A 64,758-nucleotide genomic window follows, 5' to 3' on the forward strand; every position below is an offset into this window, starting at 1 on the left:
CTTCTCCTGTATCCAGCCACTTCACCCTGCAGCCAAAGGTTGGAGTTATTCTTTGACTTCCTTCTCTACAAAAGAAACACAGTTATCTCAATGTCCATGTCACTCAGCCTTCTGAGTTTCTCTCCTCGTTCCTTAGCAATTACTTCATCAAAATTAAGTTTTTGCCAGTACTGTAAAAACCTCTGCTTATCCTTTGGAATTCTGTGCTCCCAGCATCAGGGGCTGCCTCGAAAGCACAAGTGAAATCTACAAAAACGAAGCAAATGCTTTATTACTGCTACTAGTCTTATAGACTCACAGCAGCTACAAAAGACCTTAAGATCCTCTATTCCACCGTCATATACCAAAGCAGGATCACCTGTACCTGGATTATTCCTGGTAGACATCTCTCTAATCTGTTCTTAAAGATCTTCAAAGACAGAGATGTCATGACCTTCCCCAGGCAGCTTTTCCATCCTTTTACTATTTGTACTGTTAGAAAACATCCATGGTGTCTAATCTGAATTTTCTGACGTAATTTAAGCCCTTACATCTCATTGCACACATATATCATAGAGAACAAATTATTTCCTTGATCTTCGCTGAAGCCCTTTACTTATTTAAGTTTGACATTCCTTTCCCTGCCCTTCCCCCCTGATAATCCTCTCTTCTTTCATCTAAATAACCCTTGTTTGTTCAGTCTTTCCTTGTAGGTCATGTTTTCCAGACCTCTGGTCCTTTTTTGTTGATCTCCTCCTGAATTTCTCCTTTTCTTCTTCCACAAACTGGAAACCTCTGCTTCTGCAGAAACCTCACTAATGCTGTGTAAAGACTGAGGATTACTCCATACGTCTTGCAAGCTGTATTTCTCTTCATCTGGGTGTCTTTGTCTAAATGAGGTGTATTAAGTATGTAGGTATCATCTGTGTGTGCAAGCAAGTAGCAGAATAACAAGTCACTTCCTTTGGTTTTCTTTCATTAGCTCTTTCTTAGCCTCAGGTTTGTCTAGCATTCCATCATTTGAATTACGAAAGAAAAAAACAGGGTGAAGCCCTGGACAAATTCCAGTAAAGATGAGACAAACTGTAGCTCTCAATATTAATGCGGTTGTCAGAGGCTAGTCTAAAGCCAATACTGAGGAGACACAGAGAGGTCTCAGTTACAAAGACACATCCATAACTGGAATTTTTGGTTAAAAAACATATGGAATTTGAGTTTTAAAGGTGCTGTTCTCTTCTGGCTATGTGAGAACTACATGCAGGCAGTTCTGCTGGGAAAGTACTAAATCATAGAATTATAAAATGGTTTGGGTTGGAAGGGACCTTAAAAGATCCTCTAGTCCCACTCCCCTGCCATGGGCAGGGACATCTTCAACTAGCTCATGTTGCTCAAAGGCCCGTCCAACCTGACCTTGAACACTTCCAATGATGGGGCATCCACAGCTTCTCTGGGCAACTTGTTCCAGTGTCTCAACATCTTAATCATAAAAAATTTCTTCCTTACGTCCAGTCTAAATCTACCTTCTTTCACTTTAAAACTGGCCCCTTGTCCTGTCACTGTAGCCCCCTTTAAGTATCGAAAGGCTGCAATAAGGTCTCCCCAGAGCCTTCTCTTTTCCAGACTGAACAATGCCAACACTCTCAGCCTGTCCTCATAGGAGAGGTGTTCCAGCCCTCTGATCATTGTTGTGGCCTCCTCTGGACCTGCTCCAACAGGTCCATGTCTTTCCTGTGCTGAGGGCTCCAGAGCTGGACACAGGACTGCAGGTGGGGTCTCACCAGAGAGGAGTAAAGGGGCAGAATGACTTCCCTCGACCTGCTGGCCACAATCACTACAGCTCCAAACAAAATACAGTGGACTCCACACCTGGCTTAGGCCCTTTATTGCAGTTCATAAGAAAGGGAGTTACCTGAACACATCATCCCCATGTGACTAGAAAAATAAGCCCCTAGGATATGGTAGACCAAAAGAAATATTGCTAATGGGATTAAATAGCCAACAGTAATGACAGAAATTTTGGCAGCAGTTGAATACAATTTGCAAAATGAATGCTACAAAAAGACATGTTCTCTATTATTTTTGCCAACTTTTTAATTAAAAAAGTGAGTCATGCTTCATGTTAATGTGTTTTCTAATTTTACTGACTCACTGGATTTAGTGAGCAGGAAAAGAAACCCGTTATCTGAAAAGTTCATGGACTTTCACACTCTGGTTTAAGGCCCATGGGCTAGACCTGTTAAAGGATACTGGAACCTAAACACTTGATAGCAGGTTCTGGAAATGGGAACCCATATTTTATATTTATAACCTCTACGCAGAGAGCTAAATGTTTATAAAGGGTATTTAAAATTAAATGCAATTGCCTATAGCTCACCAGTAGGAATCCATCAGGGTGGATGTCTATGGAAGTCTCCCCTTTTCTGGAGTTGTGTCCTTGATTTGGGGCCACAGGGATGTAGTACCAGGGATCCACAGCTCCGTACCATCTCCTAAGCACAAACATAATTATTTTTCAAATACTAAGCAGGAGCCACTCTTTTCTTCCAAAACAAGGCCAAAGTAGGAAGGGTCCAGAAACTGGGAAACCTGAATTCAGTTCCTTCCCAGTGGAGGGCTACAGGAAGGAGGCTGCACTGCCTACTCTTCCCTGCTGAAGTTGTGCCATTATTCCGCAAAGAGAACACTGATGAAATCACAGAATAAAAAACCAAGACAGCAGGAACCTAGCTCATGCATATTTACACACGTGAGTAGGTGGAAACATAAGCAGGAAGATACACAATGCATACGACACATAATGTAATACTTCTAGCCAGGTATACTACCTAGTGATTAAAGTACTGAGATCTGAAAACCTCCTTGGAGTCCAACTTCCAAGACAGCAAGCAGAGTTCACTTAGTGATACTCCTACATGTCGTGGAGAACCAGTGCTAGCAGGACACTTAGAACACAGGACTTGCACTCCCTTATTCCAAATGCCTTAATCGCTGACTAAGGAACGTGTCCATGATTATGTGGCTAAGAAAGCCATTTCCAGTTCTGGTGAGGAAGCTACTCTCCATGGACAAAAATTTTAAAAATACATATTTTTAGTTAGTTTCACCCAGAAGCATTAATTAAATGTAGCTCAAGCCCATGTTTCTCAACACAAATCACCCCAAAAGTTAATTCAAGAAATTTCCATGTCATATTGACTCTTCATCAAAGGTGGAGGACATGTCTTTTTGTATGCTGGAATCAATAGATAGTTATCATGATGTATATAGCTACATGGTATCTTTCTACTGTTCTGTGGACCTTGCAGCTGAGTGCCATCCACAAATGTTACTCCATCCCTCAAGTTATTCATGAAAACATTCAAAATACCAGGCCTAAAGCAGAATTTGTGGAACTTTGATTTAGACTTAAAGCTGAGCATTGGGGAAAGTCCTATATTCTGCTCTGCAGAAAGAAGGAACCATTTTTTCTCACAGAGCACTGAGTGAAAGGTGGCTTTGGAAGAAACCATTGCATGCCCTTTGCAGAGAGACCTCTCTCACTGATCAACTAATGCCATTTTTTTCATGGGACATTGAAGTTTGATGGTCATTTGATGATATTGTATCTGTGTCTCAGTGTGAAAATATCAGTACGGGATATAATTTTTTTAGAATGATGAGACGATAGTTTCTCTTAAACTATTACAATCATAACTGGAATGCAAAATATGTTCTGATATACATCTGTCTCCCCTCGCATATTTTCAAGAGAAAACTTATGTCGGTTTAAAAAAAAATAGCATATCTATTCCAACGTTATTTTCCATTTTAATTTTGATTTTCTGTTATAAGACTATTAGCTTTTTTTAAATTTTCTGATTGAAAAATAAGTTATAACTTAACATGCAATCACCAGAAATATCAGTTGCAGCTTAAGTAACTGACTAAAATACTGAAGTTGTGAGAGAACCAGTACAGGTTAGACGAATAAAAATTGGTTACAGGAAAGGATATTTATTGTGAAGGAACTGGATTGAGACTCAAGAATTAAGAATTTTGAACTTGTTTCTCTTACTATCTTGATGTAGCTTTCAGCAGGTCACTTTATCTTTTCTAGTTACATTTCATTGGTGAAATGGGAATAATAGTATTTCCTTACTTTATAGGAGTATTAATGAGGATATGGATGTTGGTGAAAAAGGCTGTTATGGGACTGAGTGATGTGAAAAATTCTTCAAGTAATTAAAAGAGAATTTGCATCTATTTTCTTCCTTTCAGCTAATGTTTAATAGCTCGGTTGTCAGCATCAGAGTATTTGTCAAGAAGTGAGATAACGACCTGGCATGCAGAGACTTAGAGAACCAGTTTAAATCACACATTCTGCCTCTGCATTTGCATACTCAACACCTTATAGTAGCTTGGCTGAGAAAAAGTGACTGATACGAACAAAGGAAAAGTTTCTTCTCAGTCAAGTCCTTTTCTGCTTCCAAGGAAAGCATTGCCTTTTCCGAACGCTGAAGTTGCAGGACGCGCAAACCTGACACGGGCTTTATTTTCCCGCGTTAACGCAACAGCTGGCCGGCGGCTAAGGAACGTTCCTCCACCTACAGCGCCCGCGCTGCTCCGTGCGAGCTCACGCGCCACGAGCCCTGCTCGTCGAAGGCTGTCATAGAAGAAGTCACAGCGTGGAAAGACAGTCATATAAAGCCACCAACAAGAAGTTGAAAAATGTAACCCCGTAACCCCATTGCTAAGGGATACCCCTCAGCTGCAACTCGGTGACACTCTTTGGCAAGACAAAATACAGAAAAGTGAAGGTTAAGATGAAAGATGCTGTGAAGATGCCTTTACCCTTAGCTAGGTCTGAACTACTCTGTAACGAATGCAGTTCTTAACATCCATCAGAGCGTCCAAAAGACACTGAAACTAATGATTTACTTATTTCACAGTCTTCAGTAGACAAGATACCACGCAGCTGTATATATTGTGAGAACGTGCCTTTTATTCCAGAAGTGCCCTCTTCCCCTTCCTTCTGCCCTAACCTGACTGCCAGCATTTGTAGAAGGTTCTGTATTGAATATTACTTGCTTTTGCCTCTTTTTTATCTTTTGAAAAAAGGTAGAAGGTAGTGACCAGAACTGGGATTTCACAGTTTCTGAATTTTTATACAGGCATATTCAGATGGGACCCTTCTCTTGGACTTTGGATTTCATAAACTAAATGGGTGATGTTTAATGGCTTAATGGGTAATGGTGAAAAGTTTGGTTGATAACCAGATTCACAACTATATAAAATCTCCATGTGGTGTGAATTTATCTCTCATTTTCCTCCATCACTGTCACATAAAAAATGCAAAACAAAACAGCAAAATATGAAAATTGTCACTAATAATGCAGGACTTAATGCTATCCTGTGTTCAGATGTCTTAGAACTAGGTAAAAAAAATGCAGGTCTCAACCCCCTCACAGATATGCTAACAGAAGCAAAAAATTTCTTAATTTGAAATTTCATTTAAAAGCCAAGAGAAAACCCCAGAGTTTATACATGGAAATGGAATCAAGACTATGACAGTAGACATTGCAAAATTTAAGATTGGTAATTTATATATTCCATAGTCAATATTATTTCTGTTATCCTATCTTTTTCTACACTTTAACGTACAAGCCTACAGATTTTCACTGTGACTTTTACAAATCAAACTCATCAGAGACCTGGTTCCTGAACCATCTCTTGTTTTGAGAAATACTCCTTGGTTTTTTGCTTTCCTCACCTTTATTCATAGTGGTAAAATATTCATACTTTAGCAAACAGGTGGGTCTTGCAGTCTGCTCCAAAGGAAATCTCACCACGGTTGTGTCTAATCTCTTTTGGCTTCTCTGTTTGAATCAAATCACAAGGAGATTTAGAAAAATGCTCTGAAAATACTCCATGCTGACAGTTACAGTGAGCAATAGTTCAGCAGTGCAAACGGCACGAAGAAAAGAGCATGTCCCCATGTTTTTGTGACATATCTGAAGCTGCGAGAGCAAGGAAGGGAGTAAAGCTTCTTTTAGAGGAGATTTAGGATTTTTTCCTTGATGGAAAAGCTTGGGTGCACCAAGATGAAACCATAGATTGAGCATCAGAGCAATCCAGTATGATAAAAATCCTGCAATAATCAAGCTACTTTAGTACTGGGACTCTCACAGGAGAGAGTGCTAGCCATAGCAGATGTTGCCTAAAGTAACAAAAACTACCATCAGAGTGACATAATCTGTTCCCACATGATGTGGATAACATTATTGACCTCTCTTGTATGTCTGCTTTAGTACGGTTTAATTACATACCACATACAGTTCTTCCCAAGCTGTGCTGAGGATCAAATCAAGGCAGAATACTGAGGAGGCTCTTACCTGTAGCAGTCTCACTTCCTGAGGGAATAAGAAGGTCTCTAGTTAATGAGGCAGGGTACTTCTGGAACCAAATAGCTGATCTCAAGCTTAAGGCAACTTTTTTTTAAGGAATCTTTTGCTCATCCTTTTTGCTTCCAGCCTCCTGGCGATTGTTTTCTGTCTTTGTTTCTTTCACAGAGTTCCTGTGTGATGCCAAGCTCCCTCTTCTGCTAAGTATTTTACAGATGATCACTATGTTCTTGTTTTCTGTTTTTCTTAAAGAGCTGGACGCTTGACAAAAGTGTTAAATGCCCCTTTGTCCCACCCCAAGCCAACCAATTTGGAAGACCTGCCTCAAAGGCATGAGCACTTTATACCTGAACACAAAAAATACCTGTCAGTATGTTTTACCTTGAGAAGACAACTGTATTTCTCTTTTACTTTATTCTTAGTAAAAAAATTCTCTGTTTTCACTTAAAATTTCCAAACAAACAAAAATTAGGAGGAGGCTGACACCTGAGACTTATGCTATGACTGTATTAGTAAATAAAACACTCCAGAGGCAGTTCTCTAGCATGGAGTAGCCAAGTATCACAATATGGCTTGCAGGCATACCACTAAATTTTCTTACATCCCAAAACAGAATGACCACAGCCTGACTGTCTCCCTGGCTTGTGCTGGCTGAACTATGCCCAGGCATCAGCTGGGAGACTGCTGGTTTGCATGGGACAAAAATTTGCCAGGATGCAGGCTAATAATTAGCGGTATAGGCAGTCAAGTGCCTTGGCTGTATTTAGCCTCATGGTGTAAACATAGTCTCCAAGTTTCAGCTCTGATGGGTGGAAGTACTAGTGTTATGAACAACAGAGAATAGCATTTGATCATGGAAGTATGCTACATCTGTAGTAACAGGCAGCGATGCAAGTACTGACCATCCTGCCCTAAATTACTCCTTCTTTGGGGGCCTTTTTCGAATGGCAGTTTCATGTTCTCTTCATGAAATTGCCATATGAGTTTCATAACTTTTAATTGAGGCACTCTGTGATCAGGTAATTAATTATTTTTATCTCATTCAGGTATTAGAAAAAGGAAACATATATGAATTTGTGTAAGTCAAGTAGTTTGAAGTCTGCCTTCCTATGACAATATCATCTTAAGTGCTGTGGATCATCTACATTATTCAGTGTTGGGCCCCTCACTACAAGAAGGACGCTGAGGTGCTTGAGCATGTCCAGAGAAGGGCAACGAAGCTGGTGTGGCTGAGGGAACTGGGGTTGTTCAGTCTGGAGAAGAGGAGGCTGAGAGGAGACCTTATCGTTCTCTACAACTACCTGAAAGGGGGTTGTGGTGAGGTGGGTGTTGGTCTCTTCTCCCAAGTAACCAGTGATAGAATGAGAGGAAATGGCCTCAAGTTGCACCAGGGGAGGTTTAGGTTGGATATTAGGAAAAATTTCTTCACCGAGAGGGTGGTCAGGCATTGGAACAGGTTGCCCAGGGAGGTGGTGGAGTCGCCATCTCTGGAAGTGTTCAAAAAACGTGTGGATGCGGTGCTTCAGGACATGGTTTAGGGGACATGGTGGCGCTGGATTAATGGTTGGACTTGATGATCGTGAAAGTCCTTTCCAACCTAGTGATTCTGTGATTCTGTGATTCTGCATTTATAGTTCAATATCAGTATAATTAGAAGGATTTATTCCATGAAATGACAGAAAAGCTGTATTTGTATTTAAGTACTTCATTAAATCTCCTTCTGAAACATTTGGTGTTTAGACACAGTAATGACAGGATAGCAGATTTTAACATTGTTTAAGCCTTGTAAGTCCCCTGTTGCTGTTCTTAATACACAAACTGTACCGACCTACCATAATAAAAATACCACACACCTAAACAGCTCTTTTCTCTGTGAAGGATGCCTAAACATTTTACAAACTATCCATCATTCTCCACTACAGATATAAAGGCTTTCTGGAATCGCCTCTGGCATTGATTAATAGTAACAGCTCAAGTCAGTCTGAGTCAGGAAATAATATCATACTACTCAAAATAAGCAACAGATACATATCCAGGATAAAGTTACCTGAATTAGACTCCAAGGCAGTCTCTTTCAGCACTTTCAGAAAAGGGCATAGATTATTTCACAAGTAAAATTATTTAGGACCAGGCTTTTTATCAGCCATTCCTCTTCACTGGCACAACAGCCATCCTCTCATTCTGAGGGTCTCATTCACTGTTAATTGTACTCACACCCAAAGCCTGAACAAATGGCTACTGGAGCTGCACTGGTGTCTGGTTCATCTGAATGGGAGCGGGATCAGACTGGCACGATCACCAGCACTATCTACAAGCCTGGTTTCTTCTCAATGTGCTGGGTGGATGTAAACAACTTGGCTGCCGGGAGTTATTAATAACACAATCTGAAGTGTCTTGTAGCAGCTAAGAAAACAAAGTTCCTGAAAAAGATAGCTAATATTACTTTACAGTATTGTTTTTAAATTGAATTTAAACCTTTTAATGACAATTCCTACAGGGTATAAAACGCTTGACACCTACATTCCCTTATGATAACATGTTTATGTGCAGATTTCAAAATGCATGTGGGAAGTGACATTATTAAGAAAGCAAAGAGAAGAGAAAAGGCAGCTTTAAAGCAGAATATCTATGCCAGATCAAGCCATGCAATGGTGGCCCACAGAAGTTTAAGTAACTTAACCAAGGTCAATCAGTGAGATAACAGCTAAATGAAAATATGACGTTGTATATATGATAAAGGCAAACAATGATAGCTTCAAAGAGGCTAGCTATGCAGATGGCTAAATACAAATAATTTATTAAGAAAAAACAGTATTACATAATTCACCTCACTACAAGAAGGATATTGAATTCCTGGAGCGTGTCCAGAGAAGGGCAACGAAGCTGGTGAGGGGTCTGGAGCACAAGTCTTATGAGGAGCGGCTGAGGGAAGTGGCGTTGTTTAGTCTGGAGAAGAGGAGGCTGAGAGGAGACCTTATGACTCTCTACAACTACCTGAAAGGGGGTTGTGGTGAGGTGGGTGTTGGCCTCTTCTCCCAAGTAACTAGTGATAGGACAAGAGGAAATGGCCTCAAGTTGCGTCAGGGGAGGTTTAGATTGGATATTAGGAAAAATTTCTTTACCAAGAGAGTGGTCAAGCATTGGAACAGGCTGCCCAGGGAGGTGGTGGAGTCACCATCACTGGAAGTGGTCAAAAAACATGTAGACATGGCGCTTCAGGATATGGTTTAGGGAGCATGGTGGTGTTGGGTTGATGGTTGGACTTGATGGTCTTAAAGGTCTTTTCCAGCCTTAGTGATTCTGTGATATCTCTCTGTTGCAAAAGTAGACCTGGGATGCAGCATTTAATTTTAATGAAAAATCTGTGACTACATTTATGATTTAAAAAAAATCACAATTAATTAAAAGTTATTTTCTGAGGACATCAAGTTAATGAGCTATGGTATTTGCTATGTAAACAAGCCTGTGCAGATTTCCTTGCTAAATATCTGCATGAGCTCATATCTGCAATTCAAGTGAAAACCTACTAACAACACAGAAAACTCATTTTTCTTTCCAGATGAGAGAACATGGTGGGATATTTGTCTGAAACATCAGACACCACAACAATTAACAGCATCATTTCAGAGCTCAATGAATCTGGATGACATCTTACTAGTTCTCTTTCATGTTTAATGCTTACTTGTGAGTGAGGCTGTGTGCAACATATTACATTGTTTTTCTCATCAAGTTGCTTTGGTTCATTTCACACGCAAGTATGCAAATGTCCTCCATAACGTATAAAACCATTAAGGGGAGTTACTCCTGACTTACTGCAGTGGTGACCTAGAGAAGTGGGTCTTTTGACTCCAAATTCACATGTTTTAGGAACTATCAACCAAGGTGATACAGCTGATCTTAACCGATGAGAAAGTAACTGAAGCAAAAGGAGTTTCAAGGTCAGTCCAGATGAGAATTACTTTATAGTCGATCCTCAGAAGCAATTAGAGTGCTAGTACAGAGTGTAACTGAAATTGTTCGGTTTCAAATATACGTTATCCAACATATAGCCTTGGGAAGCCAGTTATATCCTGCAAGGTTTGGGAAATGGAATACTCTCTGCGAGTTGCAGAGCAACAATAAAATGCCTCATACTGCTATTCAACTAAAGGCTTCAAATAAGGCAGGTACGTTAGTTAGTATTTGGTAAAATCCCACTGACTTCTAAGGGATTTGCATGTGTTTTATGTCAAGCATGGTTTTTGTTGAATCATTGTCCTTTGAGATGTACTAGCCTGAGTTAATGTACCGCCTACACCAAAGAAGAGGGTGGCTCATGTAGACATGTATTCAACAGGTCTGCTCTTGTTCAACCTGAAAATCTCCTTCTGTAGAAACACAAGAGTTTCTGGAATGTAGCTTTGCAGTGCCCAGGAGAGTCTTCCTGCTATTCCCAGACGTCCTAGATTCTCTTTCTTCCCCTAGTAAAAGGATCATTTGAGCTGAGTCTTCTGCTCTTGGTGGCTGTGTCAGGAAAGGCAAGCGCACAGAATCTGTCTCATGTGCAGACACATTATTCACCAGACAGGGACAATAAAATTGTTCATATCTGAAACAGGACAGAAAATAAGCAGATAGTATCATTCAGAATCAAACAGAGATATGTCCTGAAATACAAAGGCTCACATTAGGATTTGTTTTCTCTCTCTGTGCCCTGTTGCCACCAAGAAGCTTACAATGTATTATAAATACCTCCTAAGGCTGGAAAAGTAAGGCAGTGCAAGGAAGCAGACATGACTGCAAAGTCATTTTTACAGGCTTTGAAAACTACATTTTGTAAAACAATAATAATAATGGGGTTTTTTTAGATAAAAGCAAATCCAAGGACAGTCCTAGGAAGGCAGGGATAACACCACATGTTTTGCTGGATTTAGATTGTGAATGCTTTGAATATGAATAAATGCTTACAAGAGTTAAGAATTATTATTGCCACACATTCATAAAGAAGTCCCTTCTCAACAATACTAATAGCATCTGCAGTGCTGAGACTCATAAAGCATTACTGTTGGCTTTTAGGATGATTCATAGGCTTATTTTAACAGAGAGAGGTATCTTAGCATGCCATTGGGAGTCAGCAGTTCCTCCCTTCTGATCTGGGCGCCGATACAAAATTTCCTTCATAGCCTTGAGCAGTTCACTTAATCTTTCTGCCTCATACTCCGCATCTGTGAAGTATGAAGTTACCATATTCACCTAACAGTAAAGAAAGGTCATTGTTTCTCTCCTCCAAAAATATTTCCCTTAGGACATACCTCACCTCAAACTCACATGAGAACTGAAAGTTATCCCCTGTGGATTTTGAACCTTTGAGACCGGGTTAAAAGTTTGCCTGTGCTTGATGCTATAGAATTTCTGTCCACAAAAATACCAGCTGGCAAGATCAGAACCTGAATCCTGAATACACACACTGTCTGACCGTAGCACAGACCTGAATATAGATAATGTGGATGCTTGGTGAGCTTCTGCTTGAACGTGGAAGGAAGAGTCCACCTAAAAGACAATATAGATGCAGCTCGTGCAGTTGGGAAGATGGTCTCCGTGCCAATGTTCCACACCTCTACTCTACTGTATGATTTTATACCAAAAAGCAGGTAATTCTCACCCTGACCCTCCAAGAGATCTCTTTATATTCTTTTATTGTGAAGCCACAAGCACTTCTGTGGTTTTAGTCCTGCAGAAAACTCTGCAGCATGCTAATTCAGTCAATGCCCACTTTGTTTTACAAGAAACTCATCCATAGCTCAGAAGACTATTCTACAAAATAAATAGTTTTTATTTTCTTTCAAAATAGTAGCAATATTGAAAGGATAGATCCATAGCCCAGAAGAATATCCTATAAAAGAAATGAGATTTTTTTATTTCAAAATGGTAGCAATATTAAAAGGATGTGTTTGTGAACAGTCTAGAAATTTTACTCTGTGTTTTGTTAATACTTAAATAGTCCATTCTTCTATTCTTTAAAGGTCCAATGTTCCCATTCAATGTAGAAATCATATTATGGTATCACAGAACTAATGGCTCATCAGCACTCATGGCATGTTGACAGTTATGGGATGCTCCATAGATGACACCACTGGGAACCTGGCAAGTTCAAATGAGAGTATCATCTTTGGTTGAGATGGAGATATTTATCCTAAAAATAACCACAGTGAGAAAGATATATTCAGAAAAATAATTCTAAACCAATGAGTAGTGAGGATTAGGGAAGTTTCCCTGAGCAGCAGGGAAGTCCTATACAGATATATCCATGCTATTGCCCCAACATGGTAACTCAAGTGCATCAGGGAAGGAAAAGGAACTGCCAGCATCAAAAATTCACATCCTTCTGTACCTCTGCACTGGCTAATGCCAGCGACCAAACCAAAAGGTTTAGACCATTGTGAAAGGAGAAGTACAGCTGTGAGCTGTACTCCTCCCAAACTAATGACACAATTTCATTTCTCTGCAGCCTTTCAGCCTTTTTTTTTTTAATTAAATGAGTCATACAGCATAGTGTGTACTACTCTCTGTTGCAGAGATGGAAATGAAAATTTGATTCATAAATTCTACAAAACAAAACTGCTCTCAAACTCTATGCAAACACCGATTTGTTTAGGAAGCTGAGGGGCAAAGGAGTGGAGCCTTTGACCTTAAACCCTCTGTAATCATCCAATCAGTAAAAGCTACATTTAGCCTTTGTTTAGATTGATGAACCTCTAATAAACATTCTTTTGTGGGAGGGTAGATTCTAACTCACAGTTATAAGCTTTTCTATTAGATTTAGATCAGTTTCCCTAGGTTCTATATCTTGATAGCAGGAACATATGGCTTTATTTTTTTATAATTTAATGAAAAATCTATTCCAAAAAATACCTCTGTGATTCTCCTTCATTCAATTCCTTGAGTAATGTTTATTTTTACTGGTTGAGAATCCACTATTTCTAATGTATACTGTTGCCATCTAGTGTCAAAAAAACAGCGGTGTATTTAAAGTTCTATTTTCCATTTTTATGAGGTCAAGCACATATTTGTATGTCTCCACTAATCTTTAAATTAGTTTGATTCTCTTCTGTATTCATTCTTTTCACCTTATCAACCATTTGTGGTAAAGGCCACCCAGCTTTCTACCATGTCTACTGCATAACTTCTCCAAGGTCAGCTAGTGGGAATCAGTGCTTTGGTTTCAATTCTGTCGGTCTACCTATTCATGGTACAGCAGCTAGAAAATACAGTGGAAACTGAAATTTTTCCCCAGGAGCTGTGAGGAATATGGGATGTCCTGCAGGAAAATGAAGGGTGATCACAGAGGGAGTGAATCTCACCTAACTAGACATATTTATAATGTAGACATTTACCTTTTAGGCTCCCTCTCCAGTCATTGGAAAGACACAGGCACTTTCAGCGAACAGTTCATCTCATCCTAAAGCAGAAGTTTAAAACAGGTCAAGTTACTGATGTGCCTTAAAATTGCCTATTCTCCTTTCTCCCCTCGCCCCCAGCCCGAGTATATAGACAGCATCAGGTAGCGAACTCAGGTGGAGATATCTAAACTAGAGATGACTTTAGTCAGATGAGATGAATCCTACCTCAACTCATTCTCATGAGGTCTGGAGAGAATTTACTAACTGTCCAAATTTGGACTTGAGCCTGTCATTTAAATAGGCCTGTTCTGAATATTCCTCTGGGTGGTAATCAGATCTTTGAGTTATGTGTTCACTGAAGGCATCTACTATTCTCTAAACCTTTCCTAACAATTTCAAGAGAGGTCTACAGAACTCTGGAGGAGGAAGGACAATTTGACTACGTAATTGATCAAAGTGAAGATACAGCAAAGCTGCCAAGACAGTCCCTTTAGACCTGGAACCCCAAAGCACAATACAACCCAATAATTCATCATAATGGCAAGTAACTGCAGAAGAGGGATCCAGTTGTGGCACTTTCCTGTAATATTTAGAAAGACAGCAGAAAGGTTTTTGGGGTTTTGTTTTCTTTTTTTGTTTTAAGCCAACATTTTTCATAGAATCGAATCTACATTAAAAGAGAAATTTTGGCTCACTCTAGTCCACTGGAATCTTGCCATTGATTTCAGTGAGGTCAGGACCGCATTCCCTAGTCTATCTAGTAGCTAAAACTTTGGAGCACAGTGATACATAAAGGAGCATATGAGGTGAAAACTTAAGCCAAAAGAGTGTCTTGGAAAGAGTAAGATTCAAGAAATGTGCAACTTTTTCCTCTCTTTTCTGTCAAGTGTTCCTGTCTGACTATTAAATGTACACTCCCAGCTCTCATAATTCCTGTGACTCTCCCGACATGTGTTTAAATTTCTGTTAACAGTTAGCTCTGCTTCCATATGGCACAGCAGTGGCACTTAGTTGCTGTGATTAACTCTAAGCATTGGCTGAGAAGGTAAATGGAAAGGCACGCTTTCTGCTGAAGCGATTTGTCAGTGAAGTACTGCAAGCCATATGTTTCTCTTTCTTCTTCCAAATATTTGTGCTGATGTTGCTAGAAGGCGATTTCATCCAAGGAAAAGGAGATGCATGATAGATTGTGCTGTGACAGATTAGTGAAAGTATATAGCACTTGCCTTAATGCATTTTCATCCTCTGAACTCGGTGCTTTACAGCCTGCTGCTGCCACTAGAATTCATCATGCTGTTCCTCCCACCACCAGGATTGCCAGTTTGTGGGGCCCATTACATTCTTGCAGCGTTGGAAACTGTGAAGCTTGTGCCAACATCTATCTCTTGATGGGCTTTATGCTCAAAGCATGTACATACTACATAAAATTGTAAAAAAAAAAATCAGATCAGTAGCTAGTACTGCATTAAATTTAATGGATAGCCTCAGGTGAGGCTAAATAATTTCAGATTGGTTTTAATTCAGTAATTTTCCTGACATTAAAATAAAAGGAACTCTCCAGACTGGCACAGACTCATTTGAAAAATGCTGTCCTTATCTCTTTATACCTAAAATTAACCCGTTGATTCTCTTTCTACCACATTTATATCAGCTAGGATACAATAAAAGGTGAGGATAAGGACATACTGACCTAGGTAAGGAGGATAAAAACCATACAGAGCATTCTGTCACCTGTCTCATTCCTCCTTCTTCACCCACAGGAAGATTCTGACAGCTTCTGGATTTGTGTTACAAGAAAACGTGCAGGCGGTTCAACTCCCTTAGCATTGAAGAAAGCTGCAAGACCGGAACATGGTAAGTACAATGCTTTGAACCAGGTCCCATGGAAATCATGCCACATTGCCAGCCATGTTGAGTAATCAGTTAGGGCAAAATTATGGGTGGAAACTGCCTTCAGCATCCTCATGGGAAAGGCACTGAGCTTAAGACAGCGTTGTCAGCGCTAATTTGCTTTCGGAGATCGGACGATCTCAGAAGAGAGAGCTGGATGTTCTAGAAGCGCAGCTGCTGCAAGAGCTGTGGGAAGTGACTGAGGCTGCGTTGGGAAATAGATAGGACCTTTTTTAAAAGTACAAAGCCTAAATCTTGTACCCACATCCACAAGCACTGGGATCCATAACATGGTGATTCCACTGGTTCTGGGAGCAGATATTTTGGCAGACAGCTTTTGCAGCGTGACAGAACCATAACGTTATGCAATAACAGTCGGTATTCAAGAGATGATGCAGCTCCTACTTAACTTCTTACATGACAACAGCATCTTGGGCCCAGTCTTCACCCTGCTAAATTCTGAATGAAGGTACTGAGCCCAGTTCATCTCACAGATGTAATCTCTGCAGCTCCAATTCATTCCAGTTATTGTCATGGGATTAACACTCCCTAACACGGGTAGTATCATATAACAAGCGTGCAAGTGGCTACCAAAGGAATAAGCATCCAAAATGGTAGCTACATGCAGACGAAACTTCATCTGTCACTGTAGAAACTCATCTTAGTACAGCTTTAAGGGTTGAAAAACACTTTTCACCTGACCCTCTTACCTCTACTATGCCAAATACAGGTTGTACAGATCCCAACTCTAGAGCTGAAGGATCGAGTATCTAAGTTATAAATGCCTTCTTCGTTCATAATTTTTATTTAATTAAATGAATAAAATATAACCATGCTATAAAATAGAGACACACAAATTGTATGTGGCATGAATTTATATTTTAGAACTGTCAGCAAATTTAATCAGGAAATGATCTCCTTCATATAAATGAATACAGGAAAGCAATTAACTGTTTTTAATTTAGCAACAACAAATTGTACTATCTTTCAGACAGGTAAATCAGAATGATGTGCTAACTCTAATGATCAATAGGTAACTGCAGCATCCTCCCAAAATTGAAGAATTAATATATGGGTAGAGGTTAACAGCAACAATTAATTATTAATACAGTCATAAATACATTCTTTTAAGTGTCTTGATTTAAATGGGATGAAGATCCCATAAAACAGAATTCTGTGGAGTGCAATCCTGCTGCCATTACTTAGGCAAAACTCCTTTAGGTTTCAGCAGTTTTCACAACTGGTAGCATCAGAACTGGACCTTTACAACAATCACAGAACATAAAGGATCTGACTGGGCCACCTTTAACCTAAGTCAGCTATACCTAACTTGGCTACATCTTTACTGCACTTCATGGAGTGCTCCAAATTCCAGTTCATCCCAAAGACCTACTGCTACCGATTAGGAATGACTGCTAACCTCCCCCTTTATATGAATTCCTCAGCTTTGGGAAGGTGAAACACTTACATTGGAGATAGCACATCTTTCTGATTTGCATACTGCCCTCAGGGGCAGCCTGCATTCTGGCTGTTTTCGGTGAAGAATCTGAGTTCTCCTTCAGGTTGTCTTTTTGCAAGAGCAGCTGGAACACCAGCGCCAGGTCCACACAGCAGGTGATGCGTTCTGCGGGATGTTTTAAGCACCGTATGCACCCAAAGTTTCCTTTGGGAGATATCAGTGGCATGTATCAGAGAGATCCGAGATGCCTGTTATGCTACATCAGATGTAAAAGAATGCCACCTTGCCCTAAAATTCATTTTCCAGATGTTTAATATGACAGTGTGGATGCAGTCATTGGGTACCATTTTGTTTTCTGAAAGGGCCCACAGGATGATCTAGATGTTAAACACCGTATCTTCAAAAGAGCAGAAAATGACCACAGTCTGGGGAGACAATACTGGTCCAGGGAAGCCTTCTTCTCAGGTCAGAACTGGGAAGAACAAAAACCTCCACAGAACCGAGAAACCAACTGAAAAGAGACAGGCCACCAGCCCACAGCTGTCTGCCGTGTGTGTGCAAGTCCCTTGTTTTTTACGGAGGAGCAGTGTGGGACATACACTGTCTGAAACCTAGAAGTCAAGGTAGGAAGAAAGAGGCAAAAGAAAGGGAAGAAAAAAATTAGAATCAAAGAAATGTGGTTGCTGTTCCACTCTCAGTTTTATATTTATCCTTTGGGTACAGATAGGTGATCATTGCTGCAGTAAACATTATGTTCATTTAACTAGGGTGCTTGCAGGAGTAAAATATGTAAGTGATTCTTGCCTCTAGATGGTGGGATAACTGTACACCTAGTCAGTCTAAATAGCATTCCCAGTGCTATCAGCAAGACTATTCACAGTTTATTGGTATTTGCTAGCATAAATTTCCAACTTGAAAGGCACATTGCTCACTTCCTGCTGTTTCTCTAGTCTAATATGGGTGTTAATGAGTCAGTTTTATCTTAACAGGTTTTAAAAATGATTTAATTCTTTGCATATTGCTTGCGTTCAAATAACGAACAAATGAAATCTATGCGTCTTCCAGCCCTATGTGCTTCTGAAAATTACTATCTTTAGTTTAATTACAATCCTCTTTTTTCTATCAAATTGTGCCAGGAAAAATAATTTTGCTAGGCACAAGGCCTTCAACTGTTTCTATAAATTTCCTATCCATTTCCATAGATTTTATATTTAAGATATCTACAAAATCATAATCAAAGTTTCCAATAAACATGTGAAGAAATGTACACTCAGAATTAATACTTATAAACCTTACTGAGAACAGGATAAGCAGACTGCCAAGGAGTCCTGCTTTATGTAGCAAAATAGTCCCAAGAGCTATGCAGAAATCTATTTGTGACTCAATAAAATGCCGCTTTTTCTTCTTTCTTCTTACAAGGCAAAAAAAGAAAAAAAAAAAACACCAAGAAAACAAACTAGAAATTTGCCCAGATCTTTCACGACTGTTTTTAGTACTAGACTGGTACTGAATTTAACTATAAAGTTTAGAACTGTAGTTGCATATATGCAGTTGCTTTTCTTCTGTCTAAACAAGCCTGATCTGTTTCCTACGAAATAAAGGTCAAAATCCTCCTTGACTCCCTTGCGGCTCGGATGGCACGTAAGGAAGGCTGTCATATAAAGTGGTGTTTATATTAATACAGTAAGCAAAGAACAAATAACCAAATGCAGGAAGTAGAACCCATAAAGCTTTACTGGACAAACTCACAATAACAATAAAAAGATAGCATTTCAGATTCTTCAGTAGGAAATGTGAATTTAGGGATTTTAATTACATGGTGAGCAAGACTATGTATAAGGATCATAAAAGTATATTGTGCTCCTATTTCACAAAATATTTTACTTTTTAAAAGTTCTTCTGTTTAGTGCTTCCAAAGGGAACTCATTACAACCACAGATCACATAGGATTACTAATCATGGGGACTACTAATGACAAGGTATAGAATTACTGATCATGTACTAATCTCTGATAGACTTTTGAGTAGTTAAATTAGCTGTAAATATACAATATGGAGAGCATATATTATAGAGCAACCTCTATAATACTCAACCTTCAGGTTTTGGTTTCACTCATTAGAATCCCTTATCTTCGCATCTTTCCAAGAAAGGATAAAATTGTTCTGAACCCCATCACTCTAATAACTTAGCAACTAAAGACTTTGTCAGCTTGCTTGCTGTTTCGTCTCTGGGTCATCGGTACCACTTTCCTTCAGCAGCACTGCAAATTACTCTATTAAAAACAAACATTATGTTATTTATAACCACAATTTATTTCCCAAAAATAGCCTAATAGGCAGGCTTCCATGTGCACAAAGACTAGATAAAAACACTAATTTCCAGCTGCTGTGAGGAGGTGGTGCATTTTAAATATGACAGTGACTCCCTCTGGCCAAAGCCATGAACAGACGGAGCTCAAGAATGAACAACGGCTTTGAAGAGAAAGCCATCGTAACTCAGAACCTCCTGAGAAAGGAGGGAGTGAAAATGCGAGCTTTGAAAGTCATTACAGGACACCTGAAAGGGATGAAAGCACAAACTGTATCTATCCACCTATCTGTCACTATTAATGGCAGCCATAACACATCTTAAAGAAAGTAGCCATTAAAAACCAATCTGATACACAAATGGCTATGATGACTCAATGACCCAAAGCCACTAAAGCATCACTTCTTGTCAGAAAGTCACACAATTTTGTTCTTGTTTTAAACCTTAGAATGAGGTAATAAACATAACCCATGGTACTACCTACGTTTGTAATAAAAAATGAGCACCAGGGCAAAGCCTGCATCCCACAGAAGCAGACACACATGCCAGCAGCATTTACAGTGCTCCAGTGTTCATCATGGGATCATCCCAACCTCCCAATTCTGCTACCTCTATTGCTTTTATTTCAGCATTTCCCCTTCTTCTTTGTGCCCCTTCCTCATTCTAGCCTCTTCCCCTTCTTTACAGTGTCAAAATTGCAAGAACATGAGACATGGAAACCAAAAACTACCAAAACCTCGAGAAATGAAGCCATTCAGTTCAACATGCAAAAATTTACCAGAGAAAAATTTCCAGTAAGAGTGGAAGATTTTTCAGTTCTGAAAAATAACATAGGGATAGTATGAAAGTAGTTGATGCAAGACATCGGTTAGCTTGTTTTAGAAATTACTCTGGAGTCTGTTATGTCAGTGGAAAGACACACTGACTTTAAGGGTTTTCAATCAGATTTTTTATTGTACAAGACCTTTTCTCTTTCCTTACTATGCATCTGCAGTTCACTTTAGAAAGCAAACCTGAAATGGGACATTTAGAAAGCCAGAACCACACTTCTTTGACACCAGTGAGCTAAAGTGCAGTAACTGAGTGTACATGTAAACCAAGAGCACATTTATTTTTACCTTGGATTACTGTAAATTAGGATTCTGCATCTCATCTAGATGAAACACTTAGATTAATGTGTGGTTGTTGGCTTCTATTAAAATTTTGGATAAATCAGACAGCCTGATTCTGTTCTCAAACTACCATAATCAAAACAACATAAGTTGCCTAACACAACTATTATTTAAGAATGCTTCACCTATATAAGTAAAAACTAATTAAAGTTCAGGGTTTTTTTCTCTTCAAAATGCTTTCTTTTTTATTTCCTGAAGGCTCAGGTTTATCCAAATAATATTACTGTTATATCAGATACAGCTTCTGCTCTTGACATAAAGACAGTTACTGATAGCACTAGCAATTTAGGTTGGTTTTATGCAATTCCATTAAACAGTGGTTGTATCACAGGCATAGCTAGGTGGGATAGAAGCATACCATGGACAGACATTTTGAGTAGATATATGAAAGAAGGTCTGTAGGGAATTTCATTCCGTTTTTCAGACCACTTCTCCAAGGTCACTTTTAATTCTTAGCATATGTTTCCACATTCTTAGAGAACTTGCAGTTTCCAGCCATCTACCACTCAACCATGTATACACCCTATTCCATATTCCAGCTCACTGAAAAGATCATATTAGTTCCAGATTTTTCCACCAGAAGTTAAACATACAAATCATAATTGCGGGGGGGGTGGTGGTGGTGGTGGTGTTTTTTTTTTTAATAGACACTGTATTTGCCCTTTTGCAGTTGTGTCATACTTCTCCAATCCTCCGTATGTCTTCTATATAACTGCTAGTATTTTTAAGATTGCATAGTGTCTAAGTAACCCAATTTATCAGGTCCAGCCAAACTGATGAACATCTAATTTCTCTAAATACTCTCTAGCTATCTTTCTCTTTCTCTGGAAACACCTATTTTTCTCTATCTCTGTCTTCCTCTGGAAACCTACCCTTTGCAGCTAGCAGTTCTGTTAGCCATCTCCTTTAGTTGAGCATTTTAGTAAACACCAATGCATACAACTTCGTAGAATGGTAGACTAATAGTCTAATAATTTTCTTAGCCTTCCCAGTACCTCTAGAAGTTTTCACTGAGTTCCCTGGAGTCAGATTCAACTACATCATATAGCCCCCTTAACGTACTGATTAAGCTTCCCTTTAAAATTAATTAGATTTCTTTGTTCCAATTCTTCCTATGGGAAAAGCTGAGAGAAAGAGAGGACAAGGAGAGAGAATCTCTCTCCTATAACAGTTAGATATCTCCTCATTTATAGATTAATTTTATATCTATTTTAATTATTACAACAGGTTGGGTATTATTACCAGCTGTTTTCACCATCTGTTTTGGTTGCGATAGAGTTAATTTCACAAATATGGCGAAAACAGCTGGTAACTTACCTATACGAGAAGTCTGCCTCTAAAAATTGGGTTTTTTCCGATTAAAGGTTTCAAGGAGAAGGTTAGAAAATCTCTCACCACCCTTCATTAGCTTAAAAGCAATGAACCTCACTTTTATAAATAATTTATTATTGATTTCTATAGCTTGAACTGCCACGAAATTCCACCCCATACAGCAACCTCCTAAACGAATTTATTTTAGTTATCTCTCTCCTATATAGGCAAGGCTCATATTTCTTGAAAAAAGAAAATTTCTTTTCCAAAACTTAGTTTTGACCTCACATTTCCCCCACTGCAAATGAGTTAGTTGCAAGTATCCAACCTGTTGTCGATCAAACAGTGTAATTTCTGTTGGTGTCCCAGTGCTTTCAGTTAAAGATTTGTCTCAAGATATGGTACATGCTGTTTTCCAGATTGTTTCTCTGGAGTTTAACTAAAATCATATTTTTCACTGCAACATGAAACTTATTTCTTCCTCAATGTTATTTGCCAGCAAACTGTTACCATTTTTTTCCCCTAGAATAATTACTAGTTTTCAGAATTCTTTGCCCTACACTATATACTGTTTCTTTCAACCAAAATGGATGTTTTTACATTCAACAGTGAATTACTATATAATCACAGAATCACAGAATCACAGAATCACTAGGTTGGAAAGGACCTTTAAGATCATCAAGTCCAACCATTAATCCAGAACCACCATGTCCCCTAAACCATGTCCTGAAGCGCCACATCCACACGTTTTTTGAACACTTCCAGGGATGGCGACTCCACCACCTCCCTGGGCAGCCTGTTCCAATGCCTGACCACCCTCTCAGTGAAGAAATTTTTCCTAATATCCAATCTAAACCTCCCCTGGCGCAACTTGAGGCCATTTCCTCTTGTCCTATCACTAGTTACTTGGGAGAAGAGACCAACACCCTCATCGCCACAACCCCCTTTCAGGTAGTTGTAGAGAGCGATAAGGTCTCCCCTCAGCCTCCTCTTCTCCAGACTAAACAACCCCAGTTCCCTCAGCCGCTCCTCATAAGACATGTGCTCCAGACCCCTCACCAGCTTCGTTGCCCTTCTCTGGACACACTCCAGCACCTCAACATCCTTCTTGTAGTGAGGGGCCCAAAACTAAACATCTTTCATATTAAAATTCTACATCCAACATTGATTTGCGAATCTTTGCTGAAAATAATTACATCTTTGAATGCAACTGCTAATAACCTACTGTATACCTGTGAATTCATTTTTTCACAAAGCTTGTGTAAGATGTTTCTTTTCATAAAGGCTTTCCATTCCCCACCGTCTCTGGAGAGCAATTTGCCTGATTATATTACATCCCTGTGGACTGGGGAGCCGAGAGGGACCCCCAGGGCTGGCAAGGCAGGAGCCTCACCAGCCAGGGTCTGTCTGCATCAGGCAAGCAGATGGTGGCCAGTATCAACCAAGGGTCCAGATCATCAGGCAAGTGGTGAGGCAGGTCCAAGCTCAAGCTGGGGAGTCAGTCTGCAGGTCTAGGTCAGGGCCCAGCTCAGGAGGTGACACGGCCAGGCCAGACTGGTTCCCGGCAGCGCTGTCGGGAGCCCCTCTCCACTGTCCCCCGAGGGAAGGGGGCTGCCTTGGGCTGCACCACCCCTGAGCTGGCCCTGCGCCCCAGCAGCCAAGCCTCCAGCACGCTCTCTTACGCATCCGTAGTTATCGAAACACACTGAAACACTATCTTCTCATAATTTGGGGAAAGTAATAAGGGTAATGAAGGAAGAGCAGCAGCATTACCTCTTGTTTTGGCAGTACTGATGACAAAGATTTAGAAAAAAATGATGCCAACCACAAAAGAAACTTCTGAAGAACTGTGTAATACACTGGAAATCACACATTAAGTAATACTTTTGTCCAAGCTTTGCTTTTTTTTTTTACAGGTTGGAAGCTTTCCTGAAAAATGAAGTTATAAGCAACTGACTCCTTGGAAAAATGACAACTGCTTGGATTATGTGTTCTTTCCCAGTTTTGTTTTGCCTATAAAATACTATGACTTCTGCCTTCATTATTGCCATGAGCTCCTATCTACTACCTAATGATTTTACTGCTGCTGCGTTGCTTGCCTGTTTCTTTTTGTTAGCATTAAATGTTGCTAAGTAACTGAATCAGACTGTGGTATTATTTGGCATAACTATTCTATTCTTCAAAATATGTACAGAGATTACTCAGAAAAATGAAAATTACTTTCCTAAAGGAAATAAGGCCATTTCCATCTACCACAATGCTCATTTTCAGGTTATTTCTAAGAAAATGTGAAAGGGAATCCTATAAACATGATGCGTATTTCCAAATCAGGTAGTTCAGGAAATACGAATATTGATGAAAAATTGCATAACTTTCTCCATGAGGCTATCCTAAGCTGCACTAAATAATACCATTCATTTTGCTTTTAATCATGTGTCTCAGCTCTTACAAGCAAAGTAACTTAAAAGCAAAATAGCTTGGAAAATAGCGCAAGCTCATTTACAGATTCACCTTTGCTGTGGCTTACTCAATAGAAATCATAATTTAAGTAATTTCATGGGAAAGAAATGGAAATGATGGAATTTGCCATTTTATTTAGCTCTCCTAATTTCTTGTTAATATGGCAATGATCTAGAGTGTCTCATCTGCACTACTCACAGGGACTTGCTATCAACAGCAAGGGTAACCATCCCAGCTGCAAAACAGGAGATGATCTGGGTTTATCATAGAACAGCTTGGGTTGGAAAGGGCCTTTAAAGGTCTACTAGTGCAACCCCCCTGCAATGAGCAGGGACATCTTCAACTAGATCAGGCTGCTCAGAGCCCCGTCCAACCTGACCTGGAATGTTGTCAGGGATCGAGCATCTACCACCTCTCTCTAAGCAACCTGTTTCAGTGTTTCACCACCCTCCCTGAGAAAAATTTCTTCCTTAGATCTAGTCTAAAATTACCCTCTTAGTTTAAACCCATCACCCCTTGTCTTATCGCAACAGGCCCTGCTAAAAAGTCTGTCTCCATCTTTCTTAGAAGCCCCCTTTAAGTACTGGAAGGCTGCAATAAGGTCTCCCTGGAGCCTTCTCTGCTCGAGACCGAACAATGTCAACTCTCTCAGCTTGTCCTCATAGGAGAGGTGTTCCATCCCTCTGATCATTGTTGTGGCCTCCTCTGGACCCGCTCCAACAGCTCCATGTCTTTCCTGTGCTGAGGGCTCCAGAGCTAGATGCAGGACTCCAGGTGGGTCTCACCAGAGTGGAGTAGAGGGGCAGAATCCCCTCCCTCGACCCGCTGGCCACGTTTCTTTAGATGCAGCCCAGAAGATGGTTGGCCTTCTGGGCTGCAAGCACATATTGCTGGCTCATGTCCAGCTTTTCATCCGCCAGTACCGACCAAGTCCTTCTTGGCAGGGCTGCTCTCTATCCCTTCATCCCCCAGCTTGTACTGATAGTGGGGGTCGCCCCGACCCAGGTGCAGGACCCTGCACTTGGCCTTGTTGAACCTCATGAGGTTCACACCGGCCTATTCCTCGAGCTTGTCCAGGTCCCTCTGCATGGCATCCCGTCCCTCAGGCGTGCCAACCGCACCACTCAGCTTGGTGTTATCTGCAAACTTGCTGAGGGTGCACGCAATCCGACTATGTCACTGATGAATATATTAAAGAGTACTGTTCCCAGTATGGACCCTGAGGGACACCACTTGTCACTGATCTCAATCTGGGCATTGAGCCGTTGACCACTACCCTCTGGATGCGACCATCCAACAAATTCCTCATCCACCCAACAGTCCACCCATCAAATCCATCTCTCTAAATTGAAGAGAAAGGGATGTTGTGGGGCACCATGTCAAATGCCCTCCAGAAGTCCAGATAGATGACATCTGTAGCTCTTCTCTTGTCCACTGATGTAGTCAGTCCATCCTAGAAGACTACGCGGTTGGTCAGGCAGGACTTGCCCTTGCCATGCTGGCTGTCTCGAATCACCTCCCTGTCCTTCATGTGCCTTAGAATAGCTTCTAGAATTATCAGTTTAATGCCATCTTCACTTTGCATCCCTCTGAAATAATCAAAGCCAGTAACAACAGTCACACTGCAGACCCGTTTGTTCAATTTCCACTGCAAAGGTTTAAAATGCTTTAGTATTAAGTAATACACGTTAGAGAAGGTCCAGATGAGGACTGTGACACCAGAATAGAAAAAAAATCCAATAGAATTTTATGAAGAATGCCTGAAACAGATAGTGTCAATAATTATTAAATTACTCAAGAATTGTTTGAGCTGTTTCCACATTCCATTATGTTATTGTAATGTTTTAAATCCCCCCCAAATGAACAACATATTTTCTTTTGTACATTTTTAACATAGACATGCACTACATATAAACAATACTTAAAAATAAATTTCAATTTCTCAGTCTTAGAACCTGAATCCCCCCAGATTAATTTTTTATAGGTAGGAACTATGACTCTCAAGGTAACAACTATTGTTTCCATGGAAAATATCTCTACATTTGTTTGTTTGAAAATTTATCAGCTTTAGTTAAAAAAAAAAAAAGCAGATAATCAGAAAGCATAAATACTAAATAGTAAAAAGACTTCTGTTATGGAGTACAGAGAGCTAAATTTACACCTGCAATAGCAATAATCACTTTACATCTGCTTGTCAAATTAAGACAAGATTTTGATACATTTGGAATGAAAACACATATATACAAAATCTTATAACAAGTGGCTTTATAAGTCAATAATAAAAAAAAATCCACACTGTTGCAGCTCCCTCTAATGTATAATTAATACAAATAGACTGAAGCCAGCAGGTAATACACTATAATAGCTAGATACGAGTGGCAGTGAATATTCAGGAAAGAGAGTTGTCATGGAAAACCCAATTACTTATGTACCTCAGCTATCAATGACTTTATTAAATTTGCCGCACAAGTCTTGTGTGTGGCTGCCCAAGCTGGGAAGGCACACTTGTCCTTGCCCTTTCTAGAATGTATACCATAAAAGAGAAAAGTACAAGACACACATCACTTCCTCTGCTTCCTCTTACCATACTGTATCCTTCCTGAGGTTCAAGATACTCACCCACGGTACCACCCGCCAAGCGGGCTTGATAATGAAGGGAGCTGTGTTGGGTTGACCTCGGCAGGCTGCCAGGTGCCCACTCAGCTGCTCTCTTTCTCCACCTCCTCAGCAGGACAGCGGGAGAAAATAAAACGAAAAAGCTCATAGGTTGAGTTAAAGACAGGGAGATCACTCACCAGGTGTACCACAAGTAGAACAGACTCAACTTGGGGAACATTAATTTATTGTGAACTGAAAATAGGTAGGACAGAGAGAAACAAAAACAAAACTAAGAACACCTTCCCCCAACTGCCTCTTCTTCCCAGACTCAACTCCACTCTTTCATTCCCGATTTCTGCCTCCTCCTCCCCTCCACAACTGCCACAGGGGGACAGGGAATGGGGGTTGGGGTCAGTTCATAACACTTTTGTCTCCTCCGCTCCTTCCTCCAGTTGTCCCCCTGCTCCAGCACAGAGTCCCTACCACAGGACACAGTCCTTCACAAAGACTCCAGTGTGGGCCCTTCCAACAAGGCTGCACTTCTCCAAGACGTAAGCTCCAGCTTACCCCTTCCAGTGTTTTTGTGCTGCCCAGCCACAGGGAAACACAGGAGGACTACGTCGTATTTTCTGAACTGCACCGCTCCTGGGTTCAGCGGGCTTGGTCTCCTACGGACTTGTTCCCCATTTCCCCCAAAACCTCCCTTTACAAAAGCAGCCTAGCGTGGCTCCAGCCCTCATACACCACCTGCGGGCCACCAAAACAAAACGGGGCCTGCCGGGAAGGGCAGTACACAAGGACCACCGCTGGCCAAGGCACCGGCTGACCCACGCTCATCGGCCGCTCCCGGGCATCTGAATTCCTCCTGCGCTCCCCAAAGCTGCCCTGAACCGGCGTCGTCCTCCAGCCACCGCTGCCTTCACACAACCCGCGGCGGCCCGAGTACCCCCGAGACAACCACCTCCGCTGCGCGCCCGGCCGGGCCCAGCCGGCGCCTCTACGGACCGAAGGGACGGGCGGGCAGGCGCTGCCGAGGATAAACCGCCACCCTGGCACACGGCGCGCGGGCTTCTGCGCGCACGGTACGAAAAGCCAGTCAGCGCCAGGCCGGCGTCACGGGCACCGCCACCGGCCCAGTCCCGCTCGCGCCACAACGCCCCGCCCCCAGCGCCCTCACCCCTCCCCTCCCACCGACCAAAACATTGACACGTGCGCCTCGCTCCCCCCCTCCACGCTCCCCCCCTCCACGCTCCCCCGCTTCACGTGACCCGCCTGGCCCTCTCCTGCCGGTGACGCCACCGCCCCCTTCCGCCAATGGAGAAGGGCGCTGCCGGGTAGCAACAAGCGCCGCGGCCGATGGCCAATCAGCGGGGCGGGGGGGCGGGGGGAGAGCAGCCTCATGTTACTTCCGTCAATAGCCCCGCGGCCCGCGTTGAGTGCGCGGTGGGTTGTCGGGCCGGTCGCGCGCTGCGGGGAGCAGCGTTGCTGCCGCTGCCTTGAGGTAAGGGGGGGCGGGGCGGGGAGGGGAGGGCAGGGCGGTATGGCCGGTATGGCCGAGGCAATGGAAGGCCCAGGTGTGAGGGGCCGGGTGTACAAGTGAGGCGGGAGCTGGGGGAAGGGGTGTTGGGGCTGTGTAAGGGAGGCCTGTGGGCCCCGGGGGTTTGGGATGGGCTGTGGGCAGAATGGGGAGGTATGGCGTGTGTCATATGTCATACGGCTGTGGTTGGATCTTAGGGGCGTGTGGAGCTGGAGGGGTTTGGGCAAGGTGGTAGGGTCAGGATGGGCAGATGGGTCTGGGGCTAGGAGTGTGGGGCAACATGGAGGGGCTGTCTGGAGCCTGCCCGGAGGGAGTGGGGTGTTGGGATAGCAATAGGCTGCATGAGGATGGGAGAACTGGGAGAAGCAAGGGCTGGGGCAGCAGCAGGCTGGAGGGAAGAAGCCTAGGGTAGGCAGCTCAGCTGGAGAGGAGGAGCATGTGTGCCTGTTGGGAACCAAAGAATGCATGGCCTGGCTGCGCTAAAACTGTTGTATGGGGAACTAACAATCAGGATAGGGATGGGCAAGAGGAAAGCTGAGGACCTGATGAATCACGGTCTTGCGGAAGTTTAAGACTTGATTTGAGACAGTCATTTGATATGAAAAAACGTGGGGCAGGATGAAGTCTGTAAGCAGACTCTGACCTCTGAGTCACAGAGGTTGACTGGGCTAGCTCCTAGAAGAAGGTAGTCTAGCAGTCATTTGCCTGTAGTGAGGGTGTAAAGGAGCGGTTTCTGTTGATGGTTGAGCTGCTGGAAAGATTTTGCTAGCATGCTAAAGGAAGAGATGGGTATGCTGCTGGATTGTGAGGAAACGGGAGAACCTTGCCTGTTCCCATCATGTTGGCAAGAGTCTTGCTACTGAATAACAAGAATGGTTTGGGTCATAATTGTATGTTGTTAAGGATAGGAACAGATAGACAGAAGAGATCTCCAGTACAGTGGCAGAATAATAGGATGACTTGCTGCAATTCTGAATGGCTTTGCAGTGATGTTTGCTCCTGTGGTGAGTTATCTACCTCATGGAACGCAGAAGTCCCTTACAAGTGCAAGGATGGCTGGAGCAGTTACCATACTCAAGCTGTACTAAGATGGCGTACCCAGCCCTCTACTTCTGTGCTTCCTTCTGGTCATTCTTCTTTCCTCAGTCCTTTTCCCCCTCTTCTGAGGAAAAAAGTGTATGATAAAAAGTGAAGAACTCTTATTTGGTTTTAGAAATAAGTTAAATGTGATCAATGTCTTAAACCCTTGCTGTTAGATAATGACCATATTCCTTTCCCAGTCCTTTTTTGCTTTAAAGAACCCTGTCCCACTGCATTTTCCCAAAATCCGAGTCTAGGGAGCTCATCTTCTGTCGTGGTGCAAGTTTTAGCAAGTAAACGTTTAATTGCTATTACTGAAGGTATACTGCATAAGGTATGCAGGAGCGCTTGAAAGCAAGCTCTGGTCTGGAAGCCGCCGGGATGTTTTACTACAATGTTGTAGTGGGAAGCAAAGTCTGAGTGGAGGCAGAGCAAAAGCTTGAGTCTTCTTACCTGTCCAGGCAGTCATACTCTATGATCACCTCTCATGTGAGAGGGATGTTTGTGATACACTGCAGCTTCTAAAGTTTGATCGCTTACTGTTTTCTGAACAATGATCAAATCTACGTTTCAATCCTACAGGAACTGAGAAGCAATGGGATTTTTTTTCTAGTTGCGTCTGTGGTGTTACTAGAAGAGTACTCTTACATTTCTGACTCCATGAGCTACAACTTTTGAGCATGAGCACAGGTCATTCTGTGGAATTGCTACCGATGGATGCACTCTTAGCTGGTGCAATAGTGAAACTATGTCTTGGACTAAGAATATCCGTTTCTCTGGAAAAAAAAATAGGTCAACATGTACCAACCTCACAGAATTACTGACTACTTATCTTCCACAAATGTTTAAGTAATCTTAAAGAAGTTAAAGTAATCTGTGATTTTTGCGAACAACTTTTTTTTCTTGTAGAAAGTAATGTGCTGAATATATAATACATATACAGAAATCATTTGTGTCTCTGTGAGCTTTTTGCCTTAAGTATGGTTTTCCAGGATTTCTGGAGCAAACATCTTCAGTGTGTGTGCTTCCCAATACCTTTGGCATTATTTTGAAAACACTTAATCTGTTTTTTTGGAGAAGGGATGATAGAACATTTATTCTGTTTTGAAACCTAAAATGAAAGACCATCACTTTTCAGGTTGTAAAGATCTGGAAAGTAGTCTACTCTAGAGCATGTAACTATTGTAGCATGTCATTTTAAATGCCAATACAGCTCCCTAGGAGGAAATTACACATAGCACTTACACTGATGGCCTGATACCTTGAAACCACAGGTTTTGGGTTTTTTTTTTTCTAAGTTTAAGAATTTATAAAGCACATGAAGCATCCTATTCTGTAAATTATGATTAGCTTTGGACTTCAGCTACTTCCATCCACTTGAACAAAATACTCATGTTTTCTTGTATTGTTTTCAGAGAGTTTTTTCCTTTATCCTCGTTTTTTGTACCTTCCCCTGTTAATTTCTAACAGTACCCATTCCCACCTTGCTGCAAGTATGTGTTCTCAGTTTCCACTTCCTTTTTCCCAACTTCTTGAAATATTTTAAATCTTTTTCTCAAGTTATTCCATTCAGCCTATAATAATGTCTGTGGTTCTGAATTCTAAGATTTTAAATTTTGAGTAATGGCATGCACCTACAATAGTGTTTTATGTCAGGGATAGATTGTGAGCTCTGTATCTGTAGATATGGTTCAAAACCTTTTGTTTTATGTTTGTCTAAGATGATGTTTTTGACTTTGCTGTCTGGTATTTTCTGAGTCTTTCAGTGATTTAACAAATTCTCAGATAAATTCTGCTTATTTTAGCTGGAGTAAAAATACTTTAATCTGTGTTATTCTGAAATACAACTGTTTAAATTGTTGGTGCTCATGAGTGTGTCATAAAGACAAGAGGCCATAATTTCAGTCAAAATGAGAAGAGTTCTAAACAACTTGGAAAAAAGTATGTTATGGTTCATATCACTCCTAGGAAGCAGTAAAAAGATTGGAAAAGCAGATAGGCATGAATAGAGTTTGTGGTGACTGGAGGAAAGGATGTGGTAAATTTTGGAAGATTCCTGTTACATGCAGAGGAAGGCTGAGTTGTAAGTAGCAGAGGGACTTTAGTCAGCACTGAGGGCTAGACAATGCACTTCGTTTTGTGTGGTGTGCAGTTTTTAATAAAAAAATTTAAAACTGAACACACAAACAACCCAAACTGGCTTTTAAAGTGTCTGTGTCTTTTCCTTTTTTAACTAGTATATTGTGCAGGTGCTGGTCGAGAGTGCAAATGGGTAAATAAATTCATAGTGATGTTTGACTGATGTGGCCTAATATTTTTTCAAGCTGAACCAAGGAACAAAGGTATTGGTGTTATTTGAAATATATGTTAATGTATATGATAATGCTATTTTCCCTGTATGGCTTGCATGTAAATCTCTAGTTGAAATAAAGAGCAGTGTGTATGCACAATGAATGGGAAGAAGAGGGCAAAAGCTAGCAAAGTCAGAGTCTTCTAATCGTAGGAAACTGCTTTGTTCAAATTCTTAATGTGTCAGACGTGAATCCCCTTTTTGAAAAAGGGTAGCAGAACACTGAATGATATACCTGTGATGACTTGCATCTGTTTGTAGGAACTTCAGGAGACATTTCACAATTTGACTTTATGTTGTAGTCTCCATTTGTCCTGGTATCCAGTTAATAGTCTAGTGTGGGAGGTGACCCTCAACAACAACTGTGAAAATGAAGATTCCTTTACTGAAACATCACTATACAGTGTAACACAAACTCAGTATTTATAAGTCTTAGAATAAAAGGAGCAGCGTTGATTTTGTGGCCTGTCGAACTCTAACAGCCATTTATTAGTCAGGTCTCAAAATCAGTAATCTGTGTGGTCATGGTGGAACAGATTACACAGGGTACAATGTTGCTCATTTTTGGTATTGTCCCTTTCCTGGACTCCCATGATGTTTTTCCTTGTTCTCTAAAGAACTAGGAAGCCTTCCTTGATCTAATAAATGCTGAAAGACTAGAAGAATGAGGTTACAGAATCAAAAACATACTTAAGAAACCACTAAGTCTGTTTCTTAAAAGGATGCTCTGCAGAGAGCTTGCTTTCCTGAAGGTAATCGTTATATTTTTTTAAGATTAAAGAGAAAACTGAAATCATGACAGGAAGTTTTGCAGCTTTTCTTAGTAATTAAATAATACATAAACAGTCTTCTTTCTGCTTATAGAAAAACTATGCCATTTTTGGGCCAAGACTGGAGATCCCCTGGATGGAGATGGGTTAAAACAGAAGATGGATGGAAGCGATGTGAACCCTTCAGTCCTGCACTTGAGGATGGGAATAATCAGCTGAATGATATCAGTCACGCTGTGTAAGTTTAAAAAAAGTAACTCTGCATGAGTTAATAGCAAGTGGGAAGGCAAAGATTGACTTAATTTCCTTTCAGACTATACTTCTGCATATGCTAGAAGTATACAAATGCAACCATGTGCTTTGTTTGGTTAGGCAGACAGGAAACACCTATGGAGACTTCGGTCTTTTGTCACTGCTTTGTGAGTTGCTTATTTTAGACAGACAGATCCCATCTTATGTTGTATGCCTTTAAAAATTAAAAAATAAAATATTAAAAAAACAACCAAACAAAAAACCTGTCAATTACTAGTTAAAGACAAGAGTGAGACTTAAATTGCAAGTGCCAACAGGCATATTGAAATGTTACTTGGAAGTGAATGAAGACTTTCTGTTGATTGAGTATTGCATTAGGACTGTTTATAGCAGTCATATAATCCCTTTGCTCCAAATACACAATTAATGGTAGTTTTGTGGTAATTCTCTAATACAGTATATGACTGTATGTGCTCCTGTAGAACAGGTGAGAAAGATATTAAAGTAATACTCGTGGCAGATGTCCACAGACTGGTGTGATATAAATAGCTTTGTCCAAACAAAGTTCTACTTGGTTTCTCCACCAAGAAGTAATTCTTAGGGATAGCATTCTTGGTCCTAAATTCCATCTTAATGTGTTCATAACGAGAAAAGGGAACATTCAGTGTTTTGTTGTTAGTCCAGTAAATGATACAGTAACTGATCTGATTTAGAGGGAGTTTACAGGCAAGTTAGGACTTGCTGTACTCATATGCCTTGTGTTTTCTAAATTTGTGAAATAAACCTCAAGAGAGTTGTCAAGCAGTGAAGAATTATTATGAAGCTTATCTTGACCTACTGTTTTCTTCATGCCTTTTTTCTTTTTGTGTTCATCTGTCACTGATTTTATTTGGGCTTCTTTTTCCACACAGTCTGGCCACTGTGGATACAAAAGACTATGCTTGTTTGGAAGAGTGTTCAGTAAGCCTCCAACATAAAAGTTGTCTTAAATACCTTTGGAAAAAAAAACAAACTACTTTTCCCTCTTTCATATATATCTTTAACAATATAGTCAGCAAATGAAATCTAATTTAATTTTGATAGTTGTATGCACAGTTACTAAATAATTACATTCCTCTTTGAGCTCCCTCACTGTGATTTTGTTTGTTCGTTTTACAGCCCCCCCATCTAATAAGAATTTACGACAAATTGTGTCCATTACCACTTGATTTATTACTGCCCACCTCCTCTAACCTTGCAGTCGAGCTCTATCTTCTTTATATCCTCACGTTAGATACTGACAGTAATTAGATTTCCCTCCACCACCACTTCTTTTAACATGAAACAAGCTCAGTTCTCTTACCCTCATAGATCGTATGCTCCAGTACCTATCACCTCGGTAACTCCCTGATGGGCCTGTTCCAGTATGCCAATGTTTTTATTGTATAGGGGAGCCCAAAACTAGACACAGTACTACTTTCATGCCAAATAAGAGGGGATGATTACTTCTTTCAGTCTGCAGGATAGATACGCTTTTGTTAACTCAGACCAGGGTGCAGTTGACTTTCTGCAACACAAGGGCACACTGCTGACCAGTGTTCAGCTTGTTACCCACAACACCCTGGCTCCTTTTCTGCAAAACTTCTTCCTATCCAGCCTGTATATACCAGCATATACCCAGGCATGGGGTGGTTGTATTGCCTGTGCAGGGCTCCGTATTGAATTACAGCAGTGTGTTGTGTCTTGCTGGCTGGTTCTCCATAACATCTTAAGCTATTTGGAAACAGTTATCAGTATATATTGAATAGACAGCTTAGCTTAGAGTATCTGTTAACGTGACACAGCACTGAGTAAGGGTGAGACTTGATAAAATGCTTCCTTCCTTGTGGAAGAAGCATATAGTAAACAATACACCGGTGCTTATTTGTCTCTTTTTGAACTGCACTATGAATAAGGAGGATGGTGTATGCCAGTCTGGCTGTCTTAACAGGCTTTTATTTATTTTCACCCATTAAATTAAATATTATTTTTCACCAAAATATTCTGTAGAAATCTATGCTGAACGTGGTAGTTGAGTATTGTATTCCAGGGAGCAGTTACAGGAAGGAAAAAGAAATAAATTCAGGCTATGTAGTTGACTGAAACCCTCTCTACTATTACTTGTATTCTCTTCTGTGAGGGAAAGTATGAATAGAGTTACTTGCCGAACTTTGTCTTTTATTGGTTACAGATATGTTCTCTTCAGAAATGAAAAATTTCTACTTGCAAACAGATTCAGAAATAAACCTTCAGGACATGTAAATAACTTAATAAATTGAAGAATATGTTTTTATTAAAAGAGAACTTTTTACCTTTTTCAATTAGTTGTCCAGTGCCTTGGTGAATCTGGTTGATGGATTAGTCAAAAATAGTGGACCTAATGATAACCATGCTTGGAACAAACATAATCAATTGTGCAGAAACAATTGAAATTATTTGGAGTAGTGTTTGAACAGTTGCACTTTAAATTAGTTCCATTTATGGAAACTGAGGCGGAAAAAGTGAGACCCTCAGTTCTGTAGCTCTTATTTGGATAATTAATATTGCTATAGAAGTGAAGAGTGCCTTGTATTCAAGGTGTACAGTAACTGGAAATGTGGCTGCAGCAGTGCTCATTCTAGCTCTGTGGGCTGAATGCTGGCCACGACTACCTATAAATTCTAGCACAGATATGTATTTCCAGTGCCATGGCACTGTGTCGTTGAAGCTTGGTGGTAGAGAGCGAACATCACTCAATTACGGAATTGTATGTAAATACCTCTCAATAGCCTGCAGTTTAGGAGTAAAATTGTCTTATGCTTTCCATCTGAGGTAAAGGAAAGAGACTCAGACTAATGTAAGAAGATATTTCATGATGGTGATATTCCTTTTCGTGTGTGTTAGGCTCCTATGAACTATTTTGGCTGGCAGGGTTGTCTCTTGTCTAGTTCCATAAGTGAGACACGGTGTTCACAAAAGTGTTTTTGGCTCTGGATAGAAGTCCTTGGGTTTGAATCTAGTCTTAGGGAATTTTGTCATTTGACAAATATATTGTAATGTTATTCGGTGCAGGCACTTAGCTCAGGATTTTCACTGCATGGTCAAGCTGTAAATGGCTTTGAGTCTCTTCTAAAACACTTATTGTCTCTCTGTAGGTAATTGCATGATTTGAGGTCGTTCTTTCCTCCACGAGAAAAGAAGGAAGGGGATGAGGAAGAATAGTTGGAGTTTGGATAGCCCTGTCAAGTTTTCCAGCATTTTAAGTGTCATACCCAAGAGGTTATTTAAATACTATTATGAAATTATTGTTTTGAAAAAGTGGAAATTCTTGCATGCTTTATGTAGAGTATTGTAGTTCTAAGGACATCAGGTACTTGGCTTTCAGAACCTTTAGAATCATTTTTTATGGAGAACTGCATCATCAAGACAGTAAAGTAAGAGTAGCTGTAAGTTGGCAGTATTACGTATGTATTGAAATCCTTCCAGGTGCACTCAGATGTCATGTGCAGTATTATGGTAAAAACATTCAGTTAAGGCTTCTGTTGCACCATATGGTATGTGCAGCACTTGGTTCGGTTTCTTGTATCTTAACTTGGTGTTTGATGGGGGGCAGGGGTTGCTTTGTTACTCATAAACCAGCTTTCCAGATTTCTGGAAGGAAGGCTAACAGCTGCTGGGGAAGTGTCTGTATTTCTATCCCATTCTTCTGATGTCTGTGGGATCCTTGCTTTCATTCTCAGTAAGAGACTTAGTTTGTCAAGAAGAATGGTGCTGGGTACAGATAAGTAGGGAAAGACTCCCCACATGAAGCGGGACAGAACATGAGGAGATAAAGCATCATATGAGAAGATCATCAGAGATAACAGTCAAATTAGTCTTTTCTCTAAAACAACATGAAGAATTCCAGAAATGTCACAGGTTAATTTGAATGTCAGACAAAGGTATTTGAAATATCCCTTTTAATCTTCGCAATTCCTTGTATTAATTGGCTGCTTTGCTTGTTTAGCTGATGCTTGAGGAAGTGTATATTACTGGGGAGGGCAGTGGTGGGCTTTAAATCACTTCAGGTGGTCCTGAGAAAGCAATTTAGACATTTCCTCTCCAGGAATGAAAGAAGGAATCCTGCCAGATTAACCTTCCTCTTCTAAAGCAGGCCTTCAGGAATGTCACCTTCCCTGCTCCCCCATTGCACTGGGTCAGTGGGAATGGACATGTTTCTGTTCTGCCTGAATTATCCTGCAGAGTAGCAGGCCGTATCTCTCTAGTCTTGTATCGGTTGGGTTGATTAAGCTAGGTCTGGGAGCTTTGGGCTCTATTTCTGATACTGTAGCAACTTTTCTGATTCTGCAATAACTTCTCATTTGTTGTGGCAATACAATCCATATGATAAAAAAGTAAATAAAAATAATTTATTTAGTTCTATTAAGCACGCTTAAAAAGATATTTCCTGTATAATAGCTTTGGAAGAAAACCTGATGGATAGGAATATTACATTACATCAAAGTAACTTGCCAGTGTTGATGTGCTGCTTTTGTCAGTTGCCAGTTCCTTTTCTCCAAACTCTTTTGCTGTTTGACCAGATATGATATTTGGCAATGTTGTGTAGAATATTGAAGTTGTTGCATCTTTATCCTCTGCTTTGAAAATGGTAAGGCATGAACTAAGGCCCTTGCCTTGGATTGAGCTCTATCTGAATGCAGAGGTGTGTTATCTTTTTTTCAGGATTTAAACCTAAGATGAAAACAACTTTATATTTCTGAGTTTTCTCAACTTGTGTATCTTTAAGCTGAACTAGCATTTACTGATTAGAGCAATTAAAAACCAAAGCTTTTCTACAGTGTTGTGTAGTCATCCTCCTTAACAGACGGTTCAAGCCTGAAAATTTTAACTGTATCTACTAGTAGCAATAAACTAATAACATTTGATTTTTTGCAACTTAATGCCCAAGTACAGGTTATTTTTGAATTAATTGGTGTCTTTCAATGTTCAGCTGTTACTGGTGCAATCTGAAGTTCAAACTGGTATTGATAGATTAATTTGAAAAATTTGGATTAAAAGTATTAATGAATGGGAAGGGGTTTGTATACAACTTTCCAGTCAAAGAATAATAATGGTGAAATAAGATGGTCCTACAGTTAAGCTTCGCTACCAGGTATCCTCAGTTATTCTGCTTATATGTGCAAGACTGTGGCCTTCATATGAAGTAACTTTCTTCTCTGTGCTAGAAAAATGAATACCTGTTCTTATCTGTTCTTACTGCTGCTCCTTATAACTGTCTGTAAAAATGGGAAGCAAAGCTGTATGAAATTTTATGAAAATAAAGACTTCATTTGTTCCAAAGTTGACTGTAGTAAGAGAGATGTCTGTCTTTGGCTTTCTGCCAGTGAGATGATGAGCAGTAATTCTGCACTGACTTATACCTGTGTGCATACTTTTTCAAGGCTTGGTCCATTTCAAATAATGGATTTTTGTACACTAGAGCTTTGCAGACAGTCAGCTGTCCAGTTAGTACTGTCTCCTCAGTAGTCCTTCCTAAAAGTCAGCAATGACTTACAAGATACCGGTTAGGAAGATACTTTTGTGTATTTAATCACTTTGACACAAAATTCAGCCCCACTGGGAAGAAAAGAGCAAGACAGCTTCTCTCAAAATAGGTGTTGCTATAGACCATCAGGTAGAGGAACATCATTAAAAATACGATATTTTTTTTCCATGTGGCAGACTTTAATGCAGAGAACTAGAAGCTGTATGTGTCTTAAGTATTTAATCACTGCTGTTCTAATTAGATGTGTTTATTTCAGCATCTTAACTGGTAATGATGAAGATGAAGAAATATATAGTACTGAAGATTGTGAGTTTGCAGCCAAGAAAAGGAAAAAAGATCATTTTAGGAATAACATGGATTCACAATGTAAGGCTGTTTGGTTTTTTTTTTTTCATTTATTTTAGAAGACTCTTGTAGGTTCAGTGAAATTTTATAATAACCATTCATTTATATTCATCTATAGAGTAGCCTTCTGAGTTATGTTTACTTCTGTATTGGCAACAAATTCTGGTGTGAGAAGTGATACATCTTAACTGTGGCATTGATCACCTGTTGTGTGATTTTTTTTTTTATTTATTTATTTTTCCCTAATGATGCAAAGGTAATTAATTTAAGAATACTAATTCCTGAATAATAAATGTCTTCTGCAACTAACCACTGTTTTGGTTTGTGGACTAGTTTTAGATTAAATTCTTCTGGATGCTTATGGAATCTTCTGCTTACCAAAGCAGCTGTTTTATTTGTGCTTAATTCAAATTCTGATTAGTGTTACAGCTCTAGAATCAGTTCATAAATATATTTTGTTATAATACCTATAGCTCTTGGTAAAGTCTTTATCAGTATTGAATGTCTTGAAAATAGTCCTTTTTAAATATATCAAAGCCATTTTTGTCAGTTCTCATTTTTAAAAGATCACCTGTACTTTAGACTGCAAGTAAGTGTATGACAGCAAGTAAACTTACTGAAACAGAGAATTTGGTAGAGTAGGTAAAAAAAAGGTAAGTTGATAAGCAACTTTTTGACATTTCTGATGCTTTGATCTTGAAATGATCTCCATGATTTGTATATTCCTAAAATTGTAACAGAGATGGTCTTGCAGAAAGGTGCAAGCTTCACCAGGGTTGTCTGGGGATAACGTATTCCAAAATATTCAAGTGGCTATATGTAAGAGCATGCTTTCATTTGACAACATACCAAACTTTTGAAAGCTGAAGGTCTGTCTAGTTGCCTGTATTAGTCTTGTATAGTGGACTTCCCCGCAGCATTCTGCAACTTGTTGAACCAAGTGGATGCAGACCAGGCATCTTTATGGAAGAAAATAGATTGGAAGAGTGGCGTGTCCAGGAAGAAAAAGGTTGCTCATTTCTGTACTTTCTTGTGTTGAGTGCTAAGGGGCCTGTTGGATTAAAAAAGATCAACAGATTTGTAGGAGAAACTTGACTGTTGGTACACAGTTGACAAAAGTGGTGCTACATCTGCCAATTGTGTGCCACCTCTTGTGTTTGTTTTATAAAATTATTTTACTTTTCCTTTATTTTTAAGTACATAACTTCTGAAAATTTGTAGTCATCCTTTTCAGCCTTTACAAGCTTCCTTCATTAAAACTGTTCTACCATCTCTCCTGTCTTATGAAGCATTTTATTGAGGATGCTCTGTTTTCTTCAGTTTCTTTCTAGGGGCATTACCTAAAGTGAAAGCCTAAAAATGCTTATATTCTGATTTTATTTTAGGTTTTTATCGTGAAAAGTGGATTTATGTTCATAAAGAAAGCACCAGGGAAGTAAGTCCTGCATGCTGTGGGTCAATTCCTACAATCTTTGTGCTTCTTAATTGACAAATAATATATTAAAAAAATACATTTGTGCTGTGTCATCTTAGGTGTTATATTCAACTCTCTCTTTATTGGCAACATAGTACACCTGCACATAGTGAGGCAAAGGCAGCTAGCAAAGTGACTTTTGTATAGGTCATTGTGGCAGAGATGTGGCAACTTGCAAGGTTGGACGTACTAGTTCTCCACTGCTTCTCCAGACCCATCTGTCTCTGTGTTGTGTGTCTTTGAACTACAACTGAAAGTATTTGCAAAACCAGAGTATCGTCTCCAAAGAAGGTGTCCGCAGGCAGCTAGCTGATACTTTGGAGTCTTGATGTACATTTGAATATTAGGAAGTAAAACTGCGTTTTCAAATTTTGCAAAGAGGACCTTTGCATTCCACAAAGTCCAGATGCTTTCAGTTTGGGATACAAACTGTATCATGCAACTGTAAAGGGAACATGAAAGATCTTGGAATGACTTCCTGGAAAGCCAAGAGTTAAAAATACATCCATTGTATGTAGAGATAACTGTCTTGAACTTTGAGTTTCGTTCCTGTATTGATACCTGTGGTTATTGGGATGGGTGTAACTTGGACACCCATAAAGATGTCTTTCATCTACAGTGATGCCAGCCAGGAGAGAGGGAGGGAGGTGAGTGTGATAACCCCTAGCCATAAAGGCAAAAGTTGGCTTTGCATTTTGGAGTTCAGTGAGACCACAGAGCACTGCGCTCTGGAAGAGCACGGTATTTTGGGGAGAGCTTACATAGAGGAGACACTGGAAGACTTCACCTTGCAGGCCAGTGACCCAGAGGCTGCCCTTCTACATCTGAAGGTTATTACAGAGTCTTTCACCAGATTCAAAGCCCTTTTTCCCAGTTTTATCTTTAGCTGTGATAGATGTAGTTACTTACATTGGTCTGCAAAAGTCTCAAGCATCCTCTTTCCCTTTGTGTCATCTCAAATTTAGGGTGAGAAAGAAGGAGGGGTGACAGACTGTCACCAGTCATTGTGGTGTTTTGAATGATAAGGTGGTTAAGCTGAGTTTTCAAGGTACATTCAGGCCAAAACACAAATTGCCTAAAATCACTTGTTGCTGTCCTTCATAACCTGTATGTTGGGGTTTTATTTTTCCCCTACTTGTGCAGAAGTTGGTGTAGTGGTGATATGTGACTACTTGCTTGTGTTTCTTGTCTCTTCAGAGTAAAGAAAACATTTTGGTGTACCAGTTAGCTTGTTCTTGCCACTGCTGTTGTCTTCTAATAATTGACCAGTCACCTTTCCTACTTTTTTTTAAAAAAACCCAAACAACAAAACAAGGATGGTTAATACTAATCAGTAATATTTTTCAAATAATTCTTTGTATAAATTCAAAAGCTTAAAGTTAAAAGTGAAGTAGCAGAATGAAAAAGTAGCAAGGAATAAACATGCTTGAACCAAAAAATTCAGAGCGACAATTTAAGCTAATCTAAAACTTAATTTACAGAGGATCTAGTTCTCATTACAAATTGTAATCTTACTTGATTTCGAAATGGCTAAGTCTTGCAACTAGAAAACTTTTTTTCCAAACTGCATACTGAATTATAGGGCAAAATGACAAGAGTAGAAAGGTCTTGATGAGAAGCATGTGAAACATGCTATTGGGAGAGCACTGAAAATAAATAAAATCAAAACAAGTGCAGCTATATAGCTGAAAAGAAGGAGATGCTTTTTTGTCATGATAGTACATTGGGAAGGGTAGAGCTGAAGCTTCATAGAAATGTGCTTCCAGCTGTTCAAAGGAGTTAAGGTATTTAAGCATGGCCTTTTGGTAACTGTTTAGCCAGTGAACAGCCACAAATATTTAATTTTCAGCATAAGTTTTGTTGTCTGCAAATGTTAATTCACTGCTATTAGCCAACCAAGTTGTGCGTATTGTGAAGTGTGCAGCATGCTTGGATCCCAGGTATATTAACTGCATGAGTAAGCAGTGTTATGCTGAATTTAGTCATTAACCCTGATAGGCAGTAATTACCACCACTCTGCAGTGAATAGTTAGCTGTCTTCTGTCCCACTGTGGCACATCCAGGGTAAGCTTTCGCTGGGTTGCAGAAAGGAACATTAAGTTGTACTGCTGTTTTTAACCATCACATAATTCACCGAGGAAATCTGTCTAAGAAAGAACTTCAAACCATTATTTATCCCCCCCCTTCCCTGGGCTGATAAGCCATATTAGCACACTGCTCTGCAAGTATCCCTTTCACCAGTTGCAGGGTTTTTCTGGCCTCATATTTGCTCCATTGTGGCTTTGTGGCTCTAAATTTACTCAGCTTATGTGATCCCATGTCATTTCAGGCTGCCACTAACACCTTAAGTAGATCTACTACAGCCTCTGAAACTTCCATTTTCACTTTGAGACTTGTGCAGAAGCACCAAAAGAAAATGAAATTTCTCTTGCTCTTGGTACCTAAGAAAACTTGACGCACCCGGAAAATAAATTCTAGATGTTAAGACCGTTTGTTCTTCCAAATCCAGGAGCAAGTAGGTGTGTTCTTACCCTCAAATGTGGACATGAACGCAGTCAGTTACTGCTTATGGTTGTAAGCTCAGACTGCTGTACAAACAAGCTCAGCCGTGCTGAGGCAAATGGGGAGCATGATAGCCACAAGAGAGTACCAGCATTGTGGCTGTGCAACAGTGGAGTAGATTCCCAGGACACTTGAATACCAGTGACTACAGATTGCATGATTAGTATGAATTTGAAGGCCTTGCTGTCGAGTAATATTGCCTATGTACCTGTTAGTTCAAATAGCATATCTGGTTTCATTTGTTCTACAAGAAATTAAATAAATCTGCAGTCCAGATGCGTCATATTTCCAGGGAGCATGATATACATAAGCATCAGTTGCATGTCAGAGCGCTTTTCTGAATATTTTGCTCAATTTTATCTCTGTTTCTTTCCATTTAAAGCGTGTTTATTCTTATTCTCAGAGACATGGCTATTGTACTTTGGGAGAAGCTTTTAACCGCTTAGACTTTTCAAGTGCAATTCAGGACATCAGAAGGTTCAATTATGTGGTCAAAGTAAGATCTTTATTTTATATACATATTTTAAAAATGCATTTGCTGATGTGCTTATGTGTACAAAAGAAATAATGTTGCGCTGAACAGCTGATGATTTGTGACTGTATAAATATCCTGTTCATATGGAATTTATACAGCATGAAGCGACTGTAAACTGAGTAATTTTTCTGTGATGAAAACTTGTTATATTGCTTTATGAAAACCTATAGCTTGAGGAGGATGTTGATGGCCAGTACGCTGTGTACTTACAGGGAAACACTGATGGTAGTTTCACTTGTTCATCAGTCTCTTTAAAGGCAAAATAGTTCCTATACAACCAAAACTAGCAAAGTGTAGAACATCTTAAATATACTTTACTACATCTTAAATATGCTTAAGATAGCAATTTCCAGAAGAATATTTAATGTGTAAATATTTTGTAGTTTCTGATTCTTCTGCAGCTTCTTAACAGTCCTGTGATTCATTGCACTTTTTTTTTAATCTAGGACAAAATGTATATGCATTTGCCTTTGATAACAGCCCTTAAAACTTGAGACTTCAGCTTTTTCAGTCTTCCTTTTTTTTTCTTCCAGAAATTAGTTTTATTGCAAGTTTTTACAAATAAGGTAGTGACGTGAAGTTTACAGAAACAGTTATGATATACCAATCTCATGATTCTTTGGCAAGTCCCTTTTTCACTATGTTAGCTTCTCTGGATCAGGTCTAGCCTTGACAATTAAGTGCATGGAACCTGTAAGTTCTGGACAACAGTGCTCTTTTCCTGTTTTCCAGAACTATGTAACTTTACTTTAGGGAGACACATAACGTCATGCCTTAAATTCCTTGATGCCTACTGGGAAGTACCTGTTCTGGGAGATACTGATCTTTCTCTAACCCCAAAGGGGTTTTTTTGTCATCTAACCCGAGATAGTAAAATGCTTATCCCAGCTCCTAGAGAAGCTCAAAATGTGAGACATACCAGGACTAGAGTTCAGCTCAGTGGTGAGGCTGTTCACAAATAATGTTGTGGTTGGAATGTATCCAGAGCTTGAAAAGATACAAATCAAAATTAAATAAACATACCAGAAGAACACCCTTACCTCTAGGCCGTGGAGTATTTGGAGAGAAAACACATTCTACCCATCCTTGTAAAGCTGAGACAGAGTATTATACTTCTAGAAAAACAAGAGCTGTGGGACCAAAGGAAGGAAAGCAAAAAGGATTTGTTTCCAGGCTAGTGGTTAGAGTACTTGACCATTTATTACCATTTTCTGGGGGGGGGGGGTGTGTGTGTATATATATATGTGTGTGTATATGTGTGTGTGTATATATATATATGCATTGTGGTTTAGAATATTGCTTTTTAATGCTGTTTTGGGAGCAGAAACAAGAACCTTGATCTTTCCCAAGACTTTTCAGCCTCGAACAGTAGGAATAAAAAAGAGCACCTAAAAAAGATGGATTGTGTTATAAATTGGGTCAACCTTGAGCACCTCACTTGAATGGTAAACAGGTATAATGAATCCAGAACTAGAATTTTACACCTTTTTTTTAGATGCTGCAGTGCTTAAGCTGGGTTGCTCAAAACAATTGATCAGAGCAAAGTGCAAAGTCTAACATAAGCACTTCTGCTCACCAAAAAATATAAAATGGTTTAGTTAGCCAGGCTTAAGATTCTCGAGAAAGGAGCAATACTTCAAAATTCAGAAATTTGGTTTTGTGATCCAAACTGTTACTAGAGTAATGGTAGACCCTAAGAAATTAGGGTGGATTTAGAATAGCAGGCAGAATTCCAAAATCCTTTTAACATTTTAGAATTTATTTGAAATTTTTAAAATTACTTTTACGAAAATTGAATTAATCTTTGCATCAGTTCCTCTGAGGTGATGGAGGCAAACTGAATTTTATCAACAGGTACAGAAACTCTACTTCTAAGACCTGAAAAGTTGCTGAGCTGCTCATAAACATGATGAATATGAATGACAGCTACGGCTCATTCTGTAGCTGTAGAACTTTTTGACATGAGAAACATTTGTGGTGGTGTTTTCTAATAAATTAAAACATCTGTGTGAATGTCAGTAATATGTGAAGTTGCAACAGATGTTTAAAAAGGAGGTTTAATCTGCTCTATCAGGTCTTAAGCCAGTCTGCAACTGAGACCTAATGTAGGAAGCAGGTCATCCCATACCCATCTGCTTTATATAAGTTCTCATTTACTTCCCTGAAGTTTCTAATGGTGGAGATGTTTTGTATAGGTCTTATTTAATGCAATACAACACTTCCTATTTCTTCTTCTATAAGAATTATTCCTGGTTATGCATGAACACAATGATGATTACTTTTTTGTATGGTGGTCTGCTTGTTGCCTTTAAGATAGCATGATATAAATCAAGAAGACTTTTTTTAAATATCAAGCCCTACTGGATAGCTCTTCTTTGATCCCAGTCCACCAAGATGACCCATTTTGATTCTCCAACTAACTAAACTGCTCCCAATTATTACTAAAAGTTATTTTAGATGTCTGCCCAAGGTCCTTTTATGGTGGGCAGTGGGGGGAGGAGGTAGGATCAGCTGTTTTCCTGTGCTTATTTGTGCTGTAGTATAATGATATCTTCTTAGCTGTTAAATGTCTGCTACATTGGGTTTGATATGGGTGGTCTTCTTCCAAAATGTTTCTGTTTGAATAAACAGTTGATCCATTCAAAGTTACAATCTCTAGTAGACAACACAAGCCATGGCTATGCACGTGTCAGTGAGGCTGAACTCGTGTGTCAGATCCTTGTACTCATGTACCTGCTAGAATTGTCTTAATCCTTGCATATCAACCTTCACTGAAATTGGAATCTTCATTAAAATAAGCCAGATGGAATTTGTTTCTTTGATTTGATCGTCAGTCTGAATGACATAACTGAATTTTTTTAAATTAATCGAGAGAAATGTACATACTTTCTTTAGTTGGCAAACTGCCAGAGACCTCTAGGTATGCTCCAAGTTATTAATCAAACTAAAAGGCTTTGAAAATGCCAAGAAAGAGGTCCTGATATCTAGTCTCAAAAACTGTATAAATAGATTGCTTGTATTTAAATACATCAGGAGAAGTATTTCTTCCGTCCATAGCACATATTTTCTCAGGGATCATGCAGAGAAGCCAGAAGGAACATTATTAAATCAGGGAGAGAACAGGTGTATTCTCTCTTCCTTCAGAATAAAATTAATGTTGAGTGTAGTGTCAAATCAGTGTTTTAGAAATGAAGATACAAAATCATTTTTGGCAGGCTTAGTCTTTGTTCACCCTCTGTGCCAATAGTTGATGCTGTCCTACAAAGCACAGCTCTGCAGGTTAGTGTTCAGAGCACTCTGTGGCTGGTTTCTGCTCCCTGCTTTCCCTTTCTGATGTATTGAGAAGACTTTTTCTGAACTCAGTGTTATGAATCACAACTGTAAAGCTCGGTGCCACGCTTCTAAACATTGCAGTACTGTCATAATGTTGAAGTCTCTCTTCTTTCATGCTGAGAGACTGTTTTTTGTTCAAGAGGCAACAGTCCTTATCAGCTACAACACTGAATCTAAAATGCAAAAGCAAAGGTGTAAGAATGGAGCAAGGGCTGCCTCTAGTAGCTAAAGCTTGGCATTCATGTGCAGCAAGAACATAAGCTATTCTGGCTACTTTCCCTAGACCATTCCCACTGTTCTTGCCACTCCTCTCTTCACAGTGGTTCCAGAGAGAAACCTGTGGACAGTTGGGAAACCCTTACTATAGAGTTAAGGAAAAGTTACTAATACAGTATGCATACTGTTCATTATTAGGCTACTGTGGTTTCTTCTACCAGGGACCTGAATGTAGGAGTAATACAGAATTTTTTTTCCCCCATTGAAGTAAAATACAATATTTCCCCTCCATGAGAAGAAAGTAGTGTACTAAGTCCATCACACCTGGGTTTGTCCAATATGATACCTTAACTCAAAAACTGGAAGTCTGGTAGTTGGTATCAGTTAAGTGTGATGTTCCTTGCCACCACATCTGTCAGGGGGTTCAGGACCCGGCCATGTCAAAGACCACATTTTTGTTTGTGAGCCTCTAAAACAGACTCCTTCCATTGTTTCATTACAGCTTATGAAGACCATATGTCATGTGTTCTATCACAGAGATAAACACTAGTATTTGTATTGTATTTTGAAAATGTACATTTCTTCATGGGATGCCAGTGGGAATGCCTAAAGCTTTCAGCTTATGTCTTGCTTCATTTTCTGAACTCTGTAGTTAATGTTTTCATGAAATACAGTTGCAGTGTTCCAGGCTGTTTATAGGTGAATGCATGTAGTGAAAATACGTATTTGAAACTATCCCTTACTTCTGTCATTTTTCTGAGTTGTAATTCTCTGACTTAGCTCTTGCAGTTAATTGCAAAATCCCAGTTAACTTCACTGAGTGGTGCAGCACAGAAGAACTACTTTAACATTCTGGACAAAATTGTGCAGAAGGGTAAGACCTACAGTTTTGTAAACTGCTTGTTCAGATTTAATAGCTGTGACTAAGCTATCAGTTGATTTTTTTGTTTTGTTTTGTTAGCTTTATTACTGTTTTTACACTGTAAGACAAAGTGAAAGGTTTCATACTTCCCACCCCACAGTTTCAATAAGTTGTTTTCTCTTGATTATTGAATCATGTCTGAAACAGATTGGTGAAGTTAAATGACAGTTAGATTCTGTTCAGAAACTATTGGTTACTATTAAATTATACTCTTCAAGAAATGTGAAAGCTTTTAGATTAGTAACATGTTTGTTGTGCAATTTGCATGACATACTGAGATTTAAAGTACATAACTGCTTTTGTTTATTTTTTGTTTAAAAAAAGCTATTACATAATATTGAAAAGGAAATTGACTGGTAACCACACTAAATGGAGATGTAATACTGTCAGCTTTGAACAGAATAAATCTGGTTTATAACTAGTTGTTCAGTATTAAGTTTATTAAATGCATAGCATGAAATGTTACATCATTGTGAAATTGTTAATTACTGATCTTGCACTTACGGAACAGCATTAATGAATGTCATGGAGGGAAATTAGGGCAGCTATTTGCACACAAACAGTTGACTTGTAATTAATTCATCTAAAAAAGTGTTGATTAGTCTGAGCTAACTGTATTAGCTTGGTTAAATCAGTTAACCAAAATTGTATTTGGTTTGTTTTTGTTTTCCAGTCATGGAAGACCAATATAACCCACGGTTAATCAAAGATCTTCTACAGGATCTGAGTTCTACTCTTTGTATACTGATTAGGGGAGTCGGAAAATCCGTGTTGGTAGGGAACATCAATATTTGGATTTGCCGATTAGAAACTATCCTTCTGTGGCAACAGCAACTAAAAAACCTTCAGATGAACAAGGTATATTATTAAATTATGCTAAAAAAGTAAGGGGGGGAGGGGAAGTATATTAACATTGGTATACAATTTGTAAGTGAACAAAGCTGCAGATACATCTTAAACAATTTTACTTGTTTTCTTTGGTTTTATAGAAGTAATATGAAATTAATGAAGTGCAATCCATTTTTTAATGTTTTAATAGCTCTTCTTTAATGAGGATTGCTACAGTGCCCATACTGCTGGTTTCCGGTAGAGATGTATAGATTGTTTTTTCTCACACAAATAAATTTCAAAATGTTTGTCTCTAGATTGTCAGAGATGGCAAAAATACCAATTTTTAATTCCGAAGTAAGTGTTCTATTACTAAAGAAATACTAATATAAAAGGAATTTCAGAAGTGGATCAAGAAAACAGAAATAAAATATTCAAGTAGCAATTTTACAGCTTTTTTCATTAGCACAGTTGCTTTTTGTAAAAAAAAGGATAATGACTTCAGCATCTGGAATCTGATCATGTGACTTTGTTCAAAGCATATGGTATGCCCTGCTCCAGGCTTTTATAGTGGAAACTTCTGATGACAAGCAGGCAGTTTTTTTAACCCATCTGTGTTACTCCTGGAGGAAGAAATGCTACAAGATACAACCTTCATCTGTTTGCTTTCCAGCTACGAAATTTTGAAATTGTCTTTGCTGTGTGTGCTGGGTATCTGAATAGAACAGCTAATTTTGGAATAGAAAGGAGAAATGGGGAACCCAAGCTCAGCAGTTTTCATATGCCAAGCTACCACAGCATAGACAGTTTTGAGATATTGCAGTTGCTGCGTTTGTTTCTTTCCAGCGTGCCACTTCAACCAACGTAAAAAACAGCTCAGATGGAAATAACTGATGAGAAATCTTGCATCTGTAATGCTCACATGTTCCTGAACACAGCGATAGTCCCAGAGAGGTTTATAACAGATGACACTATGGAAAGTCTAGTCTATAAGCGAGGTGAATGATCGTGAAATAAACTGACATAAGTGAGAGCCTGCTTGAGTGCAGCTGCTGTGCTGCCAGCGCCTTCCAACTGGGCAGCACTACTAGGTGGGGCCGGCAGCTGCCCACACTGCCAGCTGGAACACCACCTCCAGCCCTGTTGGGCTTTGTGCCACCTGGCAGCATGGGCTCCAGATTCAGTCCTGTACAAGTTGTGTGCTGTAGGCTACCCAGTTAAAGAGGAAGTTCAGCAGAGGTGTATACTCCCAATGAAAACTTTCTCAGTGCTCTGATTTGTCACTCCCTGCAGAGTTCCTCATTTACATAGGAGGGGAAATATCTCCAGACTTCAGAAATGAACCTGCTCTCTTCTGCCTCTGACTTTCATAATGTTTTCATTCTATATTTCTGCTCGTCAGGCCTATGTTCTGTACTCTAGTTGTCTTAAAGCAAATTGACGAGTGTTCTGTTCCTTAATAAAAATTGAGAAACTGTAGTTATCCTACAAATGATAATTGGTTCATACCTTTATTAAAGTTAGGGGTTTAGCACATTTTGTCAAAGGTGGAATTGAATATATAGTAGTTTTCAAGACTGTATGGTCTTGAATTATTTTCTGAGAACAGAAGTGTTTTAAAATTATTTGAAATTTCAATAAAGAATTTAGATATGTTTATTTTACCAGTAGGAAAGCTGTAAGTTAGAAAGCTACAGTCTGTAGCTCTGTCTGTACCTGTAGTCATTTAAATTTTGAACAAAAGCTGTTGGAGAATAATAGTAGCCAAGTAATCAAAGTGTCACAGAATTAACCATAAATATTACTCAATGGTTTTGTATAAACTAAACTTAGACCTGAGATACCTCTGAAGTAAGAATCTAATTTGTACCTTATACTGTCAAGTTGTTGTAGTTAAAAGTCTTCAACTCTTATTTCCAGCAAGTCAACAATGGCCTTACGCTTAGTGATCTCCCTCTGCATATGCTGAATAACATCTTATACAGGTTCTCTGATGGCTGGGACATTATTACTCTGGGTCAAGTGACCCCAACTTTGTACATGCTCAGTGAAGACAGACAGTTGTGGAAAAAACTCTGCCAGTACCATTTTGCAGAAAAGCAGGTAATAAACTCTATCATTTGCATAAATGTAGCCCTTATCTTTACAATATGGTACATTAATAATGAAGTGTGAACTTGTTCTTTTTGAGATAAAAAAGATAAAAAGACATAAAAAATGTGACAGCATGCAGTAATAGTGAAAATGTTTTCTTTGGGGGGGAGGGGAGGGGCTTGGTGCATACTAAAAATTGTATTCAGCATGTCTGAGTTTTGGATAACTATCAGGCTGTTATCTTGCATTTCTTTTAAAAAAAAGTCTACCATAAGATGGTTTTTTCACTATGCAACAAGTGTGGTAGAAGATACCTCTAAGGTGTTTCTAATTTTAGTACCTAAAGCAGAATTTCTTTACTAATCAAGGTAGGCAGACAGATTGCTTAAACTTTTAGGCTACGTGAACAGTCTGGTGAATCCAAAATTGAATTTTTGCAAAAAAGAACAAAAAAATCCTTGAGACTTTGAAATTAAGAACAAAAAAATAAATGGTACTTTTCTGTCACTTCCTTATAAAAAGCATTAAAGTAATCTAGGAATGCTTCCAGAACCATCTTCAGTTTCTGACAATAATATATGCTGGGACAAAATCAGACTAGGGGTAAATAAAGGTATGAAAATAGACATTACCACATCAGAGCTGGAAGAAGAACTTTAAAAACCTAGTACACTCCATACTGGAGGAAATGAAAATACTCCTTCTTAAATCTGATAGGTTGAAGTGGTACCATGTGGCTGGTGACTACCAGATTAATTATTATTATAACGGGAAAGGTAGAAGTGAAGATAGTTAACTCGTGGAGTTGACTCAAATAAGAATTTTGGTGAGATGAAAGGCTTTAGAATGAACTTCATGGTGAATATAGACAGACAAAAGCAAACTGAAAAACCCTTCTTCAGAGGCAGCTCAGAAGAATTCAAGGTGAAGTTTCAAGGATAAGAAGTTTAAGCTTAATGTAGTAATTGAATGGATTTTGAGGGTAGAAGAAGTAAGCTTTACTGAATGGTGACAAAACAGGCTGGAGTGGAAGCTATTACACTAAGGTAAAGCTGGGAAAAAGATGACTTGAGCATTTCAATAGAATTAGCTAGCCCTGTGGCCTTATAAAGAACACTTCTACACAGCGTTTCCAATGTGTTCCTGAATTTTCACATTAAATTTCTTATCAGATTATTAATGATAAAAATGTAAGGATTTTATTTTCCAATATCAAATTCTGCTTTTCTGTTTAAAAGTGTACTACCCTAATAAGCTACAGTGTCATGTTGTCTTCCCTGTCCTCTGCACTGTATTTTTTTGAACCATTGAAATGACCAAAAAAACCATACTTGATACTGTGTCTGAAGAGCACTTTTGGAAAAAACAAGAACTCTACACAGGGACGCTATTATGAAACAAAGTGAAGCGTAGCTGAAATCACAAAGGCAGTGCTATTCGCCCCATCTAGGAGTCGTCTTCTGAATGAAGAAAGCCCTTAATGTATTAGCATTAATCCACACTGAGTGGAACAAAAAGGCTTTTACAAATATATACTTAATAAACCTTGGCTGTGTATTAAGCTGGGGAGAAATAGCCACTGTGCATCAGCTACTCTTTACATGCAGATTATGTCCTCAAGAAGTACATCAATCACTGCTATCCTCCTAGAAAGATCATAAGTAAATGTGGAAAATAATCATATATATACTTTTAAAATGAAAGAAAAAGCGTTATTTAAATCCATAGTTACCGTCTTAACAGAAAACCACTATTTGTAATGCACCATCATTTTTTAAAGCTCATTCCTGAGTGTTTTTTAAAAGTATAAAATTAATTACTTATGGCTCTAAATATTGTTTTTGTTATGGTTATTAACTATAATTAGAATAATTAAGATAGTGGAGTTGGATCAGCTGTGTATGGCCTAGTTTTTCTTGGCAAATGTGCACTCTCCTACTTTTAGTGTTATGCCTTCCATTTTTTGTGACTACATCTCTCACTGCTTTTCAGATATGTATGATGTCAGATTATTGACTTCAAAGAATTCCAGTTACAAAACCTCAGTTTAACTACTTCCCTCCACCCCCCAGTCCTGTATGTGATTTGTCTAGCTCTTTAACAATGTTAAAAGAAGATACTAATTTTATGTTCAGTTTTGTAGGCATTTGATTCCATCTGAGAAAGGTCACATTGACTGGAAGCTGATGTACTTTGCACTTCAGAAATATTACCCAATAAAGGAACAGTACGGGGACACCTTGCATTTCTGTCGACACTGTAGTATTCTGTTTTGGAAGGTAAGAGCTTTGAAACAGATCAGAAATAAGTTCAAACAGCTACTGCTGATCATCGGAAAGAAAAAATACTAAGATCATCTTGTCAGGTTTCTCATGTGAAATGTTAGATATTAGTTGTTTAATTACGTTTAAATCATATATGAAACTTCCATATAAAATCAATATTACATTCCAAAGTTGTTCTTTATCTAGCATTCTTATCTCTTGCTATCTGACAACCTCAATACTTAGAATTGCAAAGAGAAGTGCTACGTGGAAAGAATTGCACTCTGCTGTCTTGTATCTTTCTAATCTTATGCAAGTTGTTAGGAACGTCTGTGAAGTCAGCCATTTTATGACATCCCATTTGTAATGATGGCATGAAAATCAATATATCTCTGATGATGACTTAGTACTTATGGTATTCCTACCACATTGGTGTAAAACTCTGTATTTTTATAGTCTTGCTTCTGTCCCATATGGAGCTTGGAGGAATGTTTGAAACTTCATTCAAAATGCACTTTATGTAGATTCTGACGTTTATCATGAAGCATATTCTGTCCTACAAGATGACTTCAATTTCTGTAGGACACTTTTCATGTTTAACTTGTGTCTGAATGCGTAGTCCTGCTTTCACTTTGTGTTGCACCATAATCTAGCCTTCTAGTTGGTGAGACTTCTTTAATTTTGCAGCTCAAAGACCAAATATGGGTACTGCTAAGTAAACGGTGAAGAGCATGGAATGTTTGAGAAATCTTGGAGCATACTCATATTCTAATTCACAGAACTGAGTTGCTCTTGTGTCATCTTTCTGTAATTTTAAGAGGAGCTGCATGTCAGTGTGAGGCTTTTTTATTTTCTGTAGAAAAAAACCAGACTGTTTAACAGGATAAGCTAGCTTTCATAAAGTAGCATGTTGCTGAATGACATTATCTTAAAGTTGAGTATCCTTGATATCACAGAGCCTTTCCAGTTACTAATAAGTTTTGCTAAATTAATAGTAGGAAAGCAGGTAGTCAGAATAGGCTTCTGCTATGAAAAGCCTGGGCATTTGCTGAAGAACCTGTGTTAAGAATGACATTACAGTGGAATTATTCTTTAGCATGTTGGTCAACATGTAGGGTAAATTCTTCTCTTTGAAAGTGTAAATTTTAAAAGTAAGCACATGTCCACAGCATGCATGCAGGTGGGCATTTTTGGTATCAGATTTGCTTGGATTTGTCTGGCTTTGTGTAAAGGGTTAATGCTTTCTACAGTAAACTTACCTCATTCTGATTTTGGTATAATTGAAAGTATAGCACTTTAGTATTAGGAATGACTAAAATGTGTTTGGAACGAAATGTTTAACTTCAGAAATCATGTGAGACAGTTAGAAGCAGTGAACCTGTGCAGGCAGATGTCTTGTTACCTTGACTACTCCAATCTACTACTGGAATAATAGTACTCATGTTGTGGTTTTACATTTTTAGTGAAACTCAGTACAGTGAGTTGTAAAAGTACTGTGTTTGGATTGATGAGCACTGTTCCAGTGCTGGCTGCCTCATCCTGGAGATTTGGGCAGGTCTCAGTGATGGTGGTGTTACAGATTAACTGCATGCTTCTGCACTAAAAGTCTGTAGCAGATATTTGGGACTGGCTGTTTTAGCAAGAGCACAGTCTGCAAGTTGAGGAAAGTGATTATCCCTTTTCAGTTGGCACTCATCTGGGATGCAGCATCTGGTTGGAGGTCCCTGGTACAAAACAGATACTGAATGGGGTTCAGGTGAGGGCCAAATAATCAGGGAGGTGTGAAGACTTACCCTGTGAGGAGAGGCTGGAGAAGACTGCTTCTGAGGAACCTAAGAGCCTGCCATAAGGACAGACAAGCAAGGGAACGGTTTGACCACAGAGGCTGTGCAGTTTCCATCCTTTGTTTTCAAGACCTCACTGGATAAAGCGCAGAGCAACCTGGTCTGATCTCATAGCTTACCCTGCTTTGAGCAGAAGGCAGGACTAGAGATCTGAGGTGCCTCCCAACCTGATTATTCTACAAGCTTGTATTGCAGTTTTCCTTCTCTAGGACTTGGAATCTAAGTCTTGCCCCTGTCTTAAAATAAATGTTTGATCAGGCTGCAGTAGATTGTTAAACAAATTGATTTCTGCACAACTGTCACCCTTATTGGCAGGGACACGAAGAGATTAATCATGGGTCTGAAAAACAGTCCCTCTGTTTACAGGGCAATGTGAGTAAAGTACTGCTAGTCACCCTGAGTTGTATGGAGGAAAAAATAGTTCTACTTTTTCAGGCACTTGTATCTATCCTTTCCCAAGCTTTCTAAAAAGAGGTGAGAAGCAAAAAGGGTGGGTGGGAGCAGCAGGACAGGAGGTACTTTATTAGTTCTAGAAAATGTTTGTCCTGGGTAAAAATATTTCTTAATCGGAGAGAACCTTTATCAGGCTTTGAAAATTCATTGAAGCTTCAGTATCATACTTGATTAGACAAATTATTAAATTAAATATGTATATGATGGTGGTTGTATAATTGTATCTATAATGTACAGATTTTTGTTCTTAACTGAAGCTTTTACTCTGCCTAATTCCAGTGGGTGCATAGCAAAAAACAAAAAAAAAAACCAACAAAAAAATACCAAACAAAAAAAAACCCGCAAAAAACACCAGTGACTAAAAACAAACTTTAAAAGAGAAATCACAGTTACTTTACAGAGGAAGAGTAGCAAGTGTTTGAATCTTGAAACGGAAGCACTGGATTCTCCAGGTAGTTTATAATATGTAAAAATGTAGTTTCTTCCTTTAGTGGTACAAGTCCAAAATTGGGCAGCTTTTACTTTCAGGGCATTCAGAAGAACTTCAGGCAATGAGCTGAACACTTCTTGGTACTGCACCTTTTTTCGTGTGTGTGTCGTTCCCTCCCCTTCAAGAAAAAAGCAAAACATTGGAATAGTTGTGGAGGAAGAAGTACTTAAGTGATCAGGGCATGAAGACGAGCAGAGGTTAATTTCTTTTAACTTAGCTGTGTTAAACCTAATAAGAAATGTGACTGCTCTTCAAAAATTCTTCTCAGAGGTAGAGAGGGATGAATAAACATGAGACTACTTACAGACATTATTTAAGCTAAGGAACAGCCTTGATGCTAATACATTCTAGAAACTAGTTGTGGGTAAACTTATGCTGAGAGTTAAGAGTTTCTAAGAACCAAAGCAGTAAGGTTCTGAAATAGCCACAAAGCACAGGCCTAGCTAGTGATGAGAAGAATTTTCATCAGTTTATGAAACGGGTAATATAATGAATTGCTGCCAACGTGAGGGCTACACACAGGAAATGCTTTCAGGCCTGCTTTTTTGCGTGCTTTTAAAGAAGGCACTGATGGCTAGTGAATTTAACTAGCAAACAATTGAAGTAGGGAAATGACTTTTCACGTTTCAGTGTGCTTTAATAATCTTAGGGTTACTCTTGAGAAGTCTTTAAGAGCTTTCAAGAAGCAGAGTTTGTACTCCTGTATTTGTTTAAAACCTGTGACCCTGGTAATGTTAAGTACAATAAGGAGACTCCTACATTCATTGCAGGAAGTACAGTGATATAATAGGAACCTATTGTACTCTTCTGTGTTAAAGGAGGGAATGACTGGAAGAAACTTTTCATATCAAATGACTGTCTTTGAGAAGTGACTTGATTTGTCCACAATGAAAATGAGCAAAATATGTAATTTCAGTAGTGTGAAAGTAATGTCAAACTGATTATTGACTGATGGCTCTGAATGCTTTTTACGTATACTGTTTGTTCTGTTCTACTAGGCAACAAAAGTTGCCCACAACTGCAATACTTTCTTAGCTGACTCAGTAGCACATTTCAGTTATCCCGGAGATGGCCATAGAGGCTGAAATACCTTGTCGTCTTTCAATATCCAGGGCTTTATGTAAAATAGTGTAATTGTTCTGCATAACAGATATACTTCACACTTGGTTTTCGTCTTCTTGGGGCTTGTACTGGTTTTGATTCTCCAGCTGCCTGTGATTTGCCAGAAGAATAAAAGACTATTTTTCTAAATGGCACATGAACCATAGCTTCAATAAACCTAAACTCTGCTTCTTTTACTTTACGGCTCTCCTTCCTGCTTCCTTCTTCATGATCACAAAGGACTACCACCTTGCTTTGTTACTCAAGGTATTTCCTGTGTGTCTCATCTGTTTTCATTGCTGACTGTTCTGTAATGTCAAAGTCAATAATGCATTCATTTCTAATTGCTTTATAATCTTTGGTTTTATTTTGTTTCCCCATATCAATTTAGCAGCAGGAATACTTTGTTTCTTGTTTCTCTATTGGATAAGGGTACTGTGTCCAGCTCTGGAGCCCTCAGCAGAGGAAGGACATGGAACTGTTGGAGCAGGTCCAGAGGAGGCCACAAAAATGACCAGAGAGATGGAACACCTCTCCTGGGAGGACAGGCTGAGAGTTGGGGTTGCTCAGTGTGGAGAAGAGAAGGCTCTGGGGAGACCTTATTGCAGCCTTCCAGTACTTAAAGGGGACTTATAAGAAAGATGTGAACAAACTGTTTATCAGGACCTGTTGTGATAGGACAAGGGGTAATGGTGTTAAAGGAAAAGGGGGTATATTCAGAGTAGATAGAAGGAAGAAATTTTTCACAATGAGGGTGGTGAAACACTGGCACAGGTTGCCCAGAGAGGTGGTAGATGCCCCATGCCTGGAAACATTTCAGGTCAGGTTGGACGAGGCTCTGAGCAACCTGATCTAATTGAAGATGTCCCTGCTCACTGCAGGGGGGTTGGACTAGATGACCTTTAAAGGTCCCTTCCAACCCAAACTATTCTATGATAAGGTAGTGGTGACTTTCAATCTCAGTTTTTCATCAGATTTGTTTTTTATTATTGCTGTATTCCCTGTTAATGCCATTTAAACAGAAATAGGTTTCCCTGCCCTCAGTGTTAGAAACTGTTTCTGCAGTCGCTGATGTATTTAATTCAATACTTAAATATGAAAACAGTAACATGAACCCCAGATAACTTTCTTCAATGCAAAGGTATTAAAATTTATTTTATTCCACTTGGAATGCTGTAGTCACACATACTTTTATGAAAGAGTCTCTCTGAAAAGAAATTCCCCAAACAGGCTGCATATAACTTGGGAGAGTGGGGTGAGGCAATTATAATGTTTTCTAAATGAAGAAATGGTGGAAATAATTATACAGAAAAGGACTGTACTGCCAAAGTTATTATGGGAGCTTCTTAATTTCCAGTTACAATAACATTTGAGGAGGAAAACAATTATATTTGCCAGTAAACACTTGTCCTAGTGAATTATATTGTTAAAGCTAAAACAGAATTCTTTTAAGTAGATACATTGAGAATAAGTATGATTCAAATACTATTTATTAAATGTAATTTCAGTGGAAACACATTTTTCTTGGAAGGTGGAATACTCATAACTACAGGCATGTTATGATTCTTCTTTTTAGTCCTTATCACTTTTTCACTGCAAAATTGCTGTTTCTGGTTTTACTAATAAAAACCCCAAGAACTGATCTTACTGAGATTTTTATTGGACCTGTAATTGCTGACTGAGCAGAGCTTTCAAAAAATGTTTTTATGGTGATGTGCAGAGCAAAGCAGATTGCATGTTACAAATGCTGTCTAAAATATTTAGGAGTATAAATAAGCGCTAAAAGGGGATAAACCCTGGCTTCTAAGCTACTAAGGCCAAGTGCCGGGTCCTGCACTTGGGTCACAACAACCCCATGCAACGCTACAGGCTTGGGGAGGAGTGGCTGGAGAGCTGCTCCTGGGGAGTGCTGGTTGACAGCCGGCTGAACATGAGCCGGCAGTGTGCCCAGGTGGCCAAGGCTGCCAACAGCGTCCTGGCCTGTATCAGCAATAGCGTGGCCAGCAGGAGTAAGGAAGTGATCATGCCCCTGTACTCGGCACTGGTGAGGCCGCACCTCGAATACTGTGTTCAGTGTTGGGCTCCTCACTACAAGAAGGACATTGAGGTGCTGGAGCGTGTCCAGAGAAGGGCAACAAAGCTGGTGAGGAGTCTGGAGCACAAGTCTGACAAGGAGCAGCTGAGGGAACTGGGGCTGTTCAGCCTGGAGAAGAGGAGGCTGAGGGGAGACCTCATCGCGCTCTACAACTACCTGAAAGGGGGTTGTGGCGATGAGGGTGTTTGTCTCTTCTTCCAAGTAACTAGTGATAGAACAAGAGGAAATGGCCTCAAGATGCACCAGGGGAGGTTTAGGCTAGATATTAGAAAAACTTTCTTTACTGAGAGAGTAAAGAAAGAGTTCCTACGCATAGGAACAGGCTGCCCAGGGAGGTGGTAGAGTCACCATCACTGGAAGCGTTCAAAAAACGTGTAGACATGGCACTTCAGGACATGGTTTAGTGGGCATGGTGGTGTTGGGTTGATGGTTGGACTTGATGGGCTTAAAGGTCTTTTCCAACCTTAATGATTCTGTGATTCCTTCCCAGTATCCTAATTCTGGTGGTGTTTTTTCCTGGAAACTAGGAAAGTAATTACATGACACTGTCAGGGCAATGGGTAGAGAAGTTCATAGTTCATTAGCAACTACCTTGGATAGTGTTTTCTGTGGTGTATTTCTTCCTTGTAAATGTCATCTCAAGATGAAGGTGTTAAACTTAATACTTCTGGTCTTAGTCTTCTGTGCTATCTCATCCGCAACTTCCCCAAACAGGCAGTTCTACCTGAGGTGTGATCTATTTGTCTGTTCTCCCTTTTGTGTGTTTCCCCCTGTGTCATGAATGTAACAACTGGTTCTCAGGTGATGTTAAAGGAATTATTAAAAAAAGGGGGAGGATGAGGAGGTGATAGCACCTGATACTTTCATGTAGTCATCGATAGACTTAATGGAAAAACATAGATAATATATAGAGTGAGTAACAATTTTCATTGGAAAAGCTGAGTAGTATTTAGAATGTGTTTCACCTAGTGCACTTTGGTTTTCCGAAGACTTCTTTGGAAGGGAATGTGGCATCTTTGACAGCACTTTCCTTGTGTAAGTTTCTAAGTGAGGAAAAAAATTTCACTTACAGGTTCTTTCCTTCTATTAACTGAATTGCATGTAACTTCATTTCCTATGGAAATGAAGACTGCAGTGGTCTGATCTCCTTACCATGTATTTACCCTAGTTTTCTTGCCTCACATGGTTAATTCATCAACAGCGGTGGAAAAGGGAGAGAAACCCCTTAAAACCTGGGAGAGCAGTTTCTGAGCCTTACAATATTATTGATCAAGGGGTTTAACCTCTCCAGTGAACAGTCTGGGACCTTCTCATTACACCTCTAGCATTTCTTTCCTTTATGAGGGCTCTAAACGTGCAAAACTGAACTTTTCATTTGAAGAGGAATTTGAATCCCAAGTAATCAGACAATTTACAACTTTGTGTAAAACAGTTAAAGAAAAATACGGTGAATTCTTAAAAAGAGCAAGTTCCTATACATTTGTTTACAGTGGAAGTAGTTGGCATGTGCCTATATGTGAATTTTTGCACCCCCTCCTTTTTTTTTTTTTTCAATTGAGGGAGGAGGGAGGTTGTGGGTATGGAAAGATAACTTACTTTTTCTCCTTCATTTTGCAGGATACAGGACACCCCTGCACAGCCAGTGATCCAAACACCTGTCTCATGCCAGTATCTCCTCAGCATTTCATTGATCTCTTCAAATTTTGAGATGTTTAGTAGCTGTTCTCCTGTGTTTGTGGCCGTTTTTGTGAAGAGTCAAGCAGGCTATGTTATGCTTTTTGTGCAATATATTTAAATGTAATGTTTTGTTGTAGTTTAAAAAAAGGTACGGGGGAGATTATCAGACAGGTTTATTTGGCATATTCTTTTTCTGCAAAAAAGAGCTGAGGAGGAGACATGTTAAGAAAATTTCTTTGTCAGGAAATCTGCAGCGGACTTCTTTTCAAGTCCAAGACAGACTATTTTAATCTCAACTTAAAATCTATTTGTTTGGCACCTTAATAGTAGGTAAAAATTATGTGGGGGAGTTTTGAAAATTTCATTGTAGAGTTAAACTACTGTTATAGGGACCAAAGGAGGGGTTTTTTGTTAATCCTTCTTTAAGCCACTGTTTTCAAAACACCTCCATATAATTTGTGCTATTATACAGAATAGGTCAATATTCTCTTGGACTCTTAATACATCAGTTACCAAGGTGGCATTAATCATTGTGAGCTAGTGAACAAAATATAGCTGTGGTTGAACCTATGAATGAAGGAAACCAACCAATCTTTGTACATTATGCAAAAATATTTATTTTTCTTAAGGACTCTATTAAACATATAACCTATCTCAGCACATCCTGCATAACCCAAGATACAGATCTGGGGCTACTGGAAAGTGATTTTTTTTTTTTGTATGGTAGCTACAGCCTTCATTTATACTGTTCGGTATGTCTATAAATGCAACTGCATTGATTCATCTTCTAAGAAGAAGACATTATTGAAATCAGAATGAGAATGGAGTTGCTTGTTTCTAGACTGGTACAGTGGCAGGACATTATACTATCAGCTGAGGTTCTAAGCTGCAAAGTCTTTATGAGCTATGGGAAACACTGAAAATCAGTCTGAGCTGAAGCATCTTCTGTCAAGTTAATCAGATATAAATTCTCCAGGAAGCTATTTTCTCCTATCCTGTAGAATGAAATCCATTGCTTGGCTTAGGCAGGTAAAGGAAAAATTTGGGAATTTCTGGGGTTTGTCCATGAAATTTGACAAATCTATGTAATGTACAGAAAAAATAATGTACTATATTCTGCACTTGCTTGTTCTGAATCTAGTTTTGTACAGTGTAATAAATCATGTTTTTCTCTACTATTCCTAGAAGTTTCTTGTGCATAGAGATGAATCCATTTGAATTTTACAAGATCTTTCTTTAACCTGTCCTTTTTAGTAATTGGCAATGGAATGAGAAGCATACAAGCAGTCCAAGTGACACTGATTTTCAGTAACTGGTTATCTTAGCACTTTCTTTTAATAGGATAGCTGGACTGTTAATAGGCTGCACAAGAAGAGGAGAATATTAATTTCCTCAGGAGATAGTTTTATTCACTTAAGGTTGGTACATTACTGAAATTTAACTTAAGCCATTGAATTTGCTGATAGGTGGATTTTTCAATACAGGGTTTTGGGGGTGTTTTCTTTCTGCTATGGCTGTGGTAACGAGCTGGTGTGGAGCCAGTGACATACATTCTTGTTCCTGTTCATTCAGAATGTTGCTGCAAACCTCACTTTCCCAGCCCAAGCACTGCTTTATCTGTAATAGCTAATTTTCACTTGTCTTCCAAATGTCAGGTGACAGGAGTCAGGCTTACTCTTCCCTTCCTTTCACCACTTGCTGTCTTGCTCTTCCTTCTGTAGCAAAAAGCCTTTGACAGGCTGAAGGATAGGTTCTGAAACATTTTCCTGTGTAAGCCATTAAGGGTAACAAGGCCCTCCCACTGGTCTGACAACACCAGATGACAAGAAGCAGGACTCTAGCTTGTTCTGTACTCTAGAGGCTTCATGCTACAATCACAGAATGGGTATGGGTGGAAGAGACCTCCTTGCTGAAGCAGGGCTAGCTAGAGCTGGTTCCCCAGGACCATGTCCCGAGAGCTCTTGAATATCTCCAAGGAAGGAGATTCTACAACCTCTGGGCAACCTGGGCCAGTGCTTGGTCACCCTCGCAGTAACAAAAAAGTGTTTCCTGTGTCCCAGTTTGTGCCCACTGTCTCTAGTCATTTCAGTGGTGCCCACTGGCAGGAGCCTGGCTCCATCTTCTTTCCACCTTCCCTTCAGGCATCCAGACATGGGTGAGATTCCCCCCTGAGCCTTCTCTCTGTTCAGCTGGGCTGAACAGTCCCAGCTCTCAGCCTTTCTTCATTGGAGAGATGCTCCAGTCCCTTCATCATCTTCATGGCCTGTCACTGGACTCCTTCCATTAAGTCCATGTCTCTTGTGCACTGAGGAGCCCAGAACTGGACACAGTATTCCAGGGGTGGCCCCACCAGTAGAGGGGAAGCATCAACTCCCTCCACCTGCTGGCAATGCTCCTCCTGATGCAGCCCAGGATATCATAAACCTTATTTGTGGCAAGGGCACATTGCTTGCCTCAGTGGCGCCCAGGTCTAAAAGCCAGTAAGGTAGCTTTTTAAACCTTTCTTCCAGCTTGGGGAAAAAAAAAAAAGGAAGGAGCAACACATGCATGCATGCTCTGAGAAGCATTTCAGTGCAGGCCTATTACTCTTTTTTTTTTTTTTTTTTTAAAATCTTAAAGACTTTGAGTGCAGAATCCCACTGTCATAAGCAGTGTTGCAAGCTTTTAACACTTGGCAAAACTGAGCTTTGCGAGTAGTTAAATATTTAGTGAATATATTTCTTAGACTAGGCAAGTAACAGAGCTTGATTAAAAGTGACTACTCGGCATGAAATCATCAGATGCATAAGAAGATAGATTTTAATTGTGTCACCTAAGGAAAAAGCTAAGGCAGCGATTTTTTTTTTTTTTAAATCTCTTGATGAGATGAAAAGGGGAGAGGATTTCACCTTCAGGATAATGATCTTGTTAATAAATACCTCTCCTGTAACAAAGAACATATTTTTGACAACCTGAATTAATGTCATTGCCCTTTACACCAGCACTTACTCATATAACCTGAAGTGTTGTAACCCATGAGAAGGGTTATGCCTTAAACCTCCACTCTTTGGCCTCCTGTGTGCTGACTGTCGTGTGCAAAGAAAGGCATGCGCTCTCCCCCACACGGGAAAGCGTGCCTCAAAATGTGTGCCCAATTTCCTCGGGTTTCTTTTGTTCTGCAGCTCTTGTCCCAAGACCTGGACCTGTTTCTATATAGATTTTGCAGTGGCAACGATGGGAAACCATGTTCTGACCCAAAACAACACTGATTCAAAGGCCATCAAGACATTCTCTGCCACAGTCCACAAGGAGCTTGAAATTCCAGTTTTGAAAAATGGGATCTTCCTTCTGCCTCCCCAGCACCCAAACTGGCCCCCCCAGTCATTAACTCCAAAACCTGTCTCTGAGAGGCTCCAGGCCTGTTGGATTACATTCCCTCCCAACAGTTTTGTTTGTTTTTTCTTTGGGACAAGACACTGTAACTGTAAAGACAGTAGATGTGACCTGTTGAGCCCTGAGCCTTTCCCTTCAGATGTCAGACAGGACTGAGGTTCTTTCTTACCTGGAAAAAACAGAGGAGCAGAACTTTTCTTTTGCCCTGCTCTCCATCCCTGGGAAATGCATAAACTCGCTTTTGGAGGAGGAAGAAGCTGAAATGTGAGGAAAAAACCTGTCTCAAAGAGATGTCCACCAGGAATAGGACTGAAAGGCTAGTGGTGTTTGGTGGTCTAGAAGGCAGAAGCAACAACAGGCTAGCAGAAAGGGGAGGGTGGAATGGAGAATGGTAGCACAACAGCTTGGATGTGCCTGGTGCACAAATTAGTGTATTTACAGCTCCATCCTTGGCAAAGAAAGAATTGTATCAGTTACGGTCTTATATATGACTGTATTTTTGAGCCAATAATCATTAAAAGTAATTCATACACTTGTAGAGAAAGGAAGCAATGAATGAGGCAAGATTTATTAATTCTGCATTTTTGCTGTTGCTCTCAACCTCTAAGTTTTGTCATACATACATATATGTACATATGGAGAGCGAGACAGAGTATACATATTTCTTAAGCCTCATCGCTTAAAGTC

General features: G+C 39.6%; 1 protein-coding gene across 2 annotated transcripts; it reads left to right on the forward strand.

The window, feature by feature from the left end:
* Positions 1 to 32,773: 32,773 nt before the first annotated feature.
* FBXO25 (F-box protein 25) lies at positions 32,774 to 60,729 on the forward strand (the record flags this gene model as incomplete). Of its 2 annotated transcripts, XM_081997176.1 has the most annotated exons (10): positions 32,774 to 32,910; positions 38,723 to 38,832; positions 40,197 to 40,246; positions 43,251 to 43,343; positions 47,712 to 47,805; positions 48,527 to 48,711; positions 50,602 to 50,784; positions 52,911 to 53,054; positions 57,168 to 57,194; positions 60,640 to 60,729. In XM_081997176.1, the coding sequence occupies 10 exons, from the start codon at positions 32,774 to 32,776 to the stop codon at positions 60,727 to 60,729; spliced, it is 1,113 nt and encodes a 370-aa protein (XP_081853302.1). The 2 variants fall into 2 exon arrangements, with proteins under 2 accessions (XP_081853302.1, XP_081853303.1); XM_081997177.1 differs by lacking the exon at positions 57,168 to 57,194.
* Positions 60,730 to 64,758: the final 4,029 nt, after the last annotated feature.

This window comes from Phaethon aethereus, assembly GCF_964289735.1.
Source record: "Phaethon aethereus genome assembly, chromosome: 3".
NCBI classification, from domain to species: domain Eukaryota; kingdom Metazoa; phylum Chordata; class Aves; order Phaethontiformes; family Phaethontidae; genus Phaethon; species Phaethon aethereus.